Below are 72089 nucleotides of genomic sequence, written 5' to 3' on the forward strand. Positions count from 1 at the left end.
TCTCCTTTAAACACAAGTGCCATATGGTATTACTTTATCTCCTATGTCATTGATGGTTATTAGGTGGTTATTTTACCTGACTGCTAAAAAAACATAAATGCTTGTAAGTAAGCAACCAGACGGCCGACCAGGCGCGGATCCAGGATTTCTTAGGGGGGCCCAAATTTGAAATTATGCGAGCCAAATATTGGTACGTAATGGTGACCAGCAGTGATGTAATGGGGGGGGGGGTGGGTGCAGGGAGGGACGAGTTTTCCCCCTCCCTCCTTCGCGAAGCGCGGAAACTTTGACATTTCAATAAATTATTAGAGAAAGAAGACGATTCGTTGTACCGTTCCCAAAAATAATCCTCGTCTGAATTATGTTCCCCCCCCCCCCTCACGCGGAAGCTTTTACGTTTTATTAAATCATTAGAGAAAGAAGACGATTCGTTGCGTCGTTATCGACTCTTAATCTTCGTCTAAATTCAGGTTCCCCCTCTCGCGCGAAGCGCGGAATATTTTACGTTTCATTAAATTATTAGAGAAAGAAGACGAATCGTTGTAACGTTTTCGACTCTTAATCCTTGTCTGAATTTCAAAATGTTCTTTGTCTACTCCCTTTTCCTTTTCACTCCTCTTTTTTTTTTGGGGGGGGACCACCCCACCGCCCCCCTGGCTACGCGCCTACGGTCAGATGAACATATGTTGATACCTTGTCCGCCCCGGAAGCTCAGGGGTTTAAGGCAATAATTTACGGTCAGATTAGCACTCAGGGGTCCGCCTTAGGGCCCTCGGCGGGGTCCAGGGGCAGAGCCCCCGAAGTTCAGGGGTTTTAGACATTTAATTACGGTCAGATAAGCATTATTTTGATACCTAATTGTGACACTGGCAGGTTACTAATTGGCGTAGGGTTCAGGGGTCGGAGCCCCCGGAAGCCCAAGGGTTTTAGGCACTCAATTACGGTCAGATGAGTATCAAGGGGCCCGCCTTAGGGTTCTTTGTCGGGTCCAGGGGGCAGAGCCCCCGGAAGTTCAGGGGTTTTAGGTGTTTAATTAGGTGTTTAATTACGGTCAGATGAGCATTTTTTGATACCTTATAATTTTGTGACACTGGCAGGACACTATTTGGCGTGGGGTCCAGGCGGCAAAGCCCACAGAAATCAGGGGTTTTAGGCATTAAATTACCAACAGATGAGCATCTAAGGGCCCGCCTTAGGGCCCTAGGTGGAATGCAGGGGGCAGAGCCCTCGGAGTTTTAGGCATTTAATCATGGTCAGATGAGCATATTTTGATACCTCATTATAATGTGACACTGGCAGTTAACTATTTTTTTTCTTTCTTGCTCTCTTTCTTTCTTTTTCTCTTTAATATACTTTTTCAAAAAAGTGGGTGGGGGGGGGGGGGGGGGGGGGGGGGGGGTGGGGGTTCGAGGATCCCGATCCCCGCCGTTCCGCGAGCATTGACTGTAGGCATCTCAAGAAGCATTTCCTTGCCTGGCTGTAAATTTAGGAATTTGTCATTTTCCAACAAACGCATAAAAAAGTATAATATACTTAAAATTATGTCATTTCAGCATTATTTGTAAATCACCATTATGGAATTAAAAATAAACCACGTTTGAATTTTATTTCCCCAAAACCCCCCCCCCCCCCCACCCCGATCTACACCTTGTTAGCGGGAAAATTGCAACTGATATCCCTTACCTTTCTTCATTCTCTTTCTTTTTCTTTCCCTTTCTCTCCTCTTTCCCTTTCCCTTCCCTTCCTTCTTTCTCTTTTATGTTTGCTGGAGGAGGGCAAGGTCATTTTGGCCCCATCCCGCTCCACACATTGTTGGCGGGATTAACCGCAACTGATCTCCCTTTCTTTTTTACTTTTTCTTTCTTCTTCCTCTTTTTTGTTCCCTTTTAGCTCTCCTCTTTTAAGGCAAGGGCCTTTTGTCCCCCCCCCCCCGATCCACAATCTGTTGGCGGGAAAATTGCAACTGATATCCCCCTTCTTTTGTTTTCTTCTTCCTCTTTTTTCCTTTCCTTTATCTCCTCTTCTTCTTTTATCTTTCCCTTTCCTTCCTTCTATTTTTATTTTTTGATTGGGGGGAGGCAACAGCCTAGGAGGCAAGTCCTTTTGCCCCACCTCCCCGATCTCCTTCATCCCTCTTTTCTTTTCTTCTTCGTCTTCTTTTTTCCCCTTTCTCTCCTCTTTCCTTTTCCCTTCTTTCCCCTCTCTCTGTCTCCTTTTTTTTTTGCGAGGGGGGGGGGGGGGGCAAGGCCCGCTCCCCCCCCCTGGATCCGCGCCTGGTTAAAAGGCACCAAAGCCTCTTAAAGGATGCATTGGAAGGAAGAGTGGAAGGAAGTAGACCTAGAGGGAGACCCAGAATCAACTGGGAAGAGAATGTCAAGAACTGGAGTGGACTAAAAATGCAAGAGTGCACCAGAATGGCATAGTGAAATGGAGAGATGTTGCAATCAACCTCCGTACCGGGAGAAGATACTTAGATAGATGATAACTTTTAACATACCTATTTCTATTTTTAACTGGATATTCTCGAACTTTTTCACTAAATTGTTTCTGTCGTTTTTTCTGCTTCTTTTAAATCAGGTTAATGTTAGGGTGGACCAGGCCAGTAGACTTCCCCTTTAAAGAAATAATTCGCTAAATTAAAAAAGAACGCGATCAGAAAGACTTGAAGAAGAAGAAGAAAGAAACAAATTAATGGCCTTGTGCGTCACTCACCGATCGGAATGATTGTACAAACATAATCATGACATAATACAAACGTGGTTTCTATAGGTATTACAATTGGGTATTGAAATGGCCGGAAAAATTGATTTCGTGAATGTCCTTGGGATCGTATTGAAAGAAAATAGTACATTACAAATCTTCTTGACTATGCCATAACAATCGCCCATACATCGTGTAGTATGTTTGGATTATTAACTTATTAACACATCAGCAGGTCTTGGAAATCTTGGATTGCAGATACATTACATGGTTAAAGTTTATATAAGAGTATGTCCCTTTGCATTGTTTTATTGCGATGCAGGCTCACTTTCACGATATATTTTTTGTTTTGTTTCTCGAGGTGTACATTTCAGTTTTTGACTGGAAGAGGCTTTTGACACCAAAGCTATATTCTTAGCAAATAAGGGTGTAAAAATATACAGGTTTTGATTACAGTACGAAGATAATCATGACCTAATACAAACATGGTTTCTATATGTATTACAATAGGGTATTGAAATAGCCTGAAAGATTGATTTCGTGAATGTCCTTGGGATCGTATTGAAAGAAAATAGTACATTAAAAATCTTCTTGACTATGCAATAACAATCGCCCATACATCGTGTAGTATTATGTTTGGATTATTAACTTATTAACACATCAGCAGGTCTTGGAAATCTTGGATTGCAGATACATTTTTGTAGTCATGGCATTAATCGGTTTTTTATAAGCTCTAAAACAGGGTATTGAAATTGCCAATATGAGTTGATTTATTGCAAGTCGTTGCGATCGTATTGAAAGTAAATAATACAATTACAAATCTACTTGACTATCCTATAACAATTTCCCATGCCTATTAGGATCTTAGGATCACATTAATCATCAATAATGATCTGTCCGTCTGACAGGTTCTGTGACCAAAACAGAATTCTACATCAAGTGTCTCTCCAAATATCTCGGTCTTCAGCATTTCATATCCTGTTGCTCCACATTCTGCGATTAAATCATCTAGAAAGCCTTTATCACAATAATAGGACTTGGAAATAATTTAATCGCCGATAACTCTTGTAATAGTCATGGCATCATCGGCTGATATATAACCCGGTCAGTGGCGTAGCCTGGGTTCATGACACGGTGGGGGAAACACTGATTTCATGGGGTTATTTGTCATACTCGATTGATGAATTGTGATAGGACAATCAAGCGGGGTGGGTGTTCGAAGCCTCCCCCTCTGGCTCTCTCTCTCTCTCTCTCTCTCTCTCTCTCTCGTTATTTCTCCCTCCCCTTCTCTCTCTCTATCTCTCCTATAAAGTTACCTGAGCAAATATACCCATCATAAAATTAAAAGAATATTACGTCTTAAATAAAGCTATATCTCAACAAAAAACCTTTCATAGTTTCTGAAAACTTCCGATCGACCTCAAATTACAAACAAGGATATCTCAAAGCACAAAATGAAAAATGAACAAAAAGGTTTTTGTAAATAAATTTGATTTCATGACATTTATTTTCATCATCGAAGAGTTCACTTTAATCTGAATCCATATTTGCAATTAGTTTCCATTGCAATAATTATTGTTTATATAAAGCACCGTACTGTCAGAATCATGAAAAACTCTCTTAAAATTTATGTAAGCCGAAAAGACTGTGAGATCCTCTGAGTTATAGTACACATCAACAATGATAACACTTCTCATCAATGAACGAATCTTATTTCTTCACGACCAAATCTTCAGGCAATTACATGTGGATTACCACAGGGATAGATCTTCGGTCCTTATCAATCACGTGATACCCCATATTCATGATATTCATTGATCCACTAATCTTTCCTCAAATATATTCCGAACGGTTTATGAGGTTATAAACTTAAAGCTAGCTCATCCGCACTAGAACTTGAACTGTATAAATTATGTTTCTCATATCATGCAGCGTATATATTACGACGAAAGTTTAACATAAATAAATCAGCTTTTGAAAATCAACCATATTTTTCTAAAGATTCAGTCGTCCACGATTTATTGCAGACTAGTTTTACAGGCCACCAATAGATCAGAAAACTTGACCTCCACGTTATTCTTTTAAATGTACATATTATAGATTTCAGTAAATCACACATTCGTGCAGTAAATTAACAAGCTATTTGACAACTAGCTTTCACGCTCACCATTATCAGAAACTAAGGTAAAGAAAATAATTCATGAATACGTGCTCCTCTGTAGATTAGGTGTTCTTTCTTTACCAAAACAGCTTTAGAACACTTGAGTTGTATGGCACGATCAGAGACAGTCGATACTTAGAGACAGGACACGAGAAACTGAGCCTTGTCTTCAAAAATTGGTCTTTTCTTTCGAACATCAGTGAAATTCGACCCAGTCGATTCGTGCTCCATTTACGACTTACATCTCGACTAGTTTGTGATTTGAATTCTTGTTGTCCGTATGTATGTCCGACTAATAGGTATATAACGAGAATGGAACATTTGGATAACATCCCTTCCTTCCCCCTCGCCCATTCTCTCCATATATTATTTTGTTAGCGCATCCGATGTGGCTGCTGTTAAAAAAAAAGAAGAATAAATTTAAGCCCGTATATCAATATGAATAATTGAAAATGTAGTACATTAGTATAATTGTCAAGGATGAATTTCTGATGTGATCAATTGGATGTCTGCAACAACAACAACAACAAAAAAGGAGGCAATCCAGATTTATCGCGTCATCAACGGAGCAGAATAAAATGTTAACGTTTTCTCTCAAAATGCAATTACATCAAGACTATAAAAAAAAACTAACCATCATAATTTTGATCTGAGGGGAAGGCTGCATTTTTGCCTAAACCCATCTTTAAACATTTAAAAATATGTGTTTAATAATGATAATGGTGGCTTCTTATATAGCGCACATGTCCGTCACGTCATGACGCTCCTAATTGTGATGTAAAGGAAGATTTTTTAATTTCCTTCTTTCAATGTTACTTGTTTAGTTTGTTTTGTATATATTTGAAAACAGAGACAATTTTGTATTATAATATTTCATGAATAAAGTTTGCAAAGCCTTATTTCTTATCGTTTCATCAAATGAAACAGAATAAATTATTTTTCCTATACATTAAAAAACATAAAATGGGCCTTATCTATAAATAAACTATGGACACCTGAATCTTCTCTGTATAAATGTATATATTGTACATCATGATAATTCATTATAAAATTTAGTCTAAGGGGATACTGTTCTGCATATAAAGCCTTTTGGTATTTTAGATATTAAAGATAAGTTTGTTATTGCATCATTGTAATTTGATGTTGGCAAAACCATATTAGTCTAGATGTACCACTTTAATGACGAAACAGAATAACATCTTCACATTTTCTTTTCAAACGCGAATGCATCGACAGTCTCCATCAAAACATAGATGTATAATCCAAATGGATGGCTGTTTTTCAAAAATGCTTCCCTTTTCTGTTTTTATGGGGTGGGTGTTGAGAAGATTATGTATTTTCATCATTTGGGATTAGTGTTTCAAAACCTTAATATCTCTGGTCTACCACTTCATTAACAAAGCAGAATAAAGTTGTCTTTTAAAATGCAAAACATCAACATTGCTCATCATGACATCCTTACAAATTGGTATACAAAGCTTAAAGATAAAGTTGAGTTCTGGTCATGCGATTGCATTGTGAAAGAAAAGGTGTGGAATGGATCAGAAAAAGTTGATCATGTAGCATGTAAGTATTGGTGTGTACTGCAAGGCTCTGGAGTCATCAAAATCATAATAAATTTGGCCCAGTCTTGGTAAAGTAGCAAGCACTGTACACAGAAAGATGTATATGGGACTCAGGGGCGGCGATCCCGGGGGACGTGGGACACGTGCCCTCCCCTCATTTTTTTTTTAGGGGGGATCGTTCCACCCCCCCCCCCCGTCAAAATGTGAAAAAGTGCCCCCCCCCCCAAAAAAAAAAAAATGTATAGCAAATACTAACTAAAGACTGCAACACACTGTCATGCTCTAGAGGGCCCAAGAATGCAGCGTTTAGAGAAATACAAATGCAAAAATCTTCTCACTCGGTCGCTTCGCTCCCTCGCATAATATCCTCCAAAATGTACAAGGAAGTACCAAGAAAATTGAAATGTGAAAACAGTATACTGCTTGTTTTTATACTAAAGTGTTGCTAAGGAACCTGTGAGGAGGTAGTTATACTTCCGTCACCTTCACCCCTCTCATTCACTATGCTCACTCGCAATTGCGTTCTGGTGGGGGGGGGGGGGGGGGGGGGGGCTTTGGGGGCAGTTCCTCCCAAATGAAATTAAAACGTGGTTTATTTCTAATTCGATACCAGTGATTTACAAATGTTGTTGAAATGGCATGATTTTTACCTGAGCTTCCGGGGGCTCTGCCCCCTAGACCCCACCAAGGGCCTTAAGGCGGGCCCCTGGTTGCTCATCTGACCGTAATTAAATGCCTAAAACGCGTGAGCTTTCAGGGGCTCTGCCCCCTGGACCCCACCAAGGGCCCTAAGGCGGCCCCTCGATGCTCTGATCGTAATTAAATGTCTAAAACGTTCCTAGGGCATGCGTAACATGTAAGAGTGGTGGTGACGCATATTTTGTTCTGCCCCCTCCCCCCCCCCCCCAAAAAAAAAGTTTTTGCTCATTACGCCACTGCTCCCTCGTCCCTCGTATTTCTTCCCCCCGTCATGAAAAGAAATCGCCGCCCCTGATGGGACTACACAAATGGTGTCGGGGGCCGGACACCTTGATTTCCTTATTTTTCTATGCTCATTACTCAGCCATTATACATTTTATACCAAAATTGTTTGGCAAATGACATTTATTTGTAATCTTGAACATTCAGTGTAAGTTTCGTTTGATTATGTGAGAATTTTTTTTTTTTTTTTTTTTACCAGAACTCAAGTTTATCTTTAAAGGGATTGAATTCCGTTGCAGAGGGCGCTACACAAAATAATTTGTTTGTGAGATAATGAAAAACTGAGTGTCAAGTTTGAAAGCACATACAATTTAAATGACAAAATTATCTTTGTTTGATCAAAATCGGTTCAGAGACGGCTGAAATATCCATAAATATAACGATTTCTAATACTTGTGTACCACCACAAATATTAGATAATTTGAAAAAGCCGTTGAAAAAACGAAATAGCGCCTTACGATGTATTTCAGTGAATGCCGATGTTGGCTTTTTTGTTGGCATTTTCGTGTTGGTTATATTGCTCACAACCAGCCGGCCCATGTATTGTTATTTTTAATTAAATAATTAATTAACCTTCACCGTATTTTTGTTGAAAGAGGAGCTGAATTGGTATGATCGTATTGGCTAAATTCCACACATTTTGGGGTCTAAAATTACCTTCATAGCAATTTTAGGTTCTGAAAGGGCACTAGAAATGTCATAGATAAGAATAAGAGCAATAACCATGCACTTTGAAGGCATTTGCGGTCTGAAAACAGAACTCAACTATCCCTTTAATAAGTCCAATTTTGTAATTTGATTATTTGATGTAAGCAAACCATATCAATCTATACTTAGCATTTCGTTAAACGAAACACATTTTCTTTCCAAACGTGAATGTATCAACGGTATCCATCAAAACATGCGTGTATAATCCGGAGGGGTAGCTGTTCTGCAAAATGCTTTAATTTCCTTTCTTTTTTCAGGGGTAGGTGTTGGGAAGATTATGTAATTTCGTAATCTGGAATTAGTGTTTTAAAACCTTAGTAATTCAGATTTATCACTTCATTAAACAAAACTGAGTAAAATTTTCTATTAAAATGCAAAACATCAAAACATAACATCATAACAAAAACTTCCTTTACACTTCTCTGCAATGTACAATTCTGCATTTTGTTGTTCAACCAATGGAAAAGGAATATCTGTTGTATGACATATAAATCAAATTAACATTGTTCAAATTGTTGTGTTTGTATACCAAGCTTCATAAGATTCAATTTTGTAGTTTGATATTTAGATGTTGGCAACACTTTTTAGTCCAGATGTACCACTTCATTATCATAACAGAAAAATATCTTCACAATTTCTTTCCAAACGCGAATGCATCGACAGTTTCCATCAAAACACACATGGATGGCTGTTTTTCAAAAATGCTTTAATTTTCCTTTCTTGTTTTCAGGGGTGAGAGTTGTGAAGATTATGTAATTTCATCATTGGGGATTAGTGTTTCAAAACCTTAATATCTCAGGTCTACCACTTCATTAACAAAGCAGAATAACATTTTCTTTTAAAATGCAAAACATCAACATTGCTCATCATAACATCATTACAAATTAGTATACAAAGCTTAATATTAAGTCCAATTTTGTAATTTGATATTCTAATGTTAGCAAGTTTATAGCAACACCATATCAATTTAAACTTACCCCTTCGTTAACGAAACACATTTTCTTTCCAAACGTGAACGTATCAACGGTGTCCATCAAAACATGCGTGTATAATCCCTGGCCTGTTTGTTTAGTCCACTTTTTATTTTAACGTCTCTCTAGAATTGTTCCCTTTTTTGTACAGAATCCTAAATATGCCACTTGTTATCAAGTTCACTTGATCAATTTCACAGAAGCAAATCGTTACCATATTATTATGCGATGTAGATAATGAAAGAAGAGTTCTTAAGCTGAAATAAATGAAGCAGGAATCCACAATTATAGGTTTGGAAGTATTAATGAATATTTTATTGCTTTATATACCTTAAAGGCAAAACAGAATCATGTAAATTGCAAAATATTTTCTCTGATACAGCTATCAATCAATGAAATTGTAGCTCACTATTGATAAATACCTATAGAGAGGTAGAGAAAATGATTGCAATCAAAATCTTCACACCTTAAAAACGAAATCACATTTCAAAATCTGTACACATTTGGCACTTATGGTACTGGTTTCGGAGGGGGAAAAGGACACTTTTTGATCAATACTTATTCAAAAGTTAATATCTTTTATCAAACTGATGCTTTTAAATCTATAAAGTCCGAAACTTGTGAAGTCCTTTTATATTTATTCCATTGAACTTGTACAAAAGACAGGTTTTTTGCACCCTTTTATGCCCAAGAGTGTTTAATGAAAGCAGGTAGCAGGTGTGATGCAAAATGACATTACTGCGCTCTCATTTGATTAGAGTTAAACAGTATGGTAGTGTGACCATAGTTCATGGGTGACCTAAGTTCATGCACAGAACCATATCTCCAGTTGCACCGATTTGACCCCAAGTCTAAAATGTTGCTGTTCAGTCGGTAATAATTGATCTAAATAGATTTGTGTTGAATTTGAAAAATTATGGATTGAATATCACATTCCTAATATTTTTTTTGCATTTCCCATAACTGTGGTCACCCAATCATACTTTAATGGGCTTTTATTTTGTCAATAAACGGGGACTTGTTCTTGATTTCATATCATTGAATTGCAAATATAATGTAAAAAGAACAAAAAACATTTTCAAAAATATTTCACACCCTTCAACTTTACGATGTACAACTCACAAACTGCTACAAGATGTAAATTTTGAGATAATGTTTTTTTTTAGTTCTTTGGTGTAATGAATTCTACAGCTCTTTTGAAACCATTTGGAAGATATGACCCAGTACAGAGAACTTGGAATGCAGAAAAAGTTATTTTGCAAAGCAATACATGTTTGTAATTACATATTTCATAACAACAGTCTTTTTCCCTTTTCAGGACTACACACCCTCAAGAAAGATTACCAAGAGTCCTTTTCAGGACTCCTCAATCCTCTCTCTCTCTCACATGCTGCATCCGCAAGCATACTGTATAAGTATATTTTTGTCAAGATATTTCAAAGACTTTCATTCATTCCCAAATGAAGGTAGGGAAAATATACAGGAAATTACTATTTATATCTCTACGACTCTACCTATTTCAAAGCCTAATAAAATGATAAAAAGCATTCAATCAGAGAAAAGATATATTTTAGATATTTAGATTTATAGAAAAATCAAATAATTGCATTTTTTTTGTCTACATATTAAAGGTAGGCTTTACTACTTCAGCAAGAAGGGATTAGACCGCCCAGCGAGCCAGCGAGGTTACTGTGACAGGTGGCTATCTCATTAACTCAGCTCTCATTTAACATAAGAAAAAGAGGATCATGGGGGACCAACAGGCATCGATTGGGGAAGTATTCTATATAGAGGGAGCAAGTAGGTACAAGTAGGACAGTGTGCCTTTAAAGGCCCACTGCACTACTTGTAGCTACTTGCGCCCTCTATGTAACAAACAATGCCTAATCGGTGACCATTGGTCCCCCATGATCCTCTTTTTCTTATGTTAACTGAGAGCTGAGTTGATGAGATAACCACTTGTCCAGTGACCTTGCAGGGCAGTCTAATCCCTCCTGTAAACTACGGCAGATAAGCTTTAATACTGTCACTGAGAAGAAATTAAGAAAAGAAGCTACCTACAAGATTATTACTTAAAGGGATCTGGTTACTTTATCTTAGATCCTTTAAAAAAATCCTTGATTTAGCTCATGCTGCAATGATAATTATAAACCTTAAGGTCAGTCAAGAACCCCTTGACTTTTACAAGCCGATCGCCTGTCTGATTATCAAGATATTTATGATTGAAAATCAAAATCACGTTTTGCGTTTGCCAAACGGTTTTCATAACACTACAGTCTAATTGGGAAAACGAGTATGGTAAAACTGGTCACTCAAAAGTTTTTACTTTTTTGAGGCACTTCTTGATCATTTTGAAGTACAATTTTTGGGGGCTTCAATATAACACCATATCACAGACACTGATAACAGGTAGGGCCACGCATCTCAGATTTAACATTGTTAAACAAATCCCTTTAAGGAAGACATTTCAAGAAATACGAAACAGTAATACAACTTAGACTGAAATCAATGTTTATGATTTAATACGAATCACATATTCATGAATATGAGAATGGAATGATCAGACATTAAACAAATATTCAGAGTGAGGTCTCTATCTCATAGACCAACTCAAAAATACGCCAAAACATGGACATAACGGGTGAGAAGCTGAATTTTCAGGTTTGATTGAGAAATAGGTGTAGAACAAAAGACTTCAATTCGAAAGTTGTCTTAAGACACATTTATTCGAAATTGCTTTTGATGATTAACTAACTCTGTTCACTTTGATGAGGATTTCATATGTATTGTTATTTGTAGGTTTATTTGCACTTTTTTGTATTGTTTAATATGTAATTGTTTATCAGTCTATTTTGTTTGTTATGGCGCTTAGAGACTTCGGTGGTAAGCGCTTTATAAGTAACGTTTTTATTATTATTATTATCATTCAGGATCTTAAAACCTACTTGAAGATTTTCCCCCATTCTTTTCCAAAATCAATTCCATACTCATTTTGCTGGCCATTTTAAGATACAACCTGTTTTTTTTTTTAATATTTACGTATTTTGGAAACTTTCAATATGGGTTGTTAAGCGAGTCCTTGCACCTTAAATCATATATGTAGACACTCATTTTATATTTCCAGCCTGTCCACTAGTATAATTATTACATCAGCCATTTTGGTTATCATGCTCAAGGAGGATTTTTGAAAGCTTTTTGTAAGTTGCATCTATTCCTAAAAGTCCTGAAAATTTCAGGTTCTGTCCAGCATTGTCCATATTTACAAGTAGAAGTAGCAATCATCGGGTCAACGCACTTCCCAGATGACATCAAGAGTTAGACCTTGCAAGACTAGTGGCAACCAAATTGTTACAAGCTAGTCTACCTTGTTAGTTTTCTGTTTTCTCTTTCCCCCTTTCTTTGTCTTATTACCGACCCCCTGATGGCCATCTCTCCCCCCTAGCTTGCTCTGAACAGCCCCCTCTATAGCCGACGTCTGTCCAATGTCCTCGCTTGTGAATTGGAGGTAGTTGAAGCTGATCAGAAACAGGATAAAATGACCGCAGGAGTATATTGACACCAAGACAGGCCACAGGTCAGGAAATCGTTGTGGAGACTGGATAACAAGACTACATGCAGTGAGTGCAATGACCCCTAGTATGGAACACCAGAACTGCATGGGAAAAATTCAAGAGGTAAACAATGTCTTAGCGAATAAGTGTGAGGTGATATAGACCCCCCTAAAAGTAATTATAATTAATGCATTAACAATTTCCTCCAGATCTAATTTTTAAAAAAATATGAAATCCATGGTATTACGTGTGAGAAATGTCTCCAACATTGTTGTCGTAAACTGATATATGTACATTAATTTGTAAGTTACCTCAATAAATTTTTCTTGGCAATGCTTTGCATGCCTCCCATAGCAGCAATGAATGAATTTTCAATGTATTGTTGGCTGGGAAACAATGTAATTTCAAAAACATCCGAGGCTATTGTAGATATGTTGAACTCATTTTGCCAAATCATGCTTGTAAACATACTTTCAGTGGCTTTCCAAATTTTTACTTCCAGTCATCTTTCAATTCCCACTTTGCAATAAACTTGAAAATGGTAAGAGCAAAAATAACGGAATTCACTTCCAAGAGAAAATGATAATGGATACATTTTACAAACTTATTTAAACATGTGAAGTTTGAGGAAAGGATAAGTTTGTAAAAAAAGGAAATCTCCAGTGCTGTCCTTCCATTCTGACAATAAACTAGAAGCATGCTTACAGCAAAATTTCTGAAGGAAGCGGACTGCCCTCTTTGATCTGACGTCGGTGGGGTGACCCATGAACTTTGGCTGACCTTTGACCCGGTGTAGAAGAGCACCATGAGGGGGATGGTTGCAAGAATCAACCCGTCTTTGATTAACAGAGGAAGCATACTGATGGAAAAAGGAGGAGAGAAAACAAGTAACAGTCAAACCTATCTATAGGGACCGCCCAAGGGGTAGTGCTCTTTGTAGACAGGTTCTTTTAGTACATGATTCAATGAGAAACCATTTTCAAGGGAAACACAAAAGTGGTCTTTGTAGACAGGTGGTCTTTGTAGACAGGTTCCTTTAGTACATGTTTCAATGAGAAACCATTTTCAAGGGAAACACAAAAGTGGTCTTTGTAGACAGGTTCCTTTAGTACATGTTTCAATGAGAAACCATTTTCAAGGGAAACACAAAAGTGGTCTTTGTAGACAGGTGGTCTTTGTAGACAGGTTCCTTTAGTACATGTTTCAATGAGAAACCATTTTCAAGGGAAACACAAAAGTGGTCTTTGAAGACAGGTGGTCTTTGTAGACAGGTTCCTTTAGTACATGTTTCAATGAGAAACCATTTTCAAGGGAAACAAAAAATGTGGTCTTTGTAGACAGGTGGTTTTTGTAGGTAGGCAGGACTCACTAAAGCAGGTTTGACTGTATTATGAAATTAACTTCTAACAGTAAAGTCTTTGGTTCATTCTAATTTTTATGTGCAAAGAACACATCACATGGGTAATTGTTTTGCCACCTACAAATATTAGGCATAAATTGAAATAAAAAAGGACCAAAGGCTTTGCGTTCCCCATATGTGTTCATTTTTATAAATTCTTATGTCTTTTGACTTAATTTGGGGATAAACTTTGAAAAGTTTATTCAATTCCTTTTATAAAATACACGTAGAACATAACTGTGTATGTGTTGTCACTCTTATACCTCATTCACAGTGGCCTCAAACACCGCGACAGCAGCGGGACTGTCTCGCTGCTGTCGCGGTGTTGTCTTCAGTGTGAAGGCTCGGACCCGTTATAAACTATCGCGGGATAACACCGCCTCGCGATAACGCCGCGACAAACTATCGCTAGGTTCGCCTAGCTACAGCAGCGGGACAGTCCCGCTGCTGTCGCGGTGTTTACTCAGTGTGAAGGCTCTCCGCTATAACACCGCGACAAACACGTGTGATTTGTTTACTTACCTATCACTGACCTCTTTTCTCCAGCAATGGGGAACATAAAGTGAAATAGAAATAAAGTAACCAGTGGATTCAAATTGATTTTATTATTATGTAGATATTATAATTATCCAAATAAAAATATTTCACACTTCAAAAAATTAAAATATTCTGACTGGAAGCAATAAAAATGCTAGTTTTTTAAAAAGTAATATGATCGAGCTAGCTACATGAGGAAGAGTGTGTAAAGTACAGCTAGCGCGCGCAATTTCAAGCAATCGAAAACCCCGCGCTGAAGTATTTCCGGTCATATCGGGGTCACTCGCGGGTCATGAGCCATGCATACACGTGTTTGTTACGGAGGTAATAAAAATCACCCGCTGCAGCGTGAATGGGTACATGATATTTATCCCGCTGCTGCAGCGGGATAACTTTTCTACTGTGAATGCATTTGTAGCGGTGTTATGGCGGTGTCGCCGCTCCGCTACAACGCCGCTACAAATTTCAAAACCACTGTGAATGGGGTAATACTGAAATACAATTCATAATTCATTCAATGGAGGACCCTTTATATGAATCATATAATTCCAAAAGTAATGTCACAGTGCTTCTACAGTTGTGAAGATTTGGTTTTGATGATTTCATTTCATTTCATTTATTTATTCAGTTCTGAATACGAAATAAAATCAGTATACATTACAACATAAACATATCTCAAGAAATATAAGTTTATTTTTAACAGAACTGGCCAGGGCTCCAAGATAAGAGAGGCTTGGTGCCTTGTGAGCCCTGACAATTAAAGTGCAAGCAAAAAAAACATAATTAGGGAATTCCTGGTGATGCAGAAGTACAGCAATTAAAAATAGAAGAGAAGAATGATAGGTAGTCTTAATGTGGAAAATAAATAAAATGAAATGAAATGAAATGAAATGAAATAGATTTCTGTTTGAGTTTTTGCTTTGAAGGTCATAACAAAAATTTACTTTATTTGACTAACTAAATTGTTCTTTGAGTCGCTACATTGCGTATTGTAACAAAAATTGATTCAACTTACCTGAAGACGGAGATAAGAAGGAACCACGTACATACGAAGGGTTGCTCATGGATAAGAAGGCACACTGGTCTGTAATACAGTCGTAAGATTGACATCAGGGCCGGTATTCAGTTGATACTTTGTTCAAGTAAAACTTTTAGATAGCATTTGGCTTAGCTAAGTTAAATGTCTTAACTTATATTCAGATAATATTTAAGCAATGTACTTTCGCAAGCTTTACTTTTACGGCAAATTAATTACTGATAAGCATAGTGACATCATATTAGGTCAATCAAAAGTAGTGTTGCATTAAGCCTACCAATCAATGCTTCCAAAATAAATGGCTTAAGTCTGCTATGGAGCTGTCTTACATTTAGGGTAAAATACTTGGCCAGATGCATTAACTGAATACCAAAGTTTATTAAGTATTTTATCTAAGCCAAAAGATGAGTAAAAATACTCCTATTTCCGACTATAAAGAGAAGGTGGAGTTCTGGGGAGAGGTGACAAATGCTTTGTGAGCGTTTTTATGCAAGTGTGGAAGAACATCAGCGTAAAATTTTCTCTGAAAAGCATGGCTCTTCAAATACCTTCATATTCTAAATATGACAAGTAACAGCTTTAACAATGTGGGCCTCATTTTTATGCCACATGTTTGTGTAGTCCCACATAAATCTTTCTGTGTACAGGGCTTGTTATTTTTACCAATACTGGGCCAAACTTCTTATCATTTTGATGATTCCAGAACCTTGCAGTACACACCAATATTTGTATGCTACATGATCAACGTTTTCTGATCGATTCCACACCATTTCTTTCACAATGTTATTTCAAGACCAGAACTCAACTTTATCTCTAAGTATTGAATTGAATACTGGCCTTGCATGATTCTCAAGTCTAAGTCTTATTTAATTATATCATTTTGCAGTTTTAAATTTACAGGGAAGCATTGTCTTTACAAAACTGCTTTCCAAAATGGCCTAATCAAGTGACAGCACGGGGCGTACCTGTATATCACAACTTTGCAGAAGACTTATTCTAAAACCAGAAACTAGGGTGACCTGACAGTTTTGCCTGCTAGGTAAGGCCAGCCATTTCAATGTAAAGAAAGCTAAGCAAAGTGCAAAATGTAGTGTTGTGTCGACCACAATTCAATTATTTTTAGACATGAAACTTTCTTGAGTCTGATCACTTACGAAATTCACAAATATTTCAGTTATGCACATGTTTCTGGCTCTTGCTTCCTTACTCCAGGACCTGTGGGGTTTAAAACTGAAGCCTTTTCCCTGGTCTTGATCAAATAATAATAATAATAGGCATTTCTATAGCGCTGTCTATCTAGAAATTCTATTCCGAGGCGCATTTATTATTACCCCGGCTTTAGCCTAGCTGCCGTATACAGCGCTCCAGCATTTCAAGGAATTAATTCCTGCCAGGTACCCATTTACATCACCTGGGTTGAGTGTGGCAAATGTAGATCAATGTCTTGCCAAAGGACATTAGTGCCGCAGCGGGACTCAAACCGCGGACCTTGTGATCGACAGTTCGACGACACCTCTACTTATCTAAGCCAACAATCTACTTATCCCATGAAGGTACTGTTTTCCAACAAAAATTATTTTGTTAGCTAGGTTTATGAAGTTTAGGACACCATGGGTCAAAGAATCAGAGGAAATTAGAAGAACTAAGAATTTATTTTTAAAAAGGAATTGAACTATTCGAAACTCACAATGCTGCTATTAATATGCTCTTCTCATGGACTTGGTAGGAAAACAGGAAGAATACCAAAGAACTGTTGACCTGTCGATAAAAGAAAAATAGCGCCAAGAGTTAAGGATTGTCTAAGGCATAAATTGTAATAGAGCAGTATCACTTAGAGGGATAGTTGAGTTCTGTTGCGAAGGGCGCTGCACAAAAATAATTTGTTTGTGAGATAATGAAAAATACAATTTAAATGACAAAATCATCTTTGTTTGATCGAAATCGGTTCAGAGACGGCTGAAATATCCATAAATATAACTATTTCTAATACTTGTGCACCCCCACAAATATTAGATAATTTGAAAAAGCCGCTGAAAAAACGAAATAGCGCCTTTTACGTCGTATTTCAGCCAATACCGATATTGGCTTTTTTGATGGCATTTTCATGTTGGTTATATTACGAACAACCAGCCGGCTCATGTATTGTTATTTTTAATTAAATAATTAATTAACGGTCACTGTATTTTTTTGAAGTGGGGCTGACTTGGTAAGATCGTATTGGCTAAATTTCACACATTTTGGGGTCTAAAATTACCTTCATAGCAATTTTAGGTTCTAAAAGGGCACTAGAATTGTCATAGATAAGAATAAGAGCACTTTGAAGGCATTTTTGGTCTGAAAAAAGAACTCAACCTTTCCTTTAAGGGCTAGTTGGTGACTTAGCCATTGCCCTGTGACGTTATTTTAGGGTGGTTGGCTAGAAAAGCTTTTGTTCAATTTACATTTGCAATAGGTATTAACTCAAATTTTACAGTGTAGTGTTGAAAAATTGTTCCTTTTGTACATGTACATTCATTAAAATACCTGTTTTTAGTAAGCTTACTCTTCCTGTGCAGCAACTTATTAAAGGGGAAGTCCACCCTGAAATTAAGTTAGTTTTAATAGGAGTAGAAAAATGAGAGAAACAAGTCAGTGAAAGTTTGAGCAAATTCCGATTAAAAATAAGGAAGTTAGGATTTTTGAAGTTGTGATCAATCAAACACAAATTGGCAACTCTATGACGTATCATGCGAGCTCAACTTCCATTTGCTCAGTACTAAAAAAATCTAAAATTTTCATTTTCCCTCAAGAAAAATTTCAACCATACATGCACCCTAAATATAATAATTGCAAATATGTTTCTATACTCCCCCTGCAAGGAACAAATATATATTCCGTCATCAATAACGAAGAAAACATGATTTTATGGAATATTATGCACAAAGCAAATGAAGGAGAGCTCGTATAATAAGTCACAGAGTTGCCAATTTGTATTTGATTGATCACAACTTCAATAATTCATAACTTTCTTATTTTCATTCAGAATTTGCTCAAACTTTCACTCACCTGATTTTCTTATTATTCTGCCTCTATCGAAACAAACTTATTTTGGGGGTGGACTTTCCCTTTAAGACCTTCATAGTAGCTTGCACTTCTGCTGATGCAGTACCCTTAAGATTTCAAGAAGCTTGCAGCAAAGCGAATGAAAACGTACCAAAATTGGTAATAAATACTTTACTGACTGCAAATTTTTTTTCTGAATGTTACAAATCTATGAACATCTTCCGTGGTTTACAATGAAGTGTTCATCTGGTCATAAATCTGAAGACTTACCAAGGCATATTTTAATTTTTGGATCGATGGGTTGAGTAGAAGGTTGACTGCAGAGGGCGCTAGACATATTAAGGTTGAGGCAAGACTGAGTCTGATGAGCAATGGTTGGCTGAGTAGGTTCTTGAGTTTAATGATTACATTCAGGGAGCACCATATATTCGACACCTTGTCCTGTTAAGTAGGGAGTAAAAATATTTGATTAATCTTGATTTGAAATGATTTGATTAATTAGCCTCTCTGTCTTTGATTCAAGTAATATTTTGTATATAATTTTTAATTGTTTTTGTTTTTCCATAGGTATAATTAATAATAAAGTAATTATCTGGAAATTTCACAGAAAAACTAGGTACTGCTTGATCTGCTATCATCCTTAAGAACATGTGGTTCAAGCAGAAGAAGGGAGATGAATATTATAGGTAACAGAACTGCCACAACTTAGATACACATGCTATAGCAATTTATGTGTCATTTTAGCATTCAAATCAATAAGCCACTTCACGGTTGCAGTCTGAGCATGAGCAGATAAAGGTCATTGCAGAACAAATTTTGAAATAAACAGAGACGAAATACTGGATACGCTTCCATTCATTCATGCACACTCAGTGCACTCCATGATACACAGGTGGAAATATTCTTTGAAAAGGGGAAGCAAAGACTACTTATATAGCACCTCCATCCCTGTAGGAGTGATTATTTCAAAATGTACAAAGTGGGACCTCTTCATGTTTTGAAGATCTGTGGATATTCGGGGTCATTGCAGTAATGTGCTAACCGTGAACTGGTCTTTTAATGACAGCTGACTGTTTTTTAGGTCAGTTTGTGGTTATAGACACACATTCAATTAATGATTCTAATTTTCAAGTTTATATTTCCATCCTTTCTTTTGACACTGTAGAATTAGAAAAGAGCCTACAAGATTTTACAGGGAAATGTAAGTTATTATTAGAAATAAAGAAAGATAACTCACCTCAAATAAACCTCTTGCAAAAGGGAATATTCTATGAATCACTTGTTGTATGTGGTCGATATCATGAAGAAATGGAAGCCAACACAAAGCAAAGGTTCCTATCACAAACACACCTATCTTAGCCAGTTTCCATAACCTGTCAAATTAGAGCACAAGAAGAAAAAGTAGCTCATCCGTTAATTATTTTCGTTTCACCATGTTGGTTCAATGAAGTCTTGTTTACCCTGGCATCAAGTGTACTTCTACTTCTACGGTAATACTCATCAACGCCTGTTCAGCATCTAGATGAGGGTAAAACATAGAGTTGTTATATACAGCTCTATGCGGTACAGTTCCTGAAAAGGGAACTAAATTGTTTCAGGAGCCACCTTGAACTGCTCCAAAGAAGGCAGTTCGACGATGATCTGAGGTAGCTCGTCCCAGTCCTTAAGTGTCCTGTTCAGTTCAGTTCAGTTCAGTTTATTAATATCATCATTTCGCAGCCTGGGCTGAATTGCATGACAATTTACAATTAAAAACATATCATATTTCTTTCACAATTGTTTCAAATATACTACTAGTTAAAATACCATATAATTAACAAAGACAATGAATTGTCATCAATAGTTAGATCACTGGGGAAATAACTAAATTTGTAAGAGTCAATTGAAGAGCCTGGTCTCATATATCGTTGTTGTTGACACCTCCTTGTAGTTCGCTCTCTCGGTTTGATGTAATCCGGTATTGGTATCGCAATTCTGTACTTTGTATCACAAAATAGATTTGTGATTGCGACCCAATTATGGTTGTTTTTTATCTTAATTTTTTAGAAATGCTTTACAATGTCTACAATCTATGCACCTGTTAACAATTTTGAAAAGAAAGATCCTCTTCGCACAAAATATAAAAATAAAAAGCTTTAAATGTGATGGTATAAACTTCCTACTACATCGATAAGGATAACATTTTTTTTTTTTTGAAGAAATATTTTAATATACCACATACCAAATACATGTTGTTAAAATAGAGGCAACCTAGTTCCTGTTGGCAATGGGTTAGAGACAAAGTAACTGTAAATGCTAAATTCTCAAAGTATCAATTATTTTCTATAGAATACTACATGTATGAGGAATTTCAAAAGAAACTGTGCCATTCCACCAGTGTAAAACTGCAGATCACGAGAGTACTATTTTGAAGAGAATGGTGACTCACCTTATTTCATCCTTGGACCATAAGCATCTGCCCAAAAGATAGCAGAAGAAGGGAACAGCGTGGTAGAGTTCCATCTGCTTGTAATTCAAGGCCAAAACAAACGCAACCGATCCCAAGAGCTCATGATTAGTTGCCATGGCAACGACAGCCCATAAGGTGAATCCAAGACTGATACAGTTGTATCTGATTGTAAAAACTAGGTTAAGAAGCTTAAAATATCTTCATCAAAAAGTATTAAAGCCAAATGAATACTTAAACTTCATTTCAAGACAACACAATAAAAACATTATTGCTGATTGCAATCATGTAATAGTTATATGTTGTGGGTCTATGTTCAGGCCAACCAAGTGAAAATTTGCTAAAAATTCATAAAAAGTTCAAATTGTTTTTTATGAGGAAATGAGAATATTGATGGTTGTACATGTACATTTAAATTGACTCAACTGGTCTTTTGAAATGATCTACTTTGCACTGTTGGGTGAAATGTAAGGTAATTTGTCTCTGCCAAGAAAATTAGATGTAGGAAATACCTCAATGGAGTTTTTTTTAAATAGTTCTTTTTCACAATCGGTAGAAAAATTAGCTGTTTTGGTAAGCTATTGCTGGCCATGCTGCCAGCTTCTACAGACCTATGTCGCAGTTTATCAAATTAGATAATTTTTCTACTGATTATGAAGAAAGAACTATTTGATTTACCATAATGAATTGCTTTGGAAAATGGTTTGCTTTGGATTGCCATGGTTTAGAATGAAAAACACATGATAGTTCATGATGTTTGTTAATGAAAATTCTTTTTTGACATGTCTGAATGAAAGTTTAGCTAAGATCAAGCCTCATCGAGATGATATGTGCATTTACCAGCTCCATATCCTAACGATGTGGTTCTACCGCTAATTGATAAAATTATGATTCTACATTTTTGCTAAGCTGCGTTTAATGATGAAGGCCCACATCTCTGATATCTAAATAAATTGCCACTATTATGGACGAGTAGTATTACAATTCAGAAAAATGATGATTATGATATTCATTTCACTGACATTCAAAGGATACTGGAAGTGGCCATAATCGATGAGAACGAGGCCGGGGTAAAGAAGAGTGACCGCAGCAAAGGCAAGAAGCTGAATGTTTGACCGGTCCTTCACTGTCCACAAGAAGAAGGCAATCACGGCTGGAATGTACACAAGCAGGTCAGCAACCAGTACTAGTCAGAAAAGAAGATGAACAAACATAGAAATTTAGGCATCAAGCTCGGTGATTAATGCTACAAAATAACAAGTTTTCTTTAGTAAAAAAGTATTACCGGTATATGTAGCATCTGCCAAACTTTCAAGTTTTGTAAAAAGGGTATATTTTACAATACAGTACAACAACAAAATCTGGAGTAGTGCACCAAGGTTGATTAGCTGATATATATCAAGTTTGAAGCAAGCGCCTCGACTGCTCAGGTACCAGTGCTATAGAAAACATCACACCATTAGGCCTTTTGAAAAAGATGTTGTATCGCCCTTCAGGTGCCAAAGCATATATGGGTCGGTCGGTTGGAAATCTTTCTTTTTTTCTTCTCCCTCTTTGGGCTGATATTTTTCAGTTTTGGATGCTTTAATATTTTTTTTTCTCTTCTTTTTTTTTATAAGTTGACCGTAGATTTCAAATTTTTGGGTCGGTAGCAAAGGGCAATACAACATCTATTTTTGTTTAGGCCTTACCATACATGAATTAAAACTCTTCAACATTCTTCAGACAGGGATCATGGATGGTATGAAAATGTTTTTAGTTGTGTATTTTAAAGACGTTCATCATGCCATCCTGAGAGCTTTCATTGACTGATTATTACAATTTTCTACCTGGCCAAGAACAGAATAAATATTCTCTTACAAACTCTTACTCCATGACTTTATCAGTTAAGAATCTCTTACCTGTATATCTCATAAAAAGTTTATGTCCCTCGCTCTCATGACCTCTTGACCTCTGGAGGGCAACCCAGTCAGGGTTCACTTTATCAGCTCTGAGAGAAGAAAAAGAAGAACAAATTACTCTGTATTCTTATTATGTTTGGATTTTCATAAAATCCCCTTTCAGTGAATTCTGATATAAATAAATTGTTGCTTATTTTTATTTTTTATTTGAGCTGATGCCAAGTACATGCGTCCATCCATGTAGCATTATAATGTCTACAATTTTGTCTTTTGAGAGCCAGAAGGGTGTTCACCTTGTCAAGAGACTCTCTGCTACTACCACAACAATTATTCCTTTCAAATGCATTTAAAGGGCCACTCTAACCCCACTAACATAGCCTTTTAAAACGTGAATACACCTCTACTTATTAATATTCCAGCCTCTGATTTTTCAGAAAATCTCTGTATTGACCAAAAAATGATAATAACTATCCATTTTTCACAGTTCTCACGCTTGCTGGGCTACGCCCCTCAAAAAAAGGTAATACGGTCACATGGCCTTGATGACGCATTTTGCGTCATTGCGGGCATGTCTGTTTTGTCCTACAACTTAAGGATCTTACAATCTCATTGTAATTCATAAATGAAACGTACTGGGATTATCAAGTGCATATCATTTTTCGGATAAATGTTGTTTTTTCCCCCATTAATATCATAGTTTGCCTTTTTAAGGATATTTAATGCCTAAATCACCCTCCTTTTCAACGGAGAGGCTCCTGCAGTGACTTCATAAGGAGTTGCGCAATACAGCTCCGAAACTGGGCTTTTTTTCTGAGCATTCCGAGTCATCATTTTTAAAGCTAGATCCAGAATTATTGATGAGTTCTAAGAAAAATCATCGTCAAGTTGGGAATCTCCATCAAAAATTGTTCTTCATGTCTTTTTTTTTCATTTTTTAGCCCGTTTTGGTTAGAGTGGCCCTTTAAAGAATGTTCATGATAACACTAGTTTCTTAGAAAAGCATTTGAAACTGATAAAGCTTAAAGGCATGTGAACATTTTGAAACAATGCATTTAGAAAAATAACCACCCCACCCACCCCCCCCCCCCCCTCATATTTCCAAAAGGTTTGTAAGCTTTTTAAGTACATACTTACACATAACCACATAACCAGCTGTGGTACGCAGTGAGAGGGGGATAATCTAAACCCCAGTATTGCAGGTCATTAGTACTGGTGTTATGATACCTGGAAAATGAGCAAAACAAGTAAGATTGGGAAAGACATTTAGTGTTATGATCTTCTTGGCAAGGTTTCTTTTCAAGCAACAATAGCTCCTGGTTTTTATTTTGTCAAGATATACTAGGGTTTATCTTGTAAGTGCAGCAGTTTTATAGGTTCAGGCTTGAGTTATTGCTGCCATACTTTTTCGAGGGGTAAAGTTAGGAATTTAGTTTATGTAGAGTTGTAGACATCAACCACGGAAAACGTATCAATGAATGTATCATAAAATCATTTCCCCCCCCCCCCATAACTGTTCTCTAAAGTACTGTTCACCTTTTATTAACCTGTTTAACATGTCATTTTGCATACCAGCTATATTCATACTAGATAGGCTTGAACTTCAAGACTCAAAATCAGACAACAACAAATAGTTATAGGGTTGAATTATGTATCACTACATATTCTGACATGAATTATAATAATAATGATAATGTATAATTTACAGTGCGTCCCAGGAAAAACGAAACCAAGAATTATCAATGTTTTATCATAACTTAGTCACACTTATAATTCGTTTTCACTGGCTGCCTGCCGTAGCAACAAGCAGAATTGACAACAGACTTAACTCCGTTTCGTTGACAATCAGCCATGCATGAAGTCTTTTGTTTACGGCTGATAGTCAACGAAACGGAGTTAAGTCCTGTGTCAACTCTGTTTGTTGCTACGGCAGGCAGCCAGTGAAAACGAATTCGTTTCATAAAATTATGGAAAAGCAAGCACTACTTTAAACAAACAGAACTTTGTCATTCCTTGATCATTTTTCCTGATTGAGGTGTCATATGAAAGGGCAGAAACTCAACTTTCTAGAAATGTGATTTTCTCCTTAAAATTCAGATACCGTCCGCCAAAAGACTTTTTGGTTTCCTCTCTTCAAATTCATTTTAACCACTTATGTGGCATCAAATGAAAGAGGAGGATCTAAGCTTTTCAAATATGTATCATTTATCAATTATAATTGCGATTAAGTTATGATAAGACATTGATAATTCTTGGTTTTGTTTTTTTCTGGGACGCACTGTATAGTGCATTATATATATCATTATTATATTTTATACAACACCTAAGTAGATCCTTGTCATTTGACTGGAGGATTGTTGGTCACATGATATTCAATAGATATACTATTGCACGGGGGTGTATATTTAGTACTATTTGCCGTAGTACTATACAACGAGCATGCATTTTGGTTATATGTAAACTGCGTACCTCTCTGCCCTGCGCGTATCCCATTGTTATATTAGTTGTGTGCATCTGACGTGAAGGCAATCTGAATGTAATCGAGAAGGCCTGACTTCAACTTAAATTTAAGGAGTAAAGCATAATATGTTGAAAAATTAACGTTTTATTAGACCTACTTCGATGTTTTATAAAACAAATAATGAATGTGTTTCATTTGTTCAATATTTGTATAATATATATGTACCGGTATAATTATCCATATGGCACATATTCAATTGTGATTTACTATACCATATCCAGAGGCAGTAGACTTTAAGTCTTATAATAAGTAATGAGCTCACCATTCTTTGACAGGTAAATGATATGTCATCTCCATCCAGTGCCTTTGAGCTTCATAATCACCAAACATAGGAGGCTTACCAGCACCTAGAATAAAAAGGGAAAAAAACATATTTTTTTTAATCTGAGAGTTCATATCACAGTCTCAACCTTTCTTGGCAGATTAATGCAGCACATTATACCAAATTTGTATTGATAATCACAGCACAGGGTCTATTTCCCCTCACATCAAGAATATGATAAATATGATAGCGATGATCGTAATTTTGATGACGATGATAATGATTAATGTGATATGATCATGATCACTGTGATTGTCATCATAACATGATAACAATGACGGTAATAATGATGGTAATGAAATGGTAGGTAAAAAGGTGGTGATGACGATGTTAGAATGTTGATGATGATGATCATGATAGTAATGTCCATAATGATGATGGCAATTTAACTTACATTACAACACTAACAAGCCTAAGATTGAGAAGCCTTATGAAGTTTAGACAGAAATAACCATCTGGTATGGGTCATTTCTTTAATTAAACTGACATTTGTTGACATTCCCAGTATGGATAGAGGCGGTCAGAGGAGCCAGATGCAATCTCAGCGGAACAACCATCGATATCAGAGACTGAAGCTTTTGGTCTATATGAAGTTATGACAATCTTTTTTTTTTCCTTCTTCCCCTTTCTACTGCAATGATCTACACAAAGTTTTGTTCCTCCCCTCCCCCCCCCCCCCCCCCGGCTTTCTTCACTTCTCTCTACTAGTACTCTTTTCACACTGGTTTTGCTTAACCCCGTACTTTGCTTAGCCCCGTACTATCCTTAACCCCGGACTATTTTTTTTGGCTTTTCTCACTGCAATTCCTTAGCCCCGTACTAGCCATGGCCTTGGAATTCATTAATTCGCTTCACTGCGTAGTCCCGGACTATTTTTCGTTTCTGTTCTCATTCATTTGCTTGGCACCGCAATTGCGGAGTTAGCAGGAGTTAGCACCACAATTGCGAGGTTAGTCCTGCTATTTTGCAGGGTTAGTTAACCCCGTACTATAGGTGGGGTTAGCCCACTTTGGTAAAAACGAGTCTGAACAGAAAGTGGAATAGGCTTAACCCCGGACTATAGGTAGGGCTAAGACCCCCCTTTAACCCCACCTATAGTACGGGGTTAAGCAAATTTTTGCCAGTGTGAAAAGAAAGTGGAATAAGCTTAACCCCGTACTATAGGTGGGGCTAAAACCCCCCCTTTAACCCCACCTATAGTACGGGGTTAAGCAACATTTTGCCAGTGTGAAAAGAAAGTGGAATAAGCTTAACCCCGGACTATAGGTGGGGTTAAGATACCCTTTAACCCCACCTATAGTACGGGGTTAAGCAAAATATTGCCAATGTGAAAACAGTATTAGAGTATTCTAGGAGTCTAGTACTCTAGTTCCATCTCTTTCTTTCTCTCTCTCACTCCCTCTCTCTCACTGCACTGTCTCTGTACAAAAAGACCTGTCCTTACAGTACATACATTCTCATCGCTTCTTCAACTCAACTTATATTTAATTTACTTTAAAGCTAGCCTAGTAAATTAATTTCAAATCTAACTCTAACTCCAAGTCAGCAAGTGACTCTAGTCTAACTTCAAAAAGATCCAATGCTGCTACTACTTGCACCTTGTTAATTATTGGCACATGCACATTATCCTTGTGACACACATTACACCAAAGTTCTGCAAGAATCTTCAAGATTGAAGGAAGCAGACTAGACTACACCAAAGAAGAAAAAGAAGAAGAAGAAGACACAAACAAGGGAGTAGATCTAGTATGATGATCTAGACCTAAATTAGTTATAGTCTATTGACTATTCTATATTGATTTCTAGATCTAGACCAGCATGACTATAAACAAACACAACTGACAATTAATTTTCCTGTGTCAACTAAAATAAAAGTGAGCAAAGGCCAGACTCATCAGGGGTGAAAGTGAGCACTAAAAAAAAATAGGTTTTTTGTTTTCCCCTCAACCACGCCCCCCTTGAGTAAAAAAAAAGAAAAGAGGATTCGCGGGGAAAAATGGCATCTAACAACATTCCCCCCTTTTGAGTAAGAAAATTGGGATAAAATTGGGAAAATTGGGAAAATTGGGGAAAAAATAGGGAAGAATAGAGATAATAAGAGGGAAATCAGGAAAATCAGGATAAAATAGGAAACCGATTTAAATCAGGTTTTTATCAGGCCTGCTCATGCCTGGGGCGGTATTCTGAATATTGTTGTAATTAAGATAAGATAAAAGATACAACAAATTTCAAAATACCATGCAATTATCTTGTCATATTATCTCCTGTGCGCATGAGGATTAAGCACCATTTTCTAAATAATACGCACTAGATCTAGTATTGCAAGCGCAAAAGTTTGAGCGCAGGCGCAACCAAAGAGATGGTTATAGTGGTTATTTTACCCGACTGCTAAGAACGCATAAATCATTAAATACATAATTTTATACATACACAGATATCTAGTCTACATAATACATAGACCTATTGATATTTATATAGGGCCTAGCGCCTTTACATTAACATGCTCAAAGCGCTTGTAAGTATAAGCAACCAGATAGCCGACGGCTTTAGGTCCTCTCCGAGGGACCTATAAGGATTAATGCCTGACCAAAGGGCACTAGCGCATTGACTTGGTTTCGAACCCAGGTCACCGGATTACGAGACCACCGACTGAGCTATCGCGCCTCCATGAGAAGAGAGACAAAAGATACAACAATGTTCAGAATACCAACTTTATCTTTTCTCAAAAGATACAACAATATTAGAGATAACACAGGGCTCCGAATACGGCCCCTGGTTTATAGTTTTACACTTATTTTCTACATGCACCGACTCTGCGATTGGTTCACCCTGCAATTCACCCGACCATCCCCACATGTTTAAACCTGTGTTTGCAAGTTTAACAAATATTTTAATAAAAAGCAAAAACAAATTCACTTACCGGAGTACGGATTCAAGGAAACACACCATCGTATTGAAACAGCAGCAACAACAATCAAGAATGTAAGTGTCCCCTTGTTATCCATGCTGTCTTGGAGGAAAGCAGATTTTCAACTAGGAAAATTGGCAGCCGTACTCTAGTCTTAGTCTAACACACGTTGATCCATGCATCCGCTGCAACTGGCGCCACGTACGCTGTTCTCTAGTTACACGGGTACGACGTAATGCCACACCGGAGCCAGCCGATGGCGATTGCAAGCAGTGCTGTAGCTTTCATTCATTTTCACGGGCTAATTGGTTGTGTGTAACTTTACATGCATCTCGTATAAAATGGGTGGAGCCATCAGAGGCATGCGCGCGCGTTTAATATGATTGTAAACAACAAAAAATGAGCAGGAGTTATTTTTAAACATTGTGAAATCGACGTCCTTTTTCTTCATTCAAAAGCACACGAGCATATTATTATCCTTAACTTTCAAGAGGAATAGCCTAAAACGAGTGTCTCTTGCTGCTTTACAGTAAGAGTTGTTTACAATAAGCGAGGAGACTGCGATTAGTGAGGTGAGGGAATATAATGCTCTGAATTTTGAATCTGACTGAACTGAAGTGTGCACTCTAGGCCTAATTGAAATTACATTGACTGCAATGCAAATAACTGATTACTGCATGCATGTTATGACTGTGTCACTATGATATGACTGGCGTGTAGGCTAGGCCTACACTGTATAGACTATATAATGTAGAGTATATAATCTACATTGTAGACTTAATACAAAATGTGATGTTGTATTATTGTAGATCATCCATTTCGAAATTGAAATATCACCATGTCCATGGAAGGCATGATCGTACATTCTCTCAGTCGGCATGACATCACAGTCACATGATTTCCCTAAGCCTAAGGCCTATTCTAACTACGCGATCGGCCATTTTGGCGAAGGTGCAAACAAAGGGTGCGAGCGTGTGTTTTTTTTTTTTTCTGTGACATTTTTCGAACTGTTTTTCCATTATATTTTATAGCATTTTTTACTTCATTTTAATTGCTGGACAATGGTAAAAATCTGTTGTGTATAGTCTACGAGTGTTCCAAGAATGCGATGCAAGATGGCCAGCTTTATCGTTTTATAATCACATGCTGCCCATGGGTGCTTGCATGTACGGGCAATTCGATGAATCCAGTCAAATCACTGCTAATTTCTGGTTATACCTCCGCATTGAATCACCAGGTAGGCCATCAGAGTAACCACATGCCATCTTTGATTAGTAAAAACTATATTTCTTCAAAAAATACTTCGAAAAGTAAGATAAAACACGTAGAAAAGGTAATGAAAATTCAGCGTTTACAGTATGCGTGTATGCGCATGGGCATCGAGTTTGCTTTTGTTTGCACAGTCGCGATCGGTTGATAAGCGGAAGTTATGTTTGCGACTGAAAATCCCTGGATGTCCGACCGAGAGAATGTGTGAATGTATTCCATGCAACTGCTATTAAATAAAATGCTTATTCATTTTTTATTTAACTCCTTGATGTGCAGGCGCGGATCCACGGGCCAATTCTACCTGCCCGCCCCCCCCCCCTGCCTCCCAACCGGTAAAAAAAAAGGATAGTAATGTAAAATTTAACTTAAATTTTTTTTTTTTAAAGCGGCTGTCTGACCTCCCCCCCCCCAAAAAAAAAAAAACAAACAAAAAACAAAAGAAATCCCCCGCTAATTTGCCATTCGCCGGCTGGCTGATTCACCACTAAATATTTTCTCAAGATTTTCTCAAGATAGATGAGACGTCTTAGTTATGATAATTACTTTCTATTGAATTTATTGTTCTAACATTCAGAAATGCCTAATTCAGATTTTTTTTTTTTGACCAGTTAAAAGTAGAATAAAATGAATCAAAATTCATCTGAAGCTAATATGATGGTAAACTGGTGCTTTCTTCACCTAGACTAAAAACTTGAAGCCAGTGAGGCTCTAACTTTCTTCTGTCATCAAACTGCATACTGGTAACACAATAAAAGTTATTATTATTAATTTTATTATTGTTACTATTATTATTAATACTTAGTAGTAATAGTAGTAGTAGTAGTAGTAGTAGTACTGAAGTAGTAGTATTAGTAGTAGTAGTAATTGTGGATGTGAGATAACTGAATACCCTCATATACATGTACATATAAAATTGAGGATTAAATACCAATGATTATTGTTTTCCCATTGTTCAACAGGATTCAAAATGGGAGCCCAGCAGAGTAATTACCCCCCGGGGTCATTAAACACCACCACAATGCAAGGTCCCCAGGGCGCGCTCCAATCAGGGGCCCACTCCCCTCTACCGGTGGACGCGGTGCCGTATAGAGGACCCAAGCTAGAGTATCACATGATCAACATCACAGCCAAGATGGATGTGCAAGGTGGGTGCATGTATGGGCAGGAGTTAGTTCCATGCATTTATAGTCGAAACCTTTCTCTTGACGCCCCCCCCCTAATATGGAAACATGAGGGCCATTTTCATCAAAAAAAAATCATAAATCTAACTTCTTTGACATGTCAAAGAATCTAGTTGTTATATGAAATTTAAATCCCCCTCATATTTTTATTTGTTTGAGTAGCATAAATGGTACTTCAAAGAATTCCCTGACGTTTTTTTCAAATTGGTTTAACGCTGGCCAAAACTCTACTTGTATATATGCTCGCTCTCAAAACACCAGTGAATTAGTCTGGTTTTTGGTTTTTGCTTCATTGCAAATTATGCATGCTGAGGAGCAATGAGTGGTGCATGCGCACTACCTGCTGGAAAAACAAAAATATTAAAAACAATGTCTTGGTTTTTTTTCCAGTTTCCACTATCCTAAAAGGTACAGTTTAAAAAAAAACAATGGTTTTTTCTGCAGTGAAAATGGGCCTCAAATTCATGTTTTTTTCATCCTAGGATTAGGATTGGTGTAATAATATTAACATTATGATGAGGAATCAATTGAATGTATGAGCAATAGATTGTATTTTAATAATTGGGGAGATTTTCAGAGGTCCTTTTTTTCCTCAGAAAAGTGGCAGCATTCTTTTATGATCAATTATGTTCATCACTTACGTCATTGTAATTTTCAGAAATAATGAGGCGCTGTAGGACGATTCAGTGCAATGTGTACCGTAGGACATATGACTTTTATCCATGTTTTTCATTCTTGCATGAAAAATCTCTTGATATCAGACTATGACTACTGGCAGGGTTACAAAAAAGCAACAGTATTTAATAGTTGTATCAAGATATTCTTTGTTTGTGGATGATATATATCAAAAAGAAATACACGCTATACAGGAAACATTGCAGGCATAGCCCTGTGATTATTTTCAGCTATAAGTATTGGATATCTTGTATTGATGTACATGTATTTACAGCTGGATTCTTTTCTGGATCCATGGTTACAACAAACGTTGATGCTTACTACCCCACACTGGTTCAGCCATACCAACATGGCTTCAAGATGATTCAGTTTCAGACGATTCCAGGAGTCAGATCACAAGCAGGATGGTTCAGTCAGGCAGTCCCGTTCCAAGCGGTGCTCACAAGAGCAATCGGAGTGTAGGTATCATTTATATCAAATACATTTAGGTCAAGTCCAATTAAAGATAAAGACCAGTTATGGTCATGCGATTGCATTGTGAAAGAAACGTTGTGAAATCGATCAGAAAAGGTTGATCATCTAGCATATAAGTATTGATGTGTATAGCTGCAACGTTCTGGAATCATCAAAACGATAAGAAATTTGGCCCAGTCTTCGTAAAGTTACAAGGACTGTACACAGAAAGATGTATATGGGACTACGCACACATGCGCGACACGTGCGTTTATCTCTCACAGACCATGTAGATAAACTAATTTACCAAATATATAAATTAGTAGGCGGTTTCCGGGCAAAATTTTTATCATGTATTAGTCAAAACATTCTTTCACATGATTGGTAATAAGAGCTTCCATTTCATTTTTTGAAATTTGGGCATTTCTAATACTGGCCTTTACCTTAAAGCTCCTGTCCCAGATATGCCACACACCATATCTAAGACTTTAGTAAATGTCTAACGATTGTATAGTTAATAGCCCTACTTGAGCTTTTATCTGACCGAATATGAAATGAAAGGACACATTTGATGTCAATATACAGTAAAAACTGTCTATTAAGGTCACTCAAGGGAAAATGGATAAAGTGGCCACTGTAGACAGGTGGCCTTTCTTGACAGGTTCTACAACACACATTTCATTCTCGAGGGAGACAAAATACGTGGCCACTACAGACAGGTGACATTTATAGAGAGGTAACCACTATTAAAGACAAGTTTGACTGTATGTTCAGAACTCAGTTCAGAATGTGACGTACATGTGGTCGAGTGGTTTAAGGCGCTTGACTTGGAGATGCGAAGGTCGAAGGTTCGAATCCCGACACGGCACTAATATCCTTTGGCAAGATATTAACCTGCAATTGCTACTCTCCACCCTGTTAAATGGGTACCCGGTAGGATGCGATCGTCATTGTTGGTCAAACAGTTTTTGAGCATCAAGTAAAGCCTGGCTGGAAAGCTCCCAGGAGTGGAGATTGTGCACACATTGTGTGCGGGCAAGCACTGAATCCAATGGCCGGGGTAATAGTATATTTGTATAGCGCTTAGAGACATTTGTATTAAGCGCTATATAAAAATTAAATATTATTATTATGTATGGGTCACCAAACCACCAAATACATGTACCTTGGACTTGCTCTGTACTGAGTTGTTGTGATGGGCAACGTATTCAACTGTGCATCAATTAGTTGAGAGATGATGAACATTCGTACATGTACATTCTTTGACAATTCATCATAATGATGATTACACCGACAAAACCATCTAAACCCTAAACAGTCCAATAGGCCATCATATGTAATGCACAAACCTATTGCAAACATTATGGGTGGTATTCCGGTAGCGCGTACTAAGTTAGGGCATAATAAGTTAGTCCACACTTTTATGGAATGCCAGTTGCCAACTCATTTACCCTGTACAGATTATTTTAATCCTTCAATGAAAAGTGTCCCAAAAATTAATTTTGCAATGAAATGGGTAGAAAAAGATAATATGAGTATGAACTGAATTTCAACAAAGTCTTTGGTAGATTATCTTTGTCATGAATATTGAAGGAGGAAGATGAAACCTAGCATTCCATAGAAGTGTGAACTCAAATTCTTGTTTGGCCTGGACTTAGTCCCGGCTTAACTTATGAGAATACCACCCTATATATTTTGTAATACGTAGGACAAGCCATAGGCCTGAATTCACAAAGGAGGTTTGAAGTCAACCCATGCATGGTTTCATAAATTTAGCTCAATATAAGCGCAACACAGTCAGAGGTCCAATATTAGACGCACGCAAGGCAAGGTATGTTTATTTTGCGCTAATCTTAAACCATGGGTTATGAAAATGAGGGTTTGGACCATATGGGCTAAGTTAAACCTCCTTTGTGAATTTGGGCCATAATGTTGGTCCAGCCCAGCAACAATCAATTAATGTACACAATTCACATCATGACTAATGAAGAACAATAATTTGTCATAGGTGAATCAATTAATTTTTAATGAGGTACTTGACACGATTTATGCAGTAAATTGGATTACATTAGAAATTGGTCTATTATGCTGGTAGTGGCAGTGTAAAAGACACACATACAGTGTGAGTCCAATAAAAGTTTACACCGTGAAAATTGCTAATTATTTTAAAAATCATCTATGAATAGTAAATTATTATACATCTTATGAAAGAGTGTTTTATCCCAAATATTTTGGTATCTATTGTGTGTGTGGTATGTGTTCATGCTTGGATGAACAGGAGACAATGTTTAAGAGAGTGCAAAAATAGACTTGCGCCAAAGTTACATGTATACATGTGATGTTTGAATAAAACAATTGGGATTTGGGTATTAATTCGGTCTTTGCAGATCAAAAAAATATCCCTAACAAAATTAATCATGCCACACAAATCAAATACCAAATATCAAAGAACATTTGTGCCTGTTGGTGTGTGTGAGTGACTTTGTTTCTGCACAAAGCAAATGCAATGCATCTCATTTGATACATTCAATTCATTCTCTCACTTTGATACTTTTGTGCAAGTCGATTTTTGCACTCTCTCCAACAATGCCTCCTGTTCATCCAAGCGTGAATACATACCACACAAAAATGATACCAAACGATTCAGGATACAACACTCTTTCAAAACATGTATGATAACCTTTTGTTCATAGCTGACTTTTAAAATAAATGACAATTGGCCTAATACTATATCATTACAGCATGAGTTAAATCCAGGATTTTGTTTCAGAATCTGAGAAAAAGATACCCAATCCCTTTAAAGGCATTGAGAAAACCTGTTCTTTACATTTCTTTTCAGTGTTATGATAAATATCACTTAATTAAATGTAATTTAATGTCCCCCAAATGACCATGTAGGTCAAGCTATTGTGATCACAGATGAGCAGGACTGAAACTAGAACAAACTAGTTCACACAAGTTATCTGTATTATTATTTCAAGGTTATAAGTTCACCGGTATACGCCCCTTTTGTCTGTTATATTGATATTGTCAACGTCAATGTATGAAATGAAAATTTATTGAAAAATACCCACTACTCAAAAAGGGATTTTAAAAAAAATCCTGAAATGAGTGCAACAGAGGAATTTACCCACAAACCTGACTTAATTGTGAAATGTGTATGTTTTCATCTGTTTGATATGATACCCTGTGCCTCCCCCCCCCCCCCCCCCCCCCCCAACCACCATCAAAAATATATGCCATAGCCACTGCTTCTGTATTGAATTCAAACTCTCTTTATGAATTTGGCCATTTCCCATATTTACATGAAACAAATTATATAAGTCACCTCTTGTGTCAATCTGCTTTCAGGCTTTCTTACATTTTTTAAAATTTTAGACTAGACAAATGATGAACTGTACAGGGTGTATGTATTCTGCAAGGCAAAATGTATAGAACAGAAAGACAAAGAGGCTATGCATTATGTCAACAGATGTTTCCCTTATAAACAAATGACATCATATTGATATTTTTTTTAACTTTATAGGGATAAAGTCCACTCTAGTATTGTTCAAGGCTTCATTCTTTATTCCACATACAGTTTTAATTCATGGAGATGATCAGTACAGGAAACAGATTATATCTATGGAAAAACGCTAAGTACGTGTAGGAATTTTGATGAAGCTGATTAAGGACTGATGGGCTGTATGCCCTATTTATGTTCTTGGCAGCCAAATGATGGCTTCCATTTATATTGTCACTGAATTTTCACTTCCTCCCACTTAGGGAATATCATATCTTTATGAAAGTTCTGCAGTCTGCTCTACTTATTTAACTATTGAATTGATTGCACCTGATAGTGACAGTTAGTAGAATTTTCAGAAAAGTTTAGCAATTGAATGGTGTTTCGTAATGGCATTTATGCAATCAGCCCAAACCCACAAAACAAGTTCTTTTTAATTGTTTCAAAATGTATGTATATTTTTAGGATTATACTGCATACATGCTATTTATTGTATACATGTTCATGTATATTTCATTTTGCATACGGTATATGCACATGTATTAACAATATTATTGTAGAATATGAGAATTATTTGAATTTGGAAGAAATTATTTTTTGTTACCCATTTTCTTCAATCATGAGAGATGGAATCTGCAGATTGTAAAGAGTTTCATTGAGCTTCAAGTATTTTATTCCTTCTCATCTTGGTCTACAAATGGCCAAATGGCAAATACCACTGATGTTATGACAAAGGTAAAAAAAAAGCAAGATAATAATAATTGAAAAAAATGCTGATAATTATAATGAATTAATAAAATAACTGGAGGAAGAAAGAGAGGTACATGTAGAAGGAAAATCTTTTTAGAATAATGCTGAAGTGAAGTAAAAACAGGGTTTTTTGGTCATGGTAAAAAAAGGGTACTTGCTCCCCCCCCCCCCCCCCCCTCTGTCCCCAACATTAAAAAATAGGGGGAAGACAGAAAGGGAGAGGGAAAATGGGGAGGGGGGGGGTCATTTTGTATAGATACTAATGATAATCCCATACAGTGGATTTTAGTAACATGAATTGATTTGATTTGATTTGAATTGAATCGATTTAAATTGATTTTGATCTAGATCATGGATATGACCCATAAATTAAGGAGCCAGACTCGTCTGCATTGAAGCAATGGGGATCCAACAAACAACCTCCTTAGGGTGGGGGGGGGGGGGGGTACTGTGTAGAGTATGAAATGATAATCCTGTACAGTGGACTTTAGTGAAGTGATTTGATTTGATTAATTTGAATTGATTTTTATCCAGATCATGGATATGACCCAGAAAGGAGCCAGACTTATCTGCATTGAAGCGACGGGGATGCAACAACAGGCCTCCTTTTCTTCTGGACTTCGCGGTCATGCTGGCAGTAAGTTGATTTCTTACCCTGCTTTCTACCATGGCAATTTGACTTTGTGCAATGTCATGGAAGATACTGGCAATTTAGGAATTGGGCATAACCAGCCCATATCCGCCCCCCCCCCCCCAGCCAGTATGGAATACCTTTATCATGCAAAAGCAATGAATGATCTTTTAAAATTTTCAATCAAAACACACGTTTAAAGTCTAATCAGAGCTGCCAACTAGTACAGGAATGTTGTTAGATGCCATTTTTTTTTTGTCAAGAGGGGGGGGGGGGGGGGGTGATGGTTGAGAAAGAGAAGAAGAAAAAAAATCCTTCTGAAACAATACCTGGTTAAAGTAAAATGTTCACTTCAGTCTATCTTCCTTTGTTTAAACTCAACTGAGATCAATACCCAAACATGGTCTCATGGACTTTTTAACAAATCACCCTGAGCCAATTTATTTGTGAATCCAGCTGTCAGTTGCAAACAATATGACCATGTATTACCAGATCCGAACATGATTTCTATGGGATCTAAAATAAGGTAATGTCTCTGTATTGTAGAGGCATCATAGTCAAGTGGTTTAAGCACTGACTTGAAATGCAAAGGTCTTGGGTTAGATCCCCAACATGGCAATAATGTCCTTTGGCAAGGCATTAATCTACATTTGCCACTCCATACCCAGGAGAGAAATGGGGACCAGGTAGGATGATGATGAAATCCATTGTGTTAGAAATTGCTTTATACCCTCACAGTGACCATATAGTAGGAATACTCCCCAGGGAGTGGAGATGCTGTATATTGTGCATGAATGAATCCGCTGACAGCGGTTGTAATATTTGTAAAGCACTAAGAGATGGTATTTTAAAGCAGTATATGAATCCTGATTATTGATCTCTGCTATTGTGTTCCCAGACTTGGGCGTAAAGTCTAGCAATATATAGTCCAATGAGTTTTAGTTATAATCATGTCTGTAATTTCTTCCTCGGTCCTATCCAGCTATCGGAATAGACCTACTCTTCCATGTCCCTCAGCACCCCAACCCCACCCCCTACGTCTACCATGGTATCCATGTGCCTATTAGCTACAAGATCCGAGCGGGGTTCGGCCAACCCAGTTACCAATGCATGACGGACCTTAATGCCCAGTTTGGATCCTTTTTGAACCAAGGATGGAAGCTGGTAGAGATTAATCTGGATTCGTCGCAAATGCAGAGAGGTAAGAAGCAGGATGATCTGACATTTGCTCCGGGCTGTATTTCATTAAAGAACATGCAGCGTGTCCACACACAAAACAATTTATCCCGAAACTCTTTAATGAAACATTGTATAAAGAATCATTGTATAAATTCCAGGATGTCCACACACAGAAGAAAGTAATCCTGAAACTCTACAGCGAAATGTCATATAGGTGCGCAGCTTGCTACTGCGATCATGAAATGGAAGCGAAAATGAGAGGTCAGGTCTCCTTTCGCTCGAGGTCACGTTAAGCCCTGCCCAGTTATACAGTTCTAGTTCGACTAGTTATACTAGTTACGTCCACACACAACACATTCCGTGATTAGGCGTGATTCTTTATACGTCGTATAACGAAACGCATGTTTGGGCATTGTTTCGTTATACGAAGTATCGTTAGTAAGCGTCCACACACACATTTACATTGTATAACTATCCCGAAACGGTATAACTAATCATGCCTAATCATGGAAAAATTTGTGTGTGGACACGGGGATGGATAGGGTTGGTGGACTGGACGATGCTGCCCTACTCAAACAGGGGCAAATCAAGCCCTCTCAAAACTTCATGGAATTATAATTGCACACTTCCTGCTCTATGTTAATTTCCTACACTAACCAAATTCTTAACTACACCCATGACACTACACCTGAATAACCAAACCCTCACCCTAATCCAACACGTTTCTATGACCAGATGATGGATCCCAGAGTAGTGGGTGGAGGAGCCAATGTCAGGTCACCCTCCATGGATATACTTGCACGTAATCTTAATCTTAATCTTGAGATTAAGACTCAAAGACATTCAAAGATATTCCTCAGATCTTGACTGAAAAGAGCGAGTGGCAAAATAGAAGCCATCTTGGCTGAGGACATCACATAATGATGATGATGTTACCGTTATGGTTATGGTTGTAATTGGGTAGGGTTAGGGTTAGGTATTGAGTTTGGTCCTGGCTTGAAGTTGGGAAATCAAGCAATGAAGGAGCTTGACTGCTGAATAATTGTTCCAGTAGCATGTGCCGCATAATCAAGGAGGGCCAAAGAGAAATTCTTATAGATATCAGATTTAGGGCTATAATAATAATAATAGGCATTTGTATAGCGCCGTCTAACTACCAGACAATGCTATTCCGAGGCGCCCAAGAAAAATAGTATACAAATATACACTGCCTTGAGAGGTTCTGGTTAAAACTATGCGCAAGAGGTGACTCCAATAGTACTATTTGCTGAGGGGCGCAGCCCCGAAGCAAATGGTACTTTTGGAGTCACCGAGGCCCATAGTTTAACCAGTACTTCGAATAGAAGGCATGGTATATTTGTTTTATATCCTGCAACAAAAAATTATTTAAAAAAAAAAAAAAAAAAAAAAAAAAAATTGGAAGAAAAAAATTTAGAACAAAAAAATGTTAAATTTTATCTAAAAAGATTTGAAATATTTTGTTTTCATTAAATTAAGATTTGAAAAAAAAAATTGATTCAATTCAAAAAAAAAATTCACATTTTTTTTTCAACTCCCAAATAGTAAACCAAAATAGTACTCTCATATAGTACTTTCTAAAAATAGCTCAAATATTTTTGGTCATGTGACGAGCTCTCAACCAATCAGAAGCCAACAAATTTTTGATGCAGGATATAAAAAGAATTAGTTTGGATGAGAAAGTTCGGATGAGTGTCATAGTGCCAAGTACAGGTATTGTTAAAAAAGATAAGATTTCAGCTATGGTTGGGTTTGGTATGATATTGCATGATCAATGCACGAAACTCCAAAGGTACACACCCAATTTTGTTTTTGTAATTTAACTCCATAAATTTAATTCTGTTTTCACTGCTTTGTGTTGCCAAAAGGCGCTCAATGTATCGTGAGGAAAGAGTTATAAATGCATACTTTCCCTTCTCTCCTTTTGATATTCAGCCACTGGTTTCACAACGGGACAGATTTCCATGAATTCCATGTGGTTCTTTGAGAAGGAAGCTGCCTATGTGAACGACCCCACACCGAGATGGCAGGGAACTATTATATCATACCAACACAAAATCAAGGTGAGCATATTCTCTTCTCCTGCAGAGGTAATGTTTGTTTAAAGGCCATCTGTACTAGTTTGGCTAGGAGGGATTAGACCACCCAGGGAGGTCACTGACAGGTGGCTATCTCATCAACTCAGCTCTCAATTAACATAAGATCATGGGGGACCAGTGGTCTAGGATTATGCATTGTTTTCTATATAGAGGGAGCAAGTAGCTACAAGTTGTACAGTGGGGCTTTAAAAAGAATGCAGAGTATTCTATTGAAAATAATGTCACAAACTTTAGACAAAACTCTTGCTTTAGTTATTACATACGGTAATGATATACAAATTATGCAGTCATACAAAGTAACTCTAGTCTAAAAAGTATATTGATGATAATGATAGAGGATAGTAGAGGTGTCGTGGACGAGTGAATATGTCACCGGACTGTGGATCACAAGGTTCGCGGTTCAAGTCCCACCGCGCACTAGCTATTGTCCTTTGGCAAGACATTGATCTACATTTGCCACTCTCCACCCAGGTGTTAAATGGGTACCCGGTAGGATGCGAAAGATAATATGGTTAGATTAGCAAGTGTGCGCTTGTAAAAAAGACACCTGGCTGGAATGCTCCCCAGGGAGTGGAGAATGTGCATACGTTGTGTGCGGGTAAGCCTGAATCCTATGACCGGGGTAATAATATATATCTGTAAAGGGCTTTGAGAGGGCCTTCGGTCCTGAAAAGCGCTATATAAGAACTAGCTATTATTATTATTATTCTTATTATAATACTTCAAATTTATATATTCACATTTACATTCACATATTGATGATGACAAAGCTAATATTTTCTCCCCCACCCACAGGCTCAGTTTGGTGGTGTGGCAGCATCCAGACACAACTGGGACCCCATCCTAGTGGAGATGGGTCAACGAGGCTGGGAGTTGACCTGCATCCTAGAGACGCCAGAAACCCGCCAGAGCGGACTGACCACGGCAACCACGACGGTCCTTCTATTCTTTCAGAGACCCATCCTGTAGGGATGCGTAACCATGGCAACAAATTTCTACATAGGACAAATTCAACTCGTTACATGCATGGAATAGGTCCAAACTTTATGAAGACCGGGGGTGGGCATGGGTGTTGCTTGATGGATGAAATGCAAAAGCAAATATGACCTCCCTCCTATTCTTTCAGTGGCCCATTTTCTAGGTTTTTTATTTTTAGGAATATATTCAAATACAGGGCCAAACGAATAGCGGATAAAATCAAACTCTTTCTCACCTGCAGAGTTGCGGAAACACAAATGTAACCAACCAAACAAAAATTTTAATATTTAGGAATAATTTCAATATCTGTTTCTTTCTGAGGCCCATTCTCTCTCTTGATGCAGGGTGGCGGGAAACAATTAATTTATTTGTTTATTTTTCAAGGGAGAAATTCCCGCTTATTTAATTTTTTCTAGAATATCTTCTAGTGATGCATAGCCAAGGAAATGCACCATTTTCAATTTTCAATTTTTTTTTTTTTTTTTTTGGGGGGGGGGGGGGGGAAGGAGAGGTGGATAAATTTAACTTCATTCAAATGCCCATCCTGTAGGAATGCAGGGTCAGAAAAAACGCAAACGACTCAAAGGATCAAATACCCTTAGAATTCTCATAAAATCATTTATATGAACATGCAGGACCTCGGTCTGTAAGAATTTACATATGCAATGCACATCTATCTTAATGTACAGATCTTATTCTAGTGCATATATTTTGTTGCGATCAAGCGGATAAGTCACAGGACTGTGGATCACATGGTACTAGGTTTGAATCCCGCTGCGACACTAATGTCCTTTGGCAAGGCATTAATCTGCATTCGCCACACTCGACCCTGGTGTAGTATACAGGAAACCCGGTAGGAGTCATTCCTTCAATACACTGAGCGCCATGGTCGCTGGAGCTAATGCCAGAGAAATAATATCCAAAGTTCTTTAGAAGCGATGTTATATCATAATGTGATCTGCGTTGTTCGAGAACTGCATAATACTATTATTTTTGGGGTCACAACGGTGCACCACAGCCTTACTTTAGTTTGTGGGATAGATGAGCCTTCCTTTTGCTACTACACTTTAGGTAAAATGTCTTTGACAAACATTGAATGTGTTTCTTCAAAGTGTTTAAAAGATATCAACTTCAGAGCGAACACTGGCCAGTAGACTGAGCAATGCAAAGGGTACTACTACCACATCAACTCTGCTCAAATACATATGTATTTATATTCTCTATGGGAATATGTATGTTCTTATGAATGCGCGTTTGTGGGTGTCTGCGTGTGTGTATGGGTGTGTGTTTATGTGTACAATGTAGATTAATATAGTGCATCTTCTAGTGAACATATACATATACAGGTGTACATACATATATACATGGTAAGATGTTGACAATAGTTTTTATGAAATTAACTGCAGAACTAACTTTTTTATTTCAAAAATATGATGTGAACAATATATTTTTCATTGGTTATATTAGCAGTCCAATTAGATTAGATTGGAGTACCTAGATGTAAATTGGAATTTGGGGTAAATATCTCTTTGTCATGATTCTGTGTTACCAGTCGGACTTGGCCTTGTGTGAAGGGGATGATATTACAAAGCTGATACTGATGTATTGTTCACAAATAAGTTCTCTGAAAAATTATATTGTCAATTCATGTTTTATTCCATGAGTGACATGACTTTTATTCTGAGCTTGAAAAAAACAGAAGACTTCTGTAGGAGTATTTTTACACTTGCTGATTTAGGGGAAGTCTGGCTCTGGAAATATTCCAAATATATTACAAAACCTCTCTTTTCCTTGTTAAAGGAATTTGATATGAAATATATTTGAAAGAGGCTGATTATCAAGAGTCTGTAGCTACTTCTAATATCTATCACTTTACCTATGTGCTTTACACTTTCCAGATACAAGTTTAAAGGGATCGTTTAACAATGTTAAATTTGAAATACACGGCCCTACGCGTTATCAGTGTCTGTGATATGGTGTAATGAAGCCCTAAAAAAATTGCGCTTCAAAATGATCAAGAAGTGCCTCAAAAAAGTAAAAATCTTTGAGTGTTTTACCGGTTTTACCATACTCGTTTTCCCCAATAGACTGTAGTGTTATGAAAACCGTCAGGCGAACGGTTTTCAAAATTTGTAATTCCAATCATAAATATCTTGATAATCAGACAAGCAATCGGCTTGTAAAAGTCATGGGGTTCCTGACTGACCTAAAGGTTTATAATTATCTTTGCATCATGAGCTAAATCCAGAATTTTGTTTCAGAATCTGAGACAAAGTTACCGGATCCCTTTAAAGAATATATCATACTATTAGCGATTATTCAAGAACAATGCCTCCGTAAATGATTTGTTTAAATACTAACTTTGATATGTACAAACACTGCTGCTTCGGTGACTATAGATAAGTACTTTATAGAACTCATACTGTTTAGAGTTGAATAACGGTTGGGTTTTTTTTTAAAATAAATAATTAATTATGATAACAGATTAGACTTAATATATTGTAATTGCCTTTGAGAGACAAGATTTGTTTTCCTGTTTTCCACTTTCTACAAGTTATAGTGTGTTCGGTTCTTTTGGAATTTAATTATATTTTATCCTCATTGCATTTTCTGCAGTTTATGTTTATATGTTCTGAAAGATATGTTTATTGTGATCATGTGATGTTAATATTAGACCAAGACTCAGTATAACTGAAAAGCTCCCATTAACCAGTGACGTTTAGCAGAGTTGAGTTTTTGGTATATTTTTATATTAAGAGTAGATTGATGTCATATATTGACTTTTTTCTCTTTTTCAAACTCTATTATGACATCATGTTTATATGCCATGGAATTTCTTTTTGCCAATGTACAATATCATGCAACTCGACGTTCAATCTTAGAAAATGCCCTCTCTGCCATTTTGAGCATTGTATAAGCTAAATAAAACTTATAATGCGTTTGTGATGATGTTCGCACATTGTTTAAAAATAAATTAGGAGGTACATTTGTTCCAGTACTTGTGTAACAGATAACATTCGTCAAATAAAAACTATGAAAACTATGTCATATTTTAGGAGGAACATAAATTATGTGAAAATTGTATAGCTCTTTTGCTTGCCCTTAACAGTATCAGTACTTGTGCTGCCGTTTTTAGTAATATGACATTGATATCTGGCCTTTTTTGTATATTAAGCCATAAATGTTTTGATGGTCACTTGATTTGAACGTAAAGGTGATATAGCAACTTTAAAGGTAACATAGAAAACTTTGAGGAAGTTGGAAGACTGTGACTTCATATTATTATTATTCCAAATTTTGTGTGTAACACGATGGAAACTACTTCCGCATTATCAACTCAAGGGCGATTCCAATACCCCATTATACTATATCTTGTACAATTATGTTCCGATTAAGTGATACGTCGTTGTGATGATCGCTCGTTTCAAAAGGCGTTGGACGAGGCTATCAAAATAGTCCACTGACTGTACCGTTCCATGTCCGGCGACGACCAATCAACTGCAAAAAAAAGAACACGCTAAAATGGAGACAGTCCTTGCCTTTCATTTTTATCCTCGGATTCGGGGGTCGCCCGACAGATATGTGTGGGTTGCAAGTATTAAGGGATATAGATGATTGGAGCTTTAGAAAATTCAATTGTATATAAAAACAGTCAGAATCTGGATTACTATTGAAATTGCGTAAAGTTAATTTTTGTTTAAATTAGTAGAGATCGTGTTGTTCTTATTTCACAGATCATCATTTGTTACCTACTGAAATCAATTGGTTGCTCTATTGATGTATAGGACTTTAATAGAGGATTTTGTGAATAAATGATAGAATTCTGTATACAGCTTGAGGTCTGTATCCTTTTTATAACCTTTTTTATATGAATTGTTTATCATGTCTTTACACAGTCAAGTATATTTATGAATTATATTAAATAAACATGTATTGATATTGAAAACAAATTACGAATTGAGTATGACGTCATCTTGACTTTAAATTTGTTGTAATTTGTTTGGTTTATGCTGGGATTGTTTGTTTGTTTGTTTAATTTTTTTTTTAATTCTGAGCGTGCAAGGTAGTATAATGTGAACTAATGTCACTCAAGATCATAGATTTGGTACTTATTTCTGGATAGGTATGAAAACAAAAGGTTCCGTTTCAGGCCCATTCGCAGTAATATAAAGCAGATGCATATATCCAAACATTGCGAACGGATGGGGCGGCATCCTTCCCAAATGAGGGCATTGGCGTCAATCCTTGGGGGGGGGTGGGGCACGTCTCCCCACGAATTTTCAGGTGGTGAAATGTCCCCCCCCCCCCCCCACGATTTGGGGTTAAAATCTTCTTTTTTTTTTGCACGAGAGGGGGGAAGACAAGGATTAAGAGTCGAGAACGGTACAACGAATCGTCTTCGTTCTTTAATAATTTAATGAAATTCGAAGCTTCCGCGCTACAACGAAACGTGTTTTTTCTCCAATAACGTAATGAAATGTCAAAGTTTGCGCGGAAGGAAGAAAACTGAATTTAGACAAAGATTAAGAGTCGAGAATGGTAAAACGAATCGTCTTCGTTCTTTAATAATTTAATGTAACGTCAAAGCTTCCACACTTCGCGCGGCAGGAGGGAAACTGAATTTAGACAAAGATTTAGAGTCGAAAACGGTACGACGAATCGTCTTCGTTCTTTAGTAATTTAATGTTACGTCAAAGCTTCCGCGCGGAAGGGGGGGGGGGAATTAATTTAGACAAAGATTAAAGGTAATACAAAGTTTTGGTATGGGGTCATGAATTCGGTTCAAATGAACATATTCGAAGCATATGCGATCCTACAACATTCAGTGATCGTTGTCGCGGTTGAAATCGAGTCTAAAGTTATGAAATTGTAAATAATAAACTCTCTATGTTGTATAGCTCCCTCTCAAGGTCAAGATATTAATTATGCTATAAAACAATGTTTTTGACTAAAATCGACCGATTAGCTATTCCCGTTTGGAAATTATATATGACATCTACATAATCTAAGATTGTCATGGTCGCAGCCATGAATGAAACCCAAAGCTTCCGCGCTACGTCAGACAAGGAGAGTCGAGAACGGTACAACGAAACGCCTTCTTTCTCCAATGGCGTAATGAAATGTCAAAGAATCCGCGCTTCGCGCGGAAGGAAGGAAACTGAATTTAGACAAAGATTAAGAGTCGAGAACGTTATATACAACGAATCGTTTTGTTCTTTAATAATTTTATGAAATTCAAAGCTTCCGCGCTACGTCAGACAAGGAGAGTCAAGAACGGTACAACGAAACGTCTTCTTTCTCCAATAACGTAATGAAATGTCAAAGTATCCGCGCTTCGCGCGGAAGGAAGGAAACTAAATTAAGACACAGATTAAGAGTCGAGAACGGTACAACGAATCGTCTTCGTTCTTTAATAATTTAATGAAATTCAAAGCTTCCGCGCTACAACGAAACGTCTTCTTTCTCCAATAATGAAAAGAAATGTCAAAGTTTGCGCGGAAGGAAGAAAACTGAATTTAGACAAAGATTAAGAGTCGAGAATGGTAAAACGAATCGTCTTCGTTCTTTAATAATTTAATGTAACGTCAAAGCTTCCACACTTCGCGCGGCAGGAGGGAAACTGAATTTAGACAAAGATTTAGAGTCGAGAACGGTACAACGAATCGTCTTCGTTCTTTCGTAATTTAATGAAACTCAAAGCTTCCGCGCGGAAGGGGGGGGGGATTAATTTAGACAAAGATTAAGAGTCGAGAACGTTACAACGAATCGTCTTCGTTCTTTAATATTTTAATGAAACTCAAAGCTTCCGCGCTACGTCAGACAAGGAGAGTCGAGAAGGGTACAACGAAACGTCTTCTTTCTCCAATAACGTAATGAAGTGTCAAAGAATCCACGCTTCGCGCGGAAGGAAGGAAACTGGATTTAGACAAAGATTAAGAGTCGAGAACGTTACAACGAATCGTTTTGTTCTTTAATATTTTAATGAAACGTCAAAGCTTCCGCGCTACGTCAGACAAGGAGAGTCGAGAACGGTACAACGAAACGTCTTCTTTCTCCAATAACGTAATGAAATGTCAAAGTATCCGCGCTTCGCGTGGAAGTAAGGAAACTGAATTTAGACAAAGATTAAGAGTCGAGAACGTTACAACGAATCGTCTTCGTTCTTTAATATTTTAATGAAACGTCAAAGCTTCCGCGCTTCGCGCGGCAGGAGGGAAACTGAATTTAGACAAGGAGAGTCGAGAACGTACGGTTCAACGAATTCTTTCTCTAATAATTAAATTCAACATCAAAGCTTCCGCGAAGAGCGGGAGGGTGGGGGTGGGACTGAATTCAGACAAGGATTAAGAGTGGAGAATGGAACAACAAATCGTCTTATTTCTCTATAAATGTAGAGAAACGTCAAAGATAAAAAAGAAAAGAAAATGAATGAACCGGTCACCAATGGAAGTATATACACGCCGTGAAACAGAATAACTAGAGAGAGAGAGAGAGAGAGTGTGTGTGTGTGTGTAGCATCATAACCCCCCCCCCCCTGAATCCGCAATTGATAATGTGGTATAACTTTGAAACTAAATGTAAAGGTGATTTCACTGACATGACTGCGTCCCCCCATGCTCGGATTGACACCCTTGAATGAGGGCGTCATCTTTTTGCCCACATCGCGCTATGTTTGGGCCGACCATTTGACCAAACTGAATTCTCATTGGGTTTTTTTTAGGGGGACGGGGAAGGGTTTCTTAATAAGCTCTATAATACGGAAGACAACAATTTAAAATGGTATTGCCAAAAAAGTGGGACATAATGTAATCAAACTTTAGTGCACCCAGTTTATATTGTTACATAAACATTTGCATGAATAAGAATGCGAGTTTCAGGCAAATTAAACACTGACACATGCTGTGTAGAACTGCTGAAAAAAAGTGAAAAGCTGCATATACATAGGAACAGATCGATTTAATGTTTGGCAATTGAACATAATGGAGAATTATGATCGGAATAACTGACCAATTAAAGGTTACAAATGAACTATATTCATTACACATAAGCGTGATACAAAGTCTTAGTGCCATACAATTAAGGTACAATAAAACAAGCAGAAATGTAATCGAATCAATTATTTTGAAACAAACTGCACCGTGCTGTTAAAGTTTTAAAACAACATCAAATGTTATAACACTATAATCATTATTATGGTACCAGTTTCATAATAAAATGCATGTTCACGTACTTTAGACTTTTTCCATTGTTATTCGTAGATGAACATGTAAATAAAAATGCTCGAGTGTTAACTTAAGCATAGTGTAATACCATTTCGTATCCTTTTCTTTATATTTTCATATCGTTTATATAGGCCATTATCACTATTAGTCAACGAGTACTAAGTTATGATGTTGCTGTTTATTGCTTTTCATAACAAGTTACATTCGAATAAATGAACTCTCCGACAAATGAACCTTTGGATATGTAACCCTTCGGATATAAAACGATCGAACCTTCCGAAACTAAATTGCAACTTTGGCTAATTGAATCTTTGGAGCATCGAACCTTAGGAGGAACCTACGAGTCGATGAATCTTCGACTATGTTAACCTTTAGAACAATATTATATTCAGTTATCAAACCTACTAATCTGAACCTTCATAATAAAAAGCTAAAACCAAAATGCCGGTCTATGGTTCCTTTTCATACGTGTATAAATTCATTGAATCTTCGGGTCCTTTCTGGGAGTATTCTTCCCACGATCCGTCGTACACCGCCACGTCTTCCTTCCCTGCATGGAAGGCGCCTAGGGCCAGGATGGAGGCAGTGATGCCCACGTAGCACGACGAGGTCAAAGGTCGAGACAGGTCAATGCCATTGGATTTGAAGAGGGCCCTGAGATCGGCGGGTGACCTGAACTTGTCGGAGCCGTCATCGACGAGGACGTTGGGGAACGGGATATTGGTCGCCATCTTCATGATTCCAAGGTTGATACCTGCGCATGGAGTTTGATGAGAGAAATATTTCAATATGACTATGAGACTTGGAGAGAAAGGCCATGATAAACGCGTAAAACAATGAGAAAGAGAGAGACCATTTATATCAGCGATCAGCGCTAGCTTTGTTGCTTTTTCACGGTTTCTTCTACATATCTCATTTAGGTCTGTCTAAGCTGGTGTGATCTGAACCCCCTCCCCATTATGGGGAAATCTCTTTAGAGGCTTTGACACCTTCAACATTATGATTGTATGTCCTTTCCATTCTTTGATTTGTCAACAATCAGAGTAAAAAACTTGAGATCAAGAAAAGTAAAGTGCATATAAATTGTTGACGATAGCAAATTAGGGTGAAGTGATCGAGGAATGGAAAGAAATTTGATGGTAGGAGAAGTGACGAGGAAAGACGAGGAAAGACAAGGATGATGATCGATCAGAAGAAAGGAAAATGGAACCATGGCTACGATCGGAGATAATGGTGACGATCAGCAGGATCAGCGAAAAAAGTGAGGTTCAGAGGAAGAGTGATGATCTAAGAGAAAGGTGACAATAAAAAAGGTGACATCAGATCAGAGGGTTATGTGATGAACTGATGATCAAAGGGTGGCGATCAAAGGGTGGCAAGCAAAGAGGAATGTGACGTCAGGGAGACTGGTGATTGACGACCAAAGAGAAAGATGGCTATCAAAGAGTGAGAAATTTAGATGGCGATCAGAGAGAAGGATGGCGGGTAAAGAAAAAGATGGCGATCAAAGAAAAAGGTGATGATTAGAGGAAAAGGTAACGTTAAAGGAAAGTTGACCATCAAAGAGTAAGGCGATCATCAAAGTATATTGTTACGACCAAAAAGTGACAAACGGGAAGGGGCTGCCAATTAAAGGGGAAAAGAGAAAGAGTGACTACAAGAAGGATTTTTTACCTTCATAAACAGAAGGCTGTGATCCATCATACCACTCCACAAGACGGGAATCCATAATCTGAAACTTGGGATCCTTCACGTTCTGCAGGACGTCTTCGTAACTCTTGAAGAGATCCTCTCGTCTCTCAGTCACCTTAAACTCCACCGCTTCTGGCACGGGCGTTGGTATTTCCGTCACCGTTCGGTTCTCAGCAACCCACTGCTGGAGTCCGCCGTCGAGTACGGAGACGGCGTCGTGATTGAAGAGGCGGAACATCCACCACATCCTAGGTGCCGTCATGACCTTAACCTTGCCTTCGTAGAGGACGACGTGCGTGTCGTTGTCGACGCCAAGCGTCTTTCCGACGTACTCGGCGAAGTTTGCCGGAGTCGGGGCGGTGAAATGATAGGAGGAGTCCTTGTTGCTGAGTTGATGGATGTCTATGTGGTGACTACCAGGTATGTGTGCCTTCCCTGTTTCCATGCCGATCCTTGTCGCGTCAAGAACTCGAAAGGGTCTTCCATCTGGGGTCTTCCGTGTTCCCATTGCTTCTGCCAGCCATTCCGTACTTACCAAGCCAGGGTATTGTGCATGAGATGATACAGTGGTATGCTGTAAAAGGAAGTGTCAGGTATACCTCCTTAAAACAATCACAAACCGAATTGATGCAATGTGATGATTTTCTAGTAAATATATATTTTGTTATGACTCGAACTTGGCAAGTTGAGTGTTAATATTAGAAAGTGGAAATCTCCAGTTGGCATGAGGCCATCATGTTTGATGGCCTATACAGCTCTCTTATAATAGAAACTTTCTTGACTATCTTCGACCTATATAGACAGCGAGGTGATCTTTTTGTAACTCTTGTTAACTACCACATTTTCATGACAAACTTACATGGAAGGGCGCTTTTCAACAGTGCAATGTCAAGGTTTGGAAAACATAAAGTTCATATTAAGCTAAAACATATTAGCCCCCCCCCCCCCCCTGTGAAATTATGGCTGAATAGCTGATAAATCATTACCGCATTGCCAATTTAAGATTTCTCAGAATATTAAGTGATTTCAGCTTTAAAAACTATCTCTTGTCCGATAAAACTGTCACAAATTGTCTACGTCCATCGAAAGCCAACTTTTTAATTCTGTGAAGGTTCTAGTCCCCGTCAGTGTACGTGCACTCGATTTTGTCGATGTAGGCCTGTATTAATTACATGTGACTTTAAGCCTGTAAATCATTCCTGAATAAAGTTTCGCTATATCAGACTCAAAAGGGAATAGTGCATTGATCTAAAGCAAGGGTTTGATGGCTCATCGTATAAACGAATAATATCTTACTAAATTGTTTGCATATTATCTGATAATGATCATGATGTAGATAAAATGTGCCTGTAAGACCCATGCCCTTTCCAACATGTTTGGAGAAACCCCGGAGAACACGTACTGAAATTCAAATTTGCAGCTTGCATAGTGTCTGCATATTAATCATAATATGCTGCTCCGTCCTGCAATGAATGTGTAGCATGAATATGAAGCTGATAATTTTAACCTTTTTGTTTCTATTTAGAGTTTTATGTTATTAGCTAGTGCAAATGTCAACAAGTTCTAATATTTAAGCTCTCAAGTTTTAATGTTTTATCAAAATGAAGCTGAATAGAGAATCGCTAATAGGAATGGTTAAAAAAAAAGCTTGCATTCCAAAATTAACATTGTAATTTCTATTGATCAAGTCGAGTATGATGAACGCCCCCCCCCCCCAACCCGAAAACAAAAAGTTTGCTTTATAGAGACACTTTTTTTTGTCGTATCGAACTATTGTCCGGTTTTGTCTTCAGATAAATATGTGTTGGGTATCCCTAAGACCTTCTTCACTTGTAACTAGTCGCTCAGTTGCTGAAAATGAATTTGCATTTACTAGTCATCCAATTCCTTTTATTGTTCATATATTTAGGATCACTACAGAAATAACTAAAAAGAAATATGTAGCTAAAAATGAAGCCGCGGGACTAAGTCTAGACTAGACCTAATTAAACAAGAATTTTAGTTCACACTTCTATGGAATGCTAGTTTCATCTTCCTCCTTCAATATTCATGACAAGATAATCTACCATAGACTTTGTGGAAATTCAGTTCATACTCATATTGTTTTTTTCTTCCCATTTCATTGCAAAATTAATTTTGGGTGCACTTTTCATTGCAGGATTGAAATAATCTGTACGGGGTAAATGAGTTGGCATCAGGCACTCCATAAAAGTGTGGACTAAGTTAAGCCAGGCTATACCATAGAGCTATATATATACAGTGCGTCCCAGATAAAACGAAACCGAGAATTATTGATGTTTTATCATAACGTAATCACAATTATAATTGATAAATGACACATATTTGGAAAGCTTAGATCCTCTTCTTTCATTTGATGCAACTCATAATAACGCATATTTCACGCATGGCATGAGTGATTAAAATCAATTTGAAGAGAGGAAACCGAAAAGTCGTTTGGCGGGCGGTATCTGAATTTCAAAGAGAAAATCACATTTCTAGAAAGTTGAGTTTCTGCCCTTTCATATGACACCTCATTCAGGAAAAATGAGCTAGGAATAACAAAGTTCTGTTTGCTTAAAGTAGTGTTTGCATTTCCATAATTTGATTAAACGAATTCGTTTTCACTGGCTGCCTGCCGTATCAACAAACGAAATTAACAAAAGACTTAACTCCATTTCGTTGACAATCAGCCGTAGACGAAAGACTTTATGCATGGCTGATCGTCAACGAAACGGCGTTAAGTCTTTTGTCAATTCTGCTTTTTGCTACGGCATGCAGCCAGTGAAAACGAATTTGTTTGCTAAAATTATGAAAATGTAAGTGCTACTTTAAACAAACAGAACTTTGTCATTCCTTGCTCATTTTACCTGATTGAGGTGTCATATGAAAGGGCAGAAACTCAACTTTCTAGAAATGTGATTTTCTCTTTGCAATTCAGATACCGCCCGCCAAACGACTTTTCTGTTTCCTCTCTTCAAATTGATTTTATGCACTCATGCTTGAAATATGCATCATAATGAGTTGCATCAAATGAAAGAAGAGGATTTAAGCTTTCCAAATATGTGTCATTTATCTATTATAAATGTAATTAAGTTATGATAAAACATCGACAATTCTCGGTTTCGTTTTTTCTGGGACGCACTGTATATATATATAGCTCTATAGATAGTATGTATACGCGCTATCGGAATAGTACCACCCAATAGCTTAGCAAGATCACGTAGTCACAGTTAGGTCAAAGATGAACAAAATACGCATAGGGTAGTCATGTTTCAAGATGATGGTCGAGTTCTGGTTAAGGTCATGATCGTCGACATGCAGCTTCTCACTCTTGATATTCCACTTAGAAACATATTATATTATAGAACTATCGCTTGAAAAGGAATTGCTCTTAATGTGCTATCATATTTTATACAAGATAAGATGAATATAGACCTATATGCCTAGACTAGCTATCTTTTCTAATGCCACAAAATTGTGTAGTCAAAATTGTACACAATGTGTCTGTCCGATTCTTTTTTAATGCCACAACATGTAGTCCAATGTACACCCAATGCGTGCCCTATGCTTTTCGTAAGAATATGCCTAAAGTATATATTCTGCCAAGACAAGAGTTATTAAATTTGTTAACACTTTAATTATTCCATTCACGATCATGATGTATAGGATGGGATCTATCTACATTATACTACACAATCAACTATTTATATCGAGATAAAACTATCGTATCATGCATGACAATGTGCGTAGACCTACGTACCGTGTTGACCACATAATTAGACTATATTACCTTCTAAATATGGATCTAGCCAAGTATATTTCTAGCTAAGTTTACTTACTATATGAGAAGCGGGCACATTGCAGGCCACTGTCCCATAGACTGAATTAGCTGCATGATGAAATCTGGTTCTAAACAGAGCCAGTGACTGTACAATTAGTAGGTTCCTCATTTTAGAATGAATCTGATATAACACCAGTGGTTTCCTGGGGCATCACTATAGCAGCAAATGCAGTCTTTTTTTCTCCCTCCGCTGCCCTATAGACTCTAGCCATGCACATTTGCCACTCGATCCGGCACACGGAATTCAAAGTTCAGTTGTTATGTTGACAGATATGTCAAAGATTAATAGAAATAAAAACCTGGGTATAAGCAGGGTCTCGTCTACATGGTACATGTACAGTGCGTCCCAAAAAAAATACACTTTTGAAATGGCAGCTCATAAACTCAACTTTCATATGACACCAAAAAGTCCGAAAATAATTCATGGTTGGGTGGGGGCGGGGGTATATGTAGGTCAGTCGTTAAGAAAATGATGTTATGAAATTAACTGCAGAACTATGTTTTTTATTAAAAAAAACAAATATGATGTGAACAATATTTTTTGCATTGGTCATGTTAGCAGTACAATTTGATTGGATTAATAAGTACCTAGATGTAAATTGGGGACAAATATATATGCATGTCCATTCTGTGTTACTAGTAAGACATGGCCTTGGGTGAAGGGGAGGTATTTCAAAGTGGATATTGATGTTTTTATCACAAATTTATTTAATCTATGTAATGCTAATATTTGAATTTCACATCAGTTATTTTTTACTCAGATAGCAAATATAAGTCATCTGAAAATACATATTTTTTTTCTTTCTATTTATCCTCTTTCGAGGGACTTTATTTGTTCATATCATTAAATAATAGCTATTTACAACAGTGTTTAAATACAGAATTCATGCAGTTGTAACATATTATACATAGTACAGAACATGAAACTAATGTGACATAATCACTGACTAAAATAATGAAAACATTTTTGTAACTTTTGTAACTTCGTTTGTATCGAATTTCTTTTGATTACATTTCATATTGAGATAGGTGCGAATTTCCACCTTTAAAGGTAGGCGTTACTAATGCAGCTAGAAGGGATTAGACCACACAGCGAGCCAACGAGGTCACTGTGACAGGTGGCTATCTCATTAACTCAGCTCTCATTTAACATAAGAAAAAGAGGATCATGGGGGACCAACAGGCACCAATTTGGGAAGTTTTCTATATAGAGGGAGCAAGTAGCTACAAGTAGGACAGTGTGCCTTTAACTCTTTTATCAAATATACAGCATGTATCCTGTGCTTTTCACTTCCAAAACATTCTCTAATATAGTTTCTATAGATAATAAACTGAGCGAAGTTTAAAATAAGATTGACAAGATTCATTTCTCTTCTCTCTATTTCATAACCTATTAAAAGAATTTCTCCGTTCAAAAAGATTTTAAAATTAAACGTATCAATTAATTTGGATACAATCTTCCAAAAAAGTGAAACCTTCTTGCAAGCCAGAAGAAGGTGGTTAGTTGTATCTGGAATCTTACATATATCACATAGATTATTATTTTTAATCTTCCATTTACATAAATTGTCTTTACTGGGCAATATTCTATGAAGATATTTAAAATTAAACTGCTTAATTCTGTTGTCATTTATAAAGTAAAATTTATAATGGAGCACCGTTTTCCAGTTAAACTCATCAGGTAAACCAAAATAAGCGTTCCAGAAATAAATGCACGGCAGATCCTGTCTATTTTGTTCTAACATCAAATTATAATAGTGTTTGGCTTGCATGACCGCTACATCAATGGAGTCACCTGTTACTATTTCTATTATACTGGATTCCACTGCAGACGGTGGACTATTTACATATTGTAACCTATTACGTTATTTCTGCAACCAAAAATTCGGAAATGCACTTTTTAACTTTGCCAATTTGAAGGCGGAAAGTAATTCATTTTCTTGAAATTAATACAAATAGAATCAACTTCTTTCCAGATACCGTTTACTAAGACTTGTTTCACTTTAAAAATATTTTTTCTCATCCAGTTTGGAAAATACAATAACTCATTCATATCTTTAATATTGCTATTATACCAAATCATTTCATTTTCAATATCTGTTACTTTAAACATATCAGTGTATTTTAAATCAGCCCAAGAACAAAACATGTCAACATAAAAGTTAGGCAACTGTTTTTTTTCTACAAATACGACACATATCGCTCTTTTTGCAATTAAAATGCAAACAAAGTGGCAAATCCCCAATTTTCTTGATCCAATTTCTAAACAGTTTTTTTCTTTCTTTTTCCAAGCACTTTGTTCATCTCTTAAATATTTATGAATCCATGAAAGACGGAGTGACCGGCATTTTGACTCTAAGTCGATCATTCCCAACCCCCCCCCCTTCTACTTCAGGATTGTGACAGATGTTTCGTTTCACCTTTTCTGTTTTAGAATTCCATAAACATGTGTAAGCCAGTTTATTTATACGTTTAATTATTTTATTAATTATCTATTATTAATCTATTATTAATTATTATTAATTATCTGAAAATACATATTGTCAATTCATGTTTTAGTATACGAGTAACATTACTCTTATTCTGAGCTGGTTGCAGTGAAAAAAACTTTAAAAACTGCTGTGGGAGTATTTTCACACTTGCTGATTAAGGGGAAGTATGGAATCAATTGGTTTGCTCTACTGGTGTATTGGACTTTAATAGAGGATTTTGTGAATAAAATGATAGAATTCTGTATACAGCTTGAGGTCTGTATCCGTTTTATAACCTTTTTTAAAATACGAGTTTCTATGGTAAATTGTTTGTTATATCTTTACATTTTCAAGTATATTTATCGAATTAAATTAAAGCTTATCTGCCGTAGTTTACAGGAGGGATTAGACCGCTCTGCAAGGTCACTGGACAGGTGGTTATCTCATCAACTCAGCTCTCAATTAACATAAGAAAAAGAGGATCATGGGGGACCAATGGTCACCGATTAGGCATTGTTTGTAGTAGAGGGTGCAAGTAGCTACCAGTAGTGCAGTGGGCCTTTAAATAAATATGTATTGGTATTGAAAACAAATTACAAATTGATTATGTCTTCTTGTCTTTAAATTTGTTGTTATTTGTTTGGTTTATGCTAGGATTGTTCGTTTGTTTATTTTTTACGTTTTATTCTGAGCGTGCAAGGTAGTAATGTGAACTAATGTCACCCAAGATCATAGATTTGGTAATAATTTCTCAATCGGTCTGAAAACTAAAGGTTCTGTTTCAGGCCCATGTACAGTAATATAAAACAGATGCATATATCCATACATTGCGGTCTAATGGTATAAATGGTATAAGCGTTATACCAATCTACAGAGCACTAGATGGTATAAGCGTTATACCAATCTACAGAGCGCTAAATGGTATAAGCGTTATACCAATGTACAGAGCACTAATGGTATAAGCGTTATACCAATCTACAGAGCTCTAAAAAGTATACTACGTTATACCAACCTACAGAGTACTAAATGGTATAAGCGTTATACCAATCTACAGAGTACTAAATGGTATAAGCGTTATACCAATCTACAGAGCACTAAATGGTATAAGCGTTATACCAATCTACAGAGCACTAAATGGTATAAGCGTTATACCAATCTACAGAGCACTAAAAAGTATAAACGTTATACCAACCTGCAGAGCACTAAATGGTACAGTCAAACCTGTCTATAGCGACCGCCCAAGGTAAACACAAAAAGTGGTCTTTGAAGACAGGTTCCTTTGTTACATGTTTCAATGAGAAACCATTTTCAAGTGAAACAAAAAAAAATGGTCATTTTAGACAGGTGGTCTTTCCAGACAGGTGGTCACTTAAATGTAAGCAGGTTCGACTGTATAAGCGTTATACACTATGTACCAATCTACAGAACACTTAAAAGTATGAGCGTTATACAATCACTAAAAGGGTAACAATAAATTTGTAATTGATTCTGGCTACTGGTATCTTTCACATAGCCTTGAAGAAAACGTAGAACCTGAAAATTAAACAATTTTGGTGTAAATCTGGATTTTTGCTGTCCAGATTGAAATAATTTGTTGTTGCGCCCTGAAGATCTACGTCGATCAGAGCAAGGAGCGGTCAAATTAAGCCATAAAAGGGGAAGGGAGAGGTGTGGGGTGAAACATAATTGCCTTAAACATATATGAAGAGCAAGAACTTGTGCTGACTTCGAAAAATCGGAGAATAACCCCACTCCATTGCATTTTCCGCACCGCCCTCTGCAAAAAATGCAATTATACCCAGGAGTCATGTCTATTTATCTTTGACATAGCTGTCAACATAACGATTGGACTTTCGACTACGAATTCCGCCTATTGGAGTGACTTGTACGTTAGCATGGCTGGAAAAAACAACTGTATTTGCTGCAACTGATGCCATAGGAAACTACTAGCTGGTGTTAAAAGAGATTCACGCTACAATGAAGAACCTGCTAATTGTACAGTCACTGGCTCTGTTCAGAAACAAATTTCATCATGCAGCTATTTCTGTTTATGGGACAGTAGCCTGCAATGCACCCGCCTCTTATATAGTAAGTAAACCGATACAGCTAGAGATATACTATATAGGCTACGTCCAAATTTAGATTTAAGTTATGAGGTCAGGTATAGATTGACGTACATTGTCATGATATTATCATGTATGGAATAGTGAAACTGTTAACAAATTTAACAACTCTTAGTCTAATTGAGAGAATTAAGAGTTTAGGCCTAATATAATTATGAAATAATTAAAACATCGGGCACACATAATATACATTGGACTACATAAAGTTGTGGCATATCGGAAATTTAGCTATAATAAGCCTCTACATCTTGACATGTTTAAAATATGAGAGCACGTTAAAAGCAATTCTTTTTAAAACAACAATGATATAGCATGATATATTTTTAGTCGAATATATCACGAGTGACAAGCTGTTGACGATCATGACTTTAGCCAGAACACAACCCCTATCTTGAAACACGACTATGCCTTTTTAGTGACCTTTGAGCTGTGTCTACGTGATCTAAAGTTCCTGTCTTCTGAGCTGCACGTTTCTTTTTAGTTATTTTTAGTTATTTGTTTAGTGTAAACATTATAAACAATAAAAGGCAAATATAAGAATATTAGGTGACTATAGAAAATGAAAATTCATTTGTTAGCAACTGAGCGACTAATTCCAAGTGAAGAAGGATATTGAGATACCCAACTCATATCCGAAGACAAAACAGGACAATAGGGTACAACAAAAAGTGTCTCTAAACAAACCTGTCTCCGGATCCGGTAGGGGGCGGGGGGGGGGGGGGCGTTTACCATACTCGAGTACATCAACATCTAGCTTTGTTTAGCATTCCTATTAGCGATCCTATATTTGGCTTCATTTTGAAATAAAACATAATAGCTTGCGACCTTGAATTAAAGCTTGCTGACAATTTACACTTACTAACACAAAACTGAAAATAGAAACAAAAAAGGTTAACATTATCAGCTTCATATATTCTTGCTACACACAACAGAGCATAATATCCCCCCCCCCCCACTCAGTGTTATTTAGGGTACGCATATGCTCGTTCCCTCTTTTTGACACATTTTCGAACCCCCCTTTCGCGGGCTTTTCCTGCCTTGGAGACCCCCCTAAATCAGGAAAAATGCTCAATGTACCCCCCTAAATTCGGAATAATTTTTCAGGAGTCCAAAGAGATGAGAGAGAAAAAAAGAAAAAACACCCCCTTTTTAAAGAAATCTCCGGGTGAAAAGTCAAATACACCCCTTTTTTTACAATTCTCGGGCCGGACTTTGTCGCACGAAAATTACCCCTTTACCGGACATTTTGGTAACACGCATGCGGTCATTCTGACCCCCTGAGTAATATTAACCCCTTGACTATAGAATTCTTATATTATTTATAGGTTTAACACAGAAACCTGGTCCCAGGAGGTAAAGGGTTAATAATGTAGCCAATATACAAGCTGCAACTTGGCACTAAGTACGTACGTGTTTCTCTAAACGTGTCTTTTTCAAAGGGGGAGGGGGGTCTTATAGGCACATAACTACATCATGAACGTAATCAGATGATATGCAAATATTCTAGTAAGATATTATTCGTTTATAATGATGTGCCATCAAGCCCTTGCTTTATAGATCAATGTAATATTCCCTTTGGAGTTTGATGGCAATCTTTATTGGTTTTGTAGACTTAAAGTCACATGCAGGCAATATACATGTACATTGAAAAAAAATCAAGCGCACAATATTAGACCCCTAGGGGGTCTAAAACCTTCATAGACTAAGTATGCCAGGTCACATTTGACGCGGCGGTCGTGCGGTCTAAAATATCTACGGACAATAGCAATTATATGACCGCCTATATTATTGTAAGTAGCCTATCTGTCGATTTTTGGGGCGTACGGCTGCCATATCCTAGCCGTAGAGCAAATATAACCTATATGCCTAGGTCACATTTGCTCTACGGCTAGGATACGGCGGCCGTACGCCCCCGAAATCGATATTTACTTGCGGCGGCCGCAGAGAATCTGCGATGGCCTCAGGATCACCCTAGGGCGTATCTCTATATTTACAGGCCGTACGGGTCGCCGTGGGATTATAACCCGGAGTTAGACACGCCGTAGCCATGCCGTTGAGCGGTTCCATGGCGACCATACATCGGGCGTATGGTAGCCTTGCTTTGTATATACTCCAGGGGTGAAGCGGTAGCATCAGTCTGGCCGCACGGTCGCCGTATGGTCCCCATTTGGTCGCCTTGCAGGCACCTTGCGGCTACCTTGCGTCTGCCATAGTATTTGTCAAAAAGCTACGGCCGCCGCAGAGACGCCCTAAGACGACCGTGCGTCATCACTTCAAAGGCTGTACGGCAGTCGCAGATTTTCTGTCTCCACAATTTCAAAATACGCCTTGCGGCTACCCTAACATATGTGACCGCTACCGTATGTGACCGCGGGAATGCTGCGGCGGTCCTATAATTGCTATTGTCCGTAGATATTTTAGATCGCACGACCGCCGCAACAAATGTGACCTAGGCATAACCTAGTGTTCGATGGACTTAGACAATTTGTGACTGTCGCAGAAATATTTTACAAGATATCAATCCTAAAAGCTGAAATCCCTAAAAATCCTGAGAAATCCTACATTGGTAATACGGTAATGATTCATCAGCTATTCGGGCATCATTTCAGAGTGGGAGGGAGGGGGGGATTATATGTCTTGGTCCAATAAGAACTTTCTAGTTCCAAACCTCAACTGTTAATAAGCGCCCTTTTCATGTAATTTCTTCATGAAAATATGCTAGGTAACAAAACTTACAAATAGATCTCCTCGCTATCTATGTAGGCCAAAGATAGTCAAGAAAGTATCAATTTGATCTGAAGAGGGAGAGCTGCAGGACATCAAACATGGTGGCCTATAAAGCTAACGTGGGATCTCCAGTGTGTGATATTAAAACTCAACTTGCCAAGTTCAAGTCGTAACAAAATATATATTAATTAGAAAGGCATGGCATTGTTTCGTTTTGTATTGTTTATAGAAGCTAGTATACCTGACACTTCCTTTAACAGCATACCACTGTATCATCATACGCACAATACCCTGGTTTGGTGAGTACAGAATGGCTGGCAGAAGCAATGGGAACACGAAAGACCCCAGATGGAAGACCTTTTCGAGTTCTTGACGCTACAAGAATCGGCATGGAAACAGGGAAGGCACACATACCTGGTAGTCACCACATCGACATCCATTATCTAACCGATGAGCACTCTCCCTATGGTTTCACCGCCCCGACGCCGGAGAACTTCGCCGACTACGTCGGAAAGACGCTCGGCATCGACAACGACACGCACGTGGTCCTCTACGAAGGCAAGGTCAAGGTCATGACAGCACCTAGGATGTGGTGGATGTTCCGCCTCTTCAATCACGACGCCGTCTCCGTACTCGACGGCGGATTCCAGCAGTGGGTTGGGGAGAACCGAACGGTGACGGAAATACCGACGCCCGTGCCAGAACCGGTGGAGTTTAAGGTGACTGAGAGACGAGAGGATCTCTTCAAGAGTTACGAAGACGTCCTGCAGAATGTAAAGGATCCTAAGATCCAGATTATGGATGCCCGTCTTGTGGAGTGGTATGATGGATCACAGCCCTCTGTTTACGAAGGTGAAAAATCCCTTTGTATACCCTGCTGGAAAGAACACACTCATTCACACACATTCACAGTGTGAATCACAGTGTGCTCCACAATGTTAAATTGGGGCGTTTTTACATTGTGGTCGATTCGTTTCACACTGTGGTTCACAGAATGGATAACCGGAAAGGGAAAGAACACACTCATTTACACTCATTCAAAGTGTGAATCACAGTGTGCTCCACAATGTTAAATTGGGGCGTTTTCACATTGTGGTCGATTCGTTTCACACTGTGGTTCACAGTGTGGATAACCGGAAAAGGAAAGAACACACTCATTCACAGTGTGAATCACACTGCGTTCACAGTGTGAACTGTGATTTCACACGGTGATTCACACTGTGAATGAGTGTGAATGAGTGTGTTCTTTCCAGCAGGGTAGTCACCCTTTCTCAATAATTACCTTTCTCATCGATCGTCATCTTTCATCGGCAGGCCTTTCCTGATCGTCACGTTTTGGTCATTATATTACACTTGAATGATCAGTCATTATTTTTCTCGATCGTCACCCTTTCTCTATGATCATCATCTTTCTCTTTGATCGACATCTTTCTCTTTGATTGTTACTTCTTTCTGATGATTTATTTGCCTTGGTCGTTACCCGTCTCCCTGACATCACCTTTCTTTTTGATCGCCTCCCCTACTCCTTTGATCATCACCTGTCTGGCAACATAATTAATTGTTACCCTTTCTCTGAACCTCTTTTTTTCTCGCTAATCATGCTGATCGTCAGCATTTTCTTATATCGCAACCATGGTCACCATTTTCCAATTATTCTTCTGATCATCACATTTCTCTTTCCTCGTCATCTCTCCGACCATCAGATTTCTTTTCGATCCTCACTTCTCCCTGATTGCTCATCGTCATTAGTGTCTGTGCTCCTCACGCTTTATTCTGATCATACCCAAATCAAACAGAATGGAAAGGACAAAACATTATAAGGTTAAAAGTTTCAAAGCCTCTACAGAGATTTCCTCATAATGGGAGAGGGGGAGGGGGGATTGGGTTCTGATCACACCAGCTTAGACATAACTCAATGAAATATGCAGAACTACCAACAACCAACACAGTCGATCGCTTAAAAGATGTTTATATAGTCTCTTTCTATCTCATCAATGTTCATTGCTGTTATACTCTTTGATCATAATAATAATAATAATAATAATAATAATAATAATAATCTCTTAAAGTCCACTCCGAATTTTATTAAGTTAAACCGAAAATGGAAATTCTTATTGCCCAATATTGATCGTGAGCCCGGCAGCCATTGAGCAGCGCCAGATCGACGTTGCTCTATCCCTTATTGTTGAACGCCAAACAAGGTAGCAGCAACTCCCGTCTTTTAACGTCTTTTGGTATGACGCGGCAGGGGTTCGAACCCACGACCTTTCTCTTGTATTTTCATATTGAAATATTTTCTCGCCCTACGTAATCATTCTCCATGCGCAGGTATCAACCTTGGAATCATGAAGATGGCGACCAATATCCCTTTCACCAATCTCCTTGTCGATGACGGCTCCGATAAGTTCAGGTCACCCGCCGAACTCAGGGCCCTCTTCAAATCCAATGGCATTGACCTGTCTCGACCTTTGACCGCGTCGTGCTTCGTGGGCATCACTGCCTCCATCCTGGCCCTAGGCGCCTTCCATGCAGGGAAGGAAGACGTGGCGGTGTACGACGGATCGTGGGAAGAATACTCCCAGAAAGGACCCGAAGATTCAATGAATTTATACACGTATGAAAAGGAACCTTAGACCGCCATTTTGTTTTTGTTTTTATTATGAAGGTTCAGATTAGTAGGTTTGATAAGTGAATATAATATTGTTTTAAAGGTTAACATAGACGAAGATTCATCTCCTCGAAGGTTCCTTCTAAGGTTCGATGCTCCAAAGATTCAATTAGCCAAAGTTGTAATTTAGTATCAGAAGGTTCATTTTATATCCAACGGGTCACATATCCAAAGGTTCATTTGTCGGAAAGTTCATTTATTCGAAGGTTAATTTCATCTCACAGTGTAGTTGATATGTCGGAAATTGTATTTATCCAGCTTAAAAATAAAGGAGATTAATGCCATAACATGATGACTAACATCAGGTTGATGTACCTTGGGGGAACTATGAATTGTTTGGGATCAAATTAATGACCTTTCGGGATTGTCGATTAATAAACCCCTGGTGTAGGAAATTGGCGAGGACGGAATTATGAACCGGCGGAATATCGAACACGTCATCTACATGTATTTGAAAACTATCTCTATAAGTTAGATACCACAAAGTTTATTCATATCCATCATGCGCTTTTTAATGGCGATATTTGAGGCTGCTTCATTTCTTGTACAAAACGTTAAATTCCTTTGAAAAAACGCGTTTCTATTCATGTTTATGCTACAAGTATAGATCTATTTTTAGCGATTGCTTTGTTCTTGACCATTAAAAAGGTACTGAAATAATAGAATATGATAGGAAATTACGTAATAGAAGTATGCAGAAAGTCAAGTTCGTAAAAAGTATTCTTGTATTATGTTCCACAGGACTGGTATTGACAGCGTCGTAAAAGTTTTAGATTTTTCACATTCTAAACTGATTTTGAGCATTAATTATTCATCACTGTGCAAACGGCATGATTGAAAATATGAAACACATCGGAAGGTTCTTGTGTAGTTCTCCTGTTTGGCACAATACTACTATTGTAACTCCATTATCATTACCCAGATAAAAAAAAAAAGGTCAACAAATTAAGTCCACAGCATAAATAAGATCCATGGGTGGTATTCCGGTAGCGCGTACTAAGTTAGCGCGTACTTAGTTAGTTCACACTTTTATGGAGTGCCTGTTGCAAACTAATTTACCCTGTACAGATTATTTTAATCCTTCAATGAAAAGTGTCCAAAAAATAAATTTTGCAATGAAATGGGAAGAAAAAGATAATATGAGTATGACCTGAATTTCAACAAAGTCTTTGGTAGATTATCTTTGTCATGAATATTGAAGGAGGAAGATGAAACCTAGCATTCCATAGAAGTGTGAACTAAACTTATTGTTTAGTCTGGACTTAGTCCCAGCTTAACTTATGAGAATACCACCCCATATGTTTATACGGTTATATGTTTTTATCTGAATAAAGATTTATTTAAACAACAACAACAACAACAAAAATAGACATATATATGTTTATACGATAAAAAGTATGAGGCAGACTACTGGACAGACGAGTAGTTTTTCATATTAAAAGTGATACAGAGCTCAGTATAGTCAATGTAACTTGTTATGAAAAACAATGAAAACAGCATCATAATTAAGTACTCGTTGACTCATAATGTTAATGGCCTATATAAACGATATGACAATATAAAGAATAGGATACGAAAGGGGTGTACATTATGCCTAAGTTATGTAAACGTTCATGTACGGATAACAATGGACAAAGTCTAATGTACAATTGTACATGTACGTGAACATGTATTTCATTATGAAACTGGTACCATAATAATGATTCAATAGTGTTATAAAATTTGATTTTGTTTTAAAACTTAGCACGGTGCAGCTTGTTTCAAAATAATCGATTCGATTGAATTTCTGCTTGTGTTATTGTACCTTAATTGAATGGCACTTAGACTTTGTATCACGCTTATGTGTAATAAACAGAGTTCATTTGTAATCTTGGTCAGTTATTCCGATCATTTATGTTCAATTGCCAAACGTTAAATCGATCTGTTCCTATGTCTATGCAGCTTTTTTCTTTTTTCAGCAGTTCTACATTGCATGTATCAGTGTTTAATTTGCCTGAAACTCGCATTCTTATTCTTGCAAATTTCTATGTAACAAAATAAACCTGGAGTACTAAAGTTTGATTACATTATTTCACACTTTTTTGGCAATACCATCTATAATTTTGTCTTCCGTATTAGAGCTTATTAAGAAACCCTTCCCAGCCCCCCTAAAAAAAAACAATGGGAATTCAGTTCGGTCAAATGGTCTGCCCAAACATAGTGCGATGTGGGCAAAAAGATGACGCTCCCATTTGGGAATGATGCCGCCCCTACCCGTTCGCAATGTATGGATATATGCATCTGCTTTATATTACTGTGAATGGGTCTGAAACAGAACCTTTTGTTTTCATACCGATCAAGAAATTATTACCAAATCTATGATCTTGAGTGACCAGGCGCGTACGCAGGATTTTTTTCAAGGGGGGGGGGGGGGTTAACATTTATAAATCGGGCCGAAAATTTCGCAACGACTCAGCCAGCCGCTGAATAAGCGGGGGAGAGGGGGGGGGGGGGGGGGGGGGGGGTAAGAGGACACTTAGGGGGGTTAGGGGGTTATGGGGGGTTTACACACAGAAAAATACCAAAGGGGGGTTTAACCCTCAACCCCCCCCCCCCATGTGTACGCGCCTGTGAGTGACATTAGTTCACATTACTACCTTGCACGCTCAGAATTAAAAAAAACAAAAAAATTAAACAAACAAACAAACAATCCCAGTATAAACTAAACAAATAACAACAAATTTAAAGACAAGAAGACATAATCAATTTGTAATTTGTTTACAATATATAAAAGCGGAGTTATTATTATTATTATAGAGATCATGGGGCAGTCACCATGGAAGGGGCTCCACGGCAAGAAATATATTGGTGCTATGCTATCTTATAGCACGCTTAGCAATTCAATTTTCATTTTTAGCACGATCGCAACTCCTTCATAAGAATTAACACAATTGCAATGTGACGTACAAGATTTTTCGTAACTTCTTGAGATTGTGTTTTCTTTTCTTTTCTCGTTCCCCATTTTTTCCTTTCCTTTCCTTTCTTCAAGTTTCATCGGATCTGGGAATGGGTCTTTAAATTTGCGCGTGGAAAACAATTAGATCCTTTCTTCCTTTTCAGTCACTAAGCTTCTGATCAGTGATACTTCACATTCAGTCAAATAAAAAAAAACTAACGCCACTTGTCTTGATTGGCAGATTGGCAGATTACATCAATGGACACTTGGATCACCTAGACAAAGAGGGCATAACAGTCTACGTCGATAAACGCTTTGTCACATCTTTCAACTTGAAAAACATAATCAATACTCGCAACCCGGCCCCGATTAATTTGTAACAGGAAGGCAATAATAGTCACTAGGAGAATTTGCTTCAATTGGTTTGTAAATCCATGTTACAAAGGAGACATTATGAAAAGGGGGAGGGATAGATCTTCGCTTAATCAAAAGGACACATTTAATTGACACATGTTCTTCGTCTTCGGCTGAATAATCAACCCGACCTCCGATGGCCAGTGTATCTTAATATGATCACTTTTATTTTGCATGGTACATGAAAGATATTTTAGGCTCCTTTATTTACAGAAAAACATAAAGGGGTGTAAAGAATGGTCGCGTGGCAACATATGCGAGGAAGTGGGGGGGGGCAGGGGCGGTCGCACCCCCTGAAACGAATGGGAGGCAAAACGTATTTTCGCCCCCTCTAAAAAAATTCCGCATGCCCCTTTATTTATCAATAGAGGATTTCAAAAAAGCGATACGCGCATATCGTGGAAATCTTATGAGAGGGTGGGAAAGCGTGTGTGTATTTTATTATAGGGGTGAAAAGTGAGAAGACATGATCCCCTAAGCACTGGCGTACTGATGGGGGGGGGGGGGGGGCTTGAGGGGTCAGTTGCCCCCAAATAAAATTAAAACGTGGTTTTTCTAATTCGTTACCAGTGATGTACAAATGTTGCTGAAATGACATGATTTTCCGGGACTTTTTGTCAATTTTTTGTTTAATTGTACTTTTGTATGTGTTTGTTGAAAAATTACAAATTCCCAAATTCACAGCCAGGCAAAAATATGCTTATTTGGAAGCCTTTAAGTCGGGACCTGCAGACCGGCGGGCTCGGGTGCTCGGTGGCTCGAGCCCCCCCCCCCCCCCCTCACTCTTTTGTGATATGTTAAAAAGGAAAAGAAAGAAAGAGAGAAAGAAAGAATGAGAGGTATCAAAATATGCTTATCTGACCGTAATTAAAAGATAGACCGTAATTAAAAGCCCCTGGACCCCACGCTAATTAACGCTCTACCTGATTTTAATATCCCACTTTGAAAAACGTTGCGCGGAGCCTGCATGTAACATGTACGAGTGGAGGTGATGCAGATTTTATTATTCTGCCCCCACAAATGTTTTTAATTATTACGCCACTACCCCCTGAAAGATGAGCCCCCTGAAATGTTTGTTCCCCCCCCCCCTTCCATCCCAAGCTGCTTCCGGCGCGTCTCCGTGGCAAGGGTAAAGATAAGCAAATTAACTCATGTACGTCCACTGAATCTCGAACGTTTTCTTTTACTTGGAGCGAAGTTGTTATCTGTTTTAATTATTCATCATCATTTCAATCATATTCAATGTGATTCTAAAAATCATATAGGATACTTCCATCAATAATTCCTAGGTCCATCTCAACTGGCAGCATGCCTGAATAGTTTATATTTGTGATAAGCATCTCAATCAAGATCTATATATTCTATTTTCGTCAAATTACGAGATCATTATCAGCATTATAGGCTCTTGCTAAACACCTATTCCAAACAGGATTGATGAATTTGTTTTTGAGAAATATATTGAAATATAGGGCAACGTTTCGGAGGCCTACCACTCACTTTTTATAAAGGACAATAGCTTTCATATCAATGTCAGCACTGGGTCAGATATACATGTCAAAAAGCAACTACGGTGTGAGCTCAATTCAGAGGGTTTTAGTGTCATATTTCCGCAAATGTTGTTGAAGATATATATTTCTAAATAATTGTGTTGGTGGAAATGAAAATAACTCGATTCTGTTTTGTTGCACATCGTACATAAGCTCATAGGACACAGAGTTATCATACACTAGAGGGGGGGGGGGGGGGGGGTCGGTCGAGGTGTGACACCCATGATTGTATACTTGATGGAAGATGTGTACCTCTGTCGGCAAATATTATCCGACACCCCCCCCCCCCCCACTACTCCACTACCCCTCCTTACAGATGGTCCAACGAAACTTCAGCGCATGGGGTCTTTAAAGGCCGTCAATACTACTGGGCCAAAAGGGATTAAACCACACAGCAAGGTCACTGACAGATGGCTATCTCATTAACTCAGCTCTCAACTAACATAAGAAAAAGAGGATCACGGGGGACCAACAGGCACCGATTGGGGAAGTTTTCTATATAGAGGGAGCAAGTAGCTACAAGTAGGACAGTGGGGCTTTAAACAAACAACAATTTGGTCCTCATCGTTCGCTCATTATCACATTCAAGTGTGATAATGAGGGATAAATGATTAAAGATAATGATTTCCTTGGTTTCTAGGAGCGAAGTCTGACACTGCATGCTCTTCAGATCGAGTGTAACAAACTTAGCATGCGCTTTCTGATTATTTACACGATTAAATATCCTTCGTGCGTGGCAAGTATTTCAGCCTCTTTCGACAAATTGATTTCGATTCCATCTCCTTCTCTCCATCGGGGAGGTGTTATTCCCCGAATGCATTCATCAAGATTTACAAGGCGATTTCTTTTGTGCCATATCAGCTCTAAAAGAAAGTCCCGCTGAACAAAAGCAGGCGATCAATCGCGGCGATCGATTGATAAATGGACAGATGGGAATTGCACCGAGTTGTCAAAAGGCAGGGGCGGTGTGCACAGTATTTGTCTCTCCAGATGCAATTGTTATTCTCAACAGGCATATATTTTTAAAAGTATGAGAGTAAGTTGTTTACTCTGATGTGGTTCTTAGCAGCCATCTTTTTTACCTTATCTCGTCTCTACCTTTCGCCACTCTGACGATGACGTACTTTGGGGATGAATTTAAGGCCTCCTGACATCTTGTTAGCTTTTGTTTTGTTGCCGCCACGTTATAAAGCTTTTATCGAACCAATTCGTAATCCCTCAAGGAAAGTCGATCAGATTTTAAAAGGATTAACATTGCGATGTACAAAGGATGCGGTTACGTGGATCTAATTACTAATCATTAATCGGCAGTGTTGCTCACGTTCACCTTTCTCGGGGACGTCTCCTTTCATAGTGCAGAGATGAATTGGATAAGTGTGTACTAATTGGTCGATTGTCTCCGTTATGTTCCAAGTGCACCAACGTCTATGGAATACATTTTTGAGGTATGTCATTGCAAACGTCAAGGAATAAAACAACTGAATGAAAAGACAAGTTATTAACCGACATCTCAAGAGCGAAGTTCAAGTTCGACTGAACTTTGTTTAGATCAACTGATAAGGGTTCGAGTAATGTTGTGCCATCACGCTGCATTATTTGCGTCAGTTTTTTTAATTCCGTAGCAGGAAAATGGGACACATTGACGACCAGGACGTGAGTTATTTACAAAACATTTTTATCGACAGCATGTGCTTCTGGTTAGTTTGCCGTCTTTTAACGAACATTGGAGAGGGCATATATGTTATATCATAATTGTCTACACTTTCGCATTAATTCAGAATTTGTAAGTATGATTGATTTTGAAGAGGTGAATAGTTTCCAGCTGAACATATAGCCCACCGGCAATAAATTAATCGTGATAGCTAGTTCACCTCAAAGGATTTTCATTCAGAAAATCGAATGCTGATTTCAGATGTTGGCGAATAAATTTTTGACAAATAGGCCTCGGCATTTTCGACAGAGTTCATTGCAATGTATCTGTGCACTTGATGTTAAGTGGTGTAACATGAACCATACTACGGGATGAATGTGAAGTAGGCCTATGCCTTACATCTAGATCGAGCCGCAAACAAATGCAGAGCATAAGACAAACTTCAAAACAAACTGCGTTGTGTAAAACGCCCAAACATGAATACTGTTTATGTTTGCTTTAACGTGTACAAGTCGACTGATTAAAATGAAAAAATGTCTGGACAAAATCAGACGATGACATTAAGATGAGCAAGAGGAAGGAGAGTCATCACCATGGCAGTGGTGTAGTCAGGAATCGGCCCGACCATACCGCACGAGAGGGTGACGACCGTACGAGGAATCGACGGCTGGCGGACGTCAGAAGAGGGAACGAGAGTAGACATCAACTTGAGCTCCTCACTAGTGCCCAGGGAGGGAGTAAAAAACACTCGTCGACGCCTTCATCGTGGAGGTCGGAATCGAGAGCCTTCGAGACGTTGTCGGTGAAGGAGAAAAGAGAAATCATATTCCCGAAACCGCCTGAATTAGAAGCCAGACATTCTTGCCCAGCGTTGCCGGCAATTTCTTCGTCGTTGGGACTTTATCATGACATTAGTTATTCAACAAAGCAGAGTCCTAAAGCAGGATCAAATAGATCGCTACATGTAAGCGCAAATTTTAAAACAAAAAAGATGAAGCAAGACGGAAGTCTAAACCGAAACTTTCCAAGAGATGAACAAAGAATAGTGAGGACAAACTCTCTGGATATTATTGCGACTTCTCATCACCCGCCGTCAAAAGCTGCATCAAAATATAAGATGGGAAAGCTTATTTCCAATTTAACATCAGTACCTGCAAAGAACCACCATGCTAAATCAATTCAAAACGAATCAAAGCCGTTAAGAACGTTTAGTGTCCCGGATATTACCAATCCCAGTCAGTCTTCAGAAACTCGCCTTAATGTCAAGGAAGCAGACAGTTCTAGCTCAAATAAAGATGGAAAGGAAACCGGTCTAG

The 72089-nt window shown here is 37.8% G+C and overlaps 5 protein-coding genes across 5 annotated transcripts in view; 3 read left to right on the forward strand and 2 right to left on the reverse strand.

Annotated features, from left to right (window-relative positions):
- Nucleotides 1-11456: 11456 nt before the first annotated feature.
- On the reverse strand, nt 11457-29147 carry LOC591591 (dolichyl pyrophosphate Man9GlcNAc2 alpha-1,3-glucosyltransferase). The gene is made up of 12 exons (XM_030996038.1): nt 28759-29147; nt 25779-25863; nt 24133-24222; nt 22999-23087; nt 22133-22283; nt 21080-21262; nt 19889-20024; nt 18922-19092; nt 17297-17367; nt 15589-15657; nt 13343-13496; nt 11457-12738 (listed from the first exon to the last, which is right to left on the reverse strand). Exons 1-12 carry the CDS (start codon nt 28841-28843, stop codon nt 12442-12444), a joined length of 1581 nt encoding a protein of 526 aa, XP_030851898.1. The 5' UTR covers nt 28844-29147; the 3' UTR covers nt 11457-12441.
- Nucleotides 29148-29169: 22 nt separating this feature from the next.
- Nucleotides 29170-43176, forward strand: LOC756089. Its single transcript, XM_030996039.1, has 9 exons — nt 29170-29318; nt 30975-31160; nt 32146-32330; nt 35517-35526; nt 36446-36561; nt 37111-37213; nt 38190-38408; nt 40340-40467; nt 41299-43176. The coding sequence occupies exons 2-9, from the start codon at nt 30983-30985 to the stop codon at nt 41470-41472; spliced, it is 1113 nt and encodes a 370-aa protein (XP_030851899.1). The 5' UTR covers nt 29170-29318; nt 30975-30982; the 3' UTR covers nt 41473-43176.
- Nucleotides 43177-48419: 5243 nt separating this feature from the next.
- Nucleotides 48420-54442, reverse strand: LOC591629 (thiosulfate sulfurtransferase). Its single transcript, XM_011685052.2, has 3 exons — nt 54236-54442; nt 50379-50970; nt 48420-49458 (listed from the first exon to the last, which is right to left on the reverse strand). Exons 1-3 carry the CDS (start codon nt 54344-54346, stop codon nt 49154-49156), a joined length of 1008 nt encoding a protein of 335 aa, XP_011683354.2. The 5' UTR covers nt 54347-54442; the 3' UTR covers nt 48420-49153.
- Nucleotides 54443-58352: 3910 nt separating this feature from the next.
- Nucleotides 58353-65161, forward strand: LOC591646 (thiosulfate sulfurtransferase). The gene is made up of 3 exons (XM_791200.5): nt 58353-58796; nt 61819-62410; nt 63887-65161. Exons 1-3 carry the CDS (start codon nt 58686-58688, stop codon nt 64189-64191), a joined length of 1008 nt encoding a protein of 335 aa, XP_796293.4. The 5' UTR covers nt 58353-58685; the 3' UTR covers nt 64192-65161.
- A 4862-nt stretch (nt 65162-70023) lies between these two features.
- Nucleotides 70024-72089, forward strand: part of LOC100893362 — a 4284-nt gene continuing 2218 nt past the window's right edge. Inside the window, exon 1 of the mRNA XM_003723459.3 lies at nt 70024-72089. This exon is cut by the window's right edge and continues 507 nt beyond it. Within this exon, the coding sequence (XP_003723507.2) occupies nt 71339-72089 (751 nt within the window). The 5' untranslated portion in view covers nt 70024-71338.

The sequence above is a fragment of the Strongylocentrotus purpuratus genome, unplaced genomic scaffold (assembly GCF_000002235.5).
Source record: "Strongylocentrotus purpuratus isolate Spur 01 unplaced genomic scaffold, Spur_5.0 spur5_scaffold_3, whole genome shotgun sequence".
In the NCBI taxonomy this organism is placed as follows: Eukaryota; Metazoa; Echinodermata; class Echinoidea; order Camarodonta; family Strongylocentrotidae; genus Strongylocentrotus; species Strongylocentrotus purpuratus.

What these genes read in the sequence shown, in the direction of transcription:
- LOC591591 (XM_030996038.1), bottom strand. Translation starts at nt 28,843, where the DNA reads ATGGATAACAAGGGGACACTTACATTCTTGATTGTTGTTGCTGCTGTT. An exon ending in CATTTACCTGTCAAAGAATG is followed by an intron (nt 24,223 to 25,778) that starts GTGAGCTCATTA and finishes CTCATTTTCCAG; the next exon opens with GTATCATAACACCAGTACTA. An exon ending in ACTTTTTATGAGATATACAG is followed by an intron (nt 22,284 to 22,998) that starts GTAAGAGATTCT and finishes TTTTCTGACTAG; the next exon opens with TACTGGTTGCTGACCTGCTT.
- LOC756089 (XM_030996039.1), top strand. Translation starts at nt 30,983, where the DNA reads ATGGGAGCCCAGCAGAGTAATTACCCCCCGGGGTCATTAAACACCACC. An exon ending in TTCGTCGCAAATGCAGAGAG is followed by an intron (nt 38,409 to 40,339) that starts GTAAGAAGCAGG and finishes TTTGATATTCAG; the next exon opens with CCACTGGTTTCACAACGGGA. An exon ending in CATACCAACACAAAATCAAG is followed by an intron (nt 40,468 to 41,298) that starts GTGAGCATATTC and finishes CCCCACCCACAG; the next exon opens with GCTCAGTTTGGTGGTGTGGC.
- LOC591629 (XM_011685052.2), bottom strand. Translation starts at nt 54,346, where the DNA reads ATGAGGAACCTACTAATTGTACAGTCACTGGCTCTGTTTAGAACCAGA. An exon ending in ATGTGCCCGCTTCTCATATA is followed by an intron (nt 50,971 to 54,235) that starts GTAAGTAAACTT and finishes TTCCTTTTACAG; the next exon opens with CATACCACTGTATCATCTCA. An exon ending in ACAGCCTTCTGTTTATGAAG is followed by an intron (nt 49,459 to 50,378) that starts GTAAAAAATCCT and finishes CTCCATGCGCAG; the next exon opens with GTATCAACCTTGGAATCATG.
- LOC591646 (XM_791200.5), top strand. Translation starts at nt 58,686, where the DNA reads ATGAAGAACCTGCTAATTGTACAGTCACTGGCTCTGTTCAGAAACAAA. An exon ending in ATGCACCCGCCTCTTATATA is followed by an intron (nt 58,797 to 61,818) that starts GTAAGTAAACCG and finishes TTCCTTTAACAG; the next exon opens with CATACCACTGTATCATCATA. An exon ending in ACAGCCCTCTGTTTACGAAG is followed by an intron (nt 62,411 to 63,886) that starts GTGAAAAATCCC and finishes CTCCATGCGCAG; the next exon opens with GTATCAACCTTGGAATCATG.